General features: G+C 32.7%; 6 protein-coding genes across 12 annotated transcripts in view; 3 read left to right on the top strand and 3 right to left on the bottom strand.

Annotated features, from left to right (window-relative positions):
* Positions 1 to 1,543, top strand: part of LOC143238164 (meiotic recombination protein DMC1/LIM15 homolog) — a 29,715-nt gene extending 28,172 nt beyond the window's left edge. Inside the window, exons 11-13 of the mRNA XM_076478151.1 lie at positions 694 to 754; positions 960 to 1,076; positions 1,259 to 1,543. Of these exons, the coding sequence (XP_076334266.1) occupies positions 694 to 754; positions 960 to 1,076; positions 1,259 to 1,328 (248 nt within the window). The 3' untranslated portion in view covers positions 1,329 to 1,543. The remainder of the gene's footprint in view (positions 1 to 693; positions 755 to 959; positions 1,077 to 1,258) is intronic.
* A 5,491-nt stretch (positions 1,544 to 7,034) lies between these two features.
* Positions 7,035 to 7,841, bottom strand: LOC143236548 (uncharacterized). Its single transcript, XM_076474852.1, has one exon. The coding sequence runs from the start codon at positions 7,839 to 7,841 to the stop codon at positions 7,035 to 7,037; it is 807 nt and encodes a 268-aa protein (XP_076330967.1).
* Positions 7,842 to 12,585: 4,744 nt separating this feature from the next.
* On the top strand, positions 12,586 to 13,769 carry LOC143236547 (ADP-ribosylation factor-like protein 4A). Its single transcript, XM_076474851.1, has 3 exons — positions 12,586 to 12,596; positions 13,066 to 13,315; positions 13,551 to 13,769. The coding sequence occupies exons 1-3, from the start codon at positions 12,586 to 12,588 to the stop codon at positions 13,767 to 13,769; spliced, it is 480 nt and encodes a 159-aa protein (XP_076330966.1).
* A 28,282-nt stretch (positions 13,770 to 42,051) lies between these two features.
* On the bottom strand, positions 42,052 to 50,226 carry LOC143240163 (uncharacterized). Of its 2 annotated transcripts, none has more exons than XM_076482147.1 (3): positions 50,082 to 50,226; positions 49,349 to 49,440; positions 42,052 to 42,920 (listed from the first exon to the last, which is right to left on the bottom strand). In XM_076482147.1, the coding sequence occupies exons 2-3, from the start codon at positions 49,422 to 49,424 to the stop codon at positions 42,355 to 42,357; spliced, it is 642 nt and encodes a 213-aa protein (XP_076338262.1). In that variant the 5' UTR covers positions 49,425 to 49,440; positions 50,082 to 50,226; the 3' UTR covers positions 42,052 to 42,354. The 2 variants fall into 2 exon arrangements, with proteins under 2 accessions (XP_076338262.1, XP_076338264.1); XM_076482149.1 differs by having other exon boundaries at positions 49,349 to 49,435; positions 50,082 to 50,219.
* On the top strand, positions 44,390 to 60,892 carry LOC143240161 (general transcription factor II-I repeat domain-containing protein 2-like). 6 transcript variants are annotated; one of them, XR_013021605.1, is made up of 3 exons: positions 44,446 to 44,578; positions 51,222 to 51,366; positions 57,948 to 58,112. XR_013021605.1 is itself a non-coding variant. In XM_076482145.1 (2 exons), exon 2 carries the CDS (start codon positions 46,335 to 46,337, stop codon positions 47,277 to 47,279), a length of 945 nt encoding a protein of 314 aa, XP_076338260.1. In that variant the 5' UTR covers positions 44,390 to 44,578; positions 45,422 to 46,334; the 3' UTR covers positions 47,280 to 47,430. The 6 variants fall into 6 exon arrangements, 1 of the variants encoding a protein (XP_076338260.1); XR_013021607.1 differs by having other exon boundaries at positions 44,459 to 44,578; positions 51,225 to 51,366; XR_013021604.1 differs by lacking the exons at positions 44,446 to 44,578; positions 57,948 to 58,112 and adding exons at positions 50,316 to 50,546; positions 60,619 to 60,892.
* LOC143240162 (uncharacterized) lies at positions 55,146 to 57,231 on the bottom strand. Its single transcript, XM_076482146.1, has 3 exons — positions 57,103 to 57,231; positions 56,547 to 56,618; positions 55,146 to 56,035 (listed from the first exon to the last, which is right to left on the bottom strand). Exons 2-3 carry the CDS (start codon positions 56,611 to 56,613, stop codon positions 55,347 to 55,349), a joined length of 756 nt encoding a protein of 251 aa, XP_076338261.1. The 5' UTR covers positions 56,614 to 56,618; positions 57,103 to 57,231; the 3' UTR covers positions 55,146 to 55,346.
* Positions 60,893 to 72,089: the final 11,197 nt, after the last annotated feature.

Genomic DNA, 72,089 nt, shown 5'->3' with positions numbered 1-72,089 from the left:
GAGCGAACAACGTTTCGACCATCTTCGGTCATCTTGAGGTTCACCTTGTCGAAACGTTGTTCGCTCCTCTACGTAAAAAAAATCAAAAAATCAACCCAAACGAGCCGTTTTTACATATATATTTTACAACTATGTGTAACATGTTTAAAGGGTAGAACGTTAAGGCTCATACAAAGCCTCTTATGATAAGTTTGAACATTATAAACGTTTACGATCGAACTTTGCTTAAATTAATCCGAACACATCAGCTTGAAACAGGAGAGAGTGACGTTAAAGTAACAGATATTTTAATACTTAAACATTGTTAAGTGTTTTTAACTTTTCATTGTAACAGTCTTATACTGCTAAATTCGGGACAGCTGCTACATGTAGCTTTGGTGTAGCTTTTCACAAAATTCAAACCGAAGCCGTTTTTTCCCCGAGGTTTCTAATTACAAATATACATATTAGTTGTGATAAGGTTGACTAAAGTAAATAGGTAAAAGCCGTGTCATCTTAAGATAAGTTAAAATAATAGTCTCATCTCGTTTAGTTTATGTTTCATGTTCATATAGTAACCACGCTTCAGTCTTTATTTTTCCAGTAGCTTGACTTCTGCTAAGATAGCTAGGTTTATTTTAAGATTGCTTCACGAATGATTATTGGATATCTTAGGATATCTCAAAGCTATGACCTGATGGTTCTCTTTTACAGAATACAACGTTGCAGTGTTCGTTACCAACCAGATGACAGCTGACCCTGGAGCGACAATGACGTAAGCCTTTTATGTGTATTTGATATTTTCCAATCAGAGGATTCATTAGGACTCATGAACATCCATCAACAGGGAGATTTAAAAATATCATTAAAGTTTCAGAAACTGTTGGATTATCTGGTTAGTTTATAAATATTAATTACAGAGTTTAAAACTGTTATATCAGTCCATGTGTAAAATTACGTAAATGCATGTTTTATAACAGTTTTCAGGCTGACCCTAAAAAACCAGTTGGAGGTCATATCTTAGCCCACGCTTCTACCACTAGGATTAGCCTGAGGAAAGGAAGAGGAGATACAAGAATAGCCAAAATTTATGATAGGTGAGATAAACTGATATCAGTTTATCCTATATATATATGATCACGATATCACATGATAATCGTAAGCTCTATTTCACCGGTTTTCATAAGTGATCAAATTTTTCAAAAAATAATTACTACTACCAATAAATTTGTTTTTATTTCCCGGAAGTTAACCACATAATGTCTACTCTCACATATAGCCCTGATATGCCTGAGAACGAAGCCACCTTTGCTATAACCCCTGGAGGAATTTCAGACGTCAAAGAGTGAAAGGTGATACAAAGATGTCTCTTCAAGAACTTCAGATATTAAAAATATCTTTTTATGATTCTTAAAACCGCAAGAAATAATAATTATTTTATGTTAAGCCTTTTCTAAATCTCTCTGTATGTAATGGAAATACAGTTATCTGTTGTCGAAAGCTCTCTGTGGTTAAAATAGCTGTTTTATTAATAACTTATGTAATTTGCATTACTACTGTCAGTTTGTTCAAAACAAATACTGACAGTCAGTCGAGACGTGTTAAAAATGTAGTAATAGTGTTCATATTTACTTTTGAACACGATGTCAGAAAAATACGCAGTGACAATTTAAACACGTAAAAATGTGAAATAACATGTTTATATTTATTATCTGGACGATATAGTTCAGTCCAGTAAGACGTAACTTTATGAATACAGTTTAGTTGTATATGACATCACGTCACGGAAAAACTTAATATGTTATGGTATTTGTCTTTTTAATCCTTGTTGAGTCAAGTTATCGTCTTACTGGAATATATCTGAAGAGGCTTAGCAGTAAAGTGAAAATACATAACGCAGGCTAAGAGGAAATTCACTATTTCTTAAAGCTGGAAAGAAAACTACTCTTTGCTACAGGCTAGTAGGAACTCCACTCTTTCTTAAGAGAAATCTACTCTTTGCTACAGGCTTGGAGGTACTCCGCTCTTTCTTAAGAGAAATCTGCTCTTTGCTACAGGCTTGGAGGAACGCCACTCTTTCTTAAGAGAAATCTACTCTTTGCTACAGGCTTGGAGGAACGCCACTCTTTCTTAAGAGAAATCTACTCTTTGCTACAGGCTAGTAGGAACTCCACTCTTTCTTAAGAGAAATCTACTCTTTGCTACAGGCTAGTAGGAACTCAACTCTTTCTTAAGAGAAATCTACTCTTTGCTACAGGCTAGTAGGAACTCCACTCTTTCTTAAGAGAAATCTACTCCTTCCTACAGGCTTGGAGGAAGTTCACCACTCTAATACTGATTGGTTTTGTTTTATTCATGTAGCTCAGGTCCCTTTGTTATAAACGTAGTACTTGGTTATCTAATGAAGTGACTAAAACAAGCAGAAACCTTTTACAGGCGTTTTCAAGTTTCCTTTCAATAACTATTAGACTAAATCGATTATCTTTTTCAATTTTGCAGTAAAAACCAGTCTGAAAATTATTTACTATCAAAAAGTTTAGGTCTGTGTTCCAATATGCTTTTTTTTTGTCTCAGTTTGGTATAAGTGTTGACCGTTTGTTAAAACCGCGGATTGTTACTATTAAAACGAGAGTTGTTGGCCTTCAACGTGGCATTGAACACTGAACCATATCACACAAAGGTTAATACAATGGTCCATGGGCGACATTGAACCTTTGTGTCAAGTGTAACAAAAATCAGATGAAACTGTTCTAGTTATGTCGCTCACAAATACGCACAGGAATTATATATTATATGTATATATATCCCAGCCTTCTATAACAAACAACAGACTTAATAACTAGTCCATCTGATTAAAAAACGTTAAGGTGTAACACACATGCCAAATTAATAACGTAAGGTGTAACACATATATCAAATTGATAACGTAAGACGTTCGAGTACAAACATATATATTGTAATAATTATGTAAATGTTGTCCATGAATGTCAAATTTATTGTAAGAAACAATATTGTAAGAAAATTAAGAGGTAACTGACCGGAAGCTGACCACATGTTCGGAAGGGGTTGTGTAACTGAGTGTCAGAATGTAGAGGGCGGCGTTAGATGTTTGAATATGTAATTTTATAATAATCTAAATTATAAAAGAATATATAAAATTATAAATATAACATATAAAATTATATATACAATATATAAACTGTGGGAGGAAATATTGGTAAGAGATTAAAGTTGCTATAAACCCTCCCAGAATTACAAGTTCAAGAATGTGTGTGTGTGTTTGTTTTGGAGCTAAGTCGCACTGAGTTATCTGTTTAGTTTACCGTGAGGAAACGGATCCATGATATTTGACCGTTATGATGTGACTTTCAATCCACTATTTGTTGGTAAAATAGTAGCCAAAGAGTTGGCGGTAAGTAGTGATGACTTGCTACCTTCCTCCTAGTATTTTACTGCTAAATTAAGGACAAGTAACGCAGACAGCCATCCTCTAACTTTGCGAGAAAATCCAAAAACAACCAACAAACGTAAATGCAGTCTTTGTGCTAAAAATCACTTGTGTCAGAGCTCTGTTTCATTTGGTGTTAGTTGTAGATTCTTTCTATATGCATCAGAATTCACTTTCTAAACATAATCATCTTTCGGCGCAACATAAAGTAGAGATATTGTTACCTTAACATGGAGTTTATTGGTAAAGACGTAAATATTCATGGCATGATTCAACAGTTCCAAGACATGTACCGAATAAACATAATTTAAGTTGTGACAGAAGTAAACTTAATGTTAACGATCTTTGACCTCTAAGGAGATCTCTTACGTCATAACTGACGTAATAATAGTTCGCCCACCTGCCAAAGAATATTATTAACATAGACCAGTAGATGAATTATTAAGAAATTCGGTGAAAATAACGTTACGCTGAAGGCCTTTCCTTATTTATCGAATCCTTTGTTGTTATCAGAACTGTCTTTAGCCAGAATTCATTAGATGGGCTAGGCGTATGGCAAATAAAAGTATATCTGAAATCATTTTTCTATGCAGTAGTAAAAAAATTCGATACAATATGGCGACGCACATAACTTTACAAAGCGTAAAATGTATGTAGATCAGAACTATAAATATCATTTTAGGCAGCACAGTGTTCTAAAATTAATCCTTTAATTTCAAACAGCTGTACCGAGTTAAAGAAAGGAAAGCCTTGACGAAAAGACAAATATCTGTATATGTAGGTCACAGACGTTTCTGAAGACCGACAGGGTTTTGTGTTCAAGAATGATTGTTAATTTCAAATGAACGAGGTTACAAAAAGTAAAAGAGGAAACTGATTACGCTCGACCAATATGCCACGTGTGCTTCTGCTTGTACATATACAATGTATTTTCTCGGCTCAGTTGCTTAAGTAACCACCATTTATGTGATATAGCTTAGCGGCATTGCCCACAAAAATAATTAACTATCTACTGAGATTCATGGTAAATGAATAGAATAAACATGTATTACTATTTCTGTTATGTTTTGTACACGATCGGCAGAACTAGAACATCGTGTATCACGACCTAGATGTAAGACGGCCCCCCGGCCCTATAGGGACATTGACATTCAGGGTTCCTTCATTAGTAAGCTTTAACCACGTGGTAGGTTCAGCTATTCATTGTGACATTTGCTCGTAAGTGAGCTAGGGAGGGTGTGTGAGGTTCTACAAGTTTATTACCAGGGTTCATCGTGTTTTTAAAGTCTGAAATTTGCATCAGAATACGGAGGAACATCTGTGGTTAATAAGAAAAAAACACAACAGAACAAAAGATGTTTCACCAAGAGTTTAACATGAACGAATCTGTGTTACACCGAGCGATTATTAACCTTCCAACTAAATTAAAGGGTTCTCATTTCGACAGCAACACCACGCCATCCTGCATTCTCTTTAATGTCATTATCCATAAAACACTGCACTTCGAGTGATGCTTGATTTTTATCTAGAATATAACCTATCCGTTTAGTTGTTGTTACCCAGACTTTGAACCAAAAGGATTCATGGTTGGTATCCCGATAGTTCATAAACACGCTCCGAATACTGATGTTTTGGCTGAGCAGTAGAAAACACGACCAGGTCTCTTCAGTCGAAAGGAAAAAATAATTCCTATATTTGGCGGTAAATGCTATTAGATTGATACTGATCTGTTAGTCTATTACCTCCAAACTAAAAAACGACTATGTACAGACAGGTCTAACGTAGCTTTCCAGAAAATTATAGAAAACAGTAGCATTTACACATGAACATAAACAGTTAGTTTTTGTCATATAAATGGTTAGTAAACACACTAATTAAAGTAATTATTATCACCAGTTCGTACATTGTTAGTGGACACAGTAATTAAATAGATTATTATCACCAGTTCTTACATTGTTAGTAGACACACTACTTGGATTGAATATTATTAGAAGTTCGTACATCAAAAACAAATTAAAAGGCTATAAATTATGTATACATTGATCAGGTCCTTTCTGTCTCAATTGTTTGGTTTGTTTTTTAATTTCGCGCAAAGCAATACGAGAGTTATCTGCTCTAGGCGTCCCTAAATTAGCAGTGTAAGACTAAAGGGAAGGCAGCTAGTTTACTCCTGAGTACTCTTTACCACCGAATAGTGGGATTGACTGTTAAGTTATAATGCCCCCACAGCTGAGAGGCCAAGGATGTTTCGTGTGATGGACATTTGAACTCGCGACCCTCACATTACGAATCCAGTGCTTTAACCACTTGACCATGCCGGGGCCGTTTTAATTATTGAACATATGTTGTTACTAAATATCTTATTGTATATTTATTTATTTTTTACGTAGCTGATTTCAAAATATATATATATATATAGACGTCATATTGGTCAAGTCAATAAATCATCGAAGCTCACGAAAAGAAATCGTTTGAATAAATTATTTCTACAACTTTAACGTAGTTTATCTTTAGTTTCAATACAAAAACAGGTCTGTTCTAGTCATTTTAATTAATTCAGAATACACGTAATGTCGAGTGCGTGTAAACAAGTATAGATAAAAATGTTCGAGGTAACAACTTGAAAACTTTCAAATTGTTCAACGTAAATGGTTGTGGAATCTGTGAGACTGTTCAAAGTAAACGGTTGTGGAATCTGTGAGACAGTTCAACATAAACGGTTGTGGAATATGTGAGACTGTTCAACATAAACGATTCTGGAATCGTGGAATCTGTGAGACTGTTGGTTGTGGAATGTGTGAGACTGTTCAACGTAAACGGTTGTGGAACCTGTGAGACTGTTCAACATAAACGGATGTGGAATCTGTGAGACTGTTGGTTGTGGAATCTGTGAGACTGTTGAACGTAAACGGTTGTGGAATCTGTGAGACTGTTCAACGTAAACGGTTGTGGAATTTGTGAGACTGTTCAACGTAAACGGTTGTGGAATCTGTGAGACTGTTCAACGTAAACGGTTGTGGAATATGTGAGACTGTTCAACTGTAAGATTGTTTGTTTCGCATGATATTCATCGACACTTTTTATCACTTTCACAAATTATCCACGGGAGAAAATCAAGAAAGATATTTAGAGTATAGATGTGTATATGTTATTTGTTTTAAATTTTAACATGAGAAATGTTGGCCAGTCATACCGAATAATTATATCAAGCTCCCATTCAAGATTTAAATATTATATTATAGTAAAGATTTTATATATATATATATATATATATACACACATGTCAACACACGAATAAGGCTCACACTTACGCCTTAAAACTGAAGATGGATATCCTATTTATAGATGTTTTTATATGTTATAACACTGGGCGTAAATATCATATTTATGTCTTAACACATGAAGTTGATATCATCTTTCTATGTTAACAGATGCACATACTGGATAACATTGATAACTGTGATTTTGTTTCCCACCTTTTAATTTAAATGTTTCTGTTAAACTAGACAAAAGGTGTTTATTTTTTACAGCACATAGACTATAATAATTATTAATAAAGCTGTCGGCAGCTAAAGTTACATAGGTATCCACATATTTGACCACAGCGTCATCCTGCTAATGAAAAGATTGGAATGTTGAAGTTTCCAATCATCGTTCTGAGCATGCTCCTTGCCTGATCTTCAATCAAGGGAATCAAACTGCGAGTGTCTTGGTTTATCTGCTGGGTAAGCAGCATCGACAGCGCTGAGGTCAAGTTCCCTAACCCCCGTAGGAGAATCCGGATCTTTCCCAGCCTCCAGACCCTCAGCCGATCTACCATGAGGGTGGTGTCACCGTTTGCTTTCTCAGTCTGGGATAGTTGAAGAAATATTTTGGTGCCGGTAACTTTGATCTCAGCGTCACCGTTGAAGAGTAAGGTTCGATACCCTTGAAGCACGCGATAATAGCCGCGTCCTCTCAACATATCAAAGTGAGCTATGAAACCCAAAGCAGTGACGCTGGTATTGTCAGTGGTGTTCCGACATATGACGTACGGTTCCCGCCGGCGGGAGATTGTAGTGATGCCCCTGAAACTGGTGTTGTACAGGAAGACGAGTGTGTGGGTGTCCTCCACCCACACTGTGGTGTTGGAAAGCGTAAACGGTTCCATTCGTCGTAAAAACCTCTGGAGAAAGCGGAATAGAAAGTCCACATACGAGTCCAGCTCCGTACCATTCTGACACGGAATTTGCCTTTTCTGAATGGAGTGATTCAGCGAGGGAAACGATATTGTGGTCCCGAGGGGCGTCGAAGACTTTGAAAACATTTTCCTATTTAAAAGTGTTTCTTCAGGATAGCCATTTGGTATCTGGTCAGAAATTCCACTTAGTTGAGTAATAGCTTTTTCGATTTGATCGTCCAAAACAGTTTCCATTTTCTCGACCACCGTCGATCCTAAAGCATCAAGAAAATGTTTCGATATCTGATCACTAGATCCTTTGGGATGTGATTTGGATATTTGATCACCAGACTCTTTTGGGTATTGTGTGGATATTTTATCACTAGCCCTTTTGTGGTTTAATTCACTACTGAATGTGTTAGTGACGTTGTTAAAAATGTTTGGACAGAAAATCCTCCTATTGCTACCTTAGATTTTAAACGCGGAGAGATCCGAGTTAACCAAATTGTCTTGGCATTATACACATTCCCCACGAAAGTCCCCTTGTCTTTCATAATGTGTTGTGGATCATATTTAGAGAGCAAGGCAATGTTGTACTCTCCATTTATACGAAGAACAGGGAATTCCAGCTCTAAGCTGACAGCTTTGATTTCAGGTTGGTTTGGGAGTACCTTCATCTGGGAGTGAGACATTCCGCTGAGAACCACGTTTTGTAATGTGGCATTCACAACGGAGTCGTCTTCTTGAAGAAATATCCACAACTGGTCGATTTTAATGGGATCTAAACTTCGAGACCCAGTATTTGTGGTTAAGATAACGTTTTGCAGTTCATTCAGTTTCTTCTTCATGTAAGCTTGCAAATCTGATTTTTTAATTATTACGTCATCTTTCCTCGCACCTCGAATAAAGGATTTAGATTGTAACATCATATTTCCTGTACGATTGTCTGAAAGAAGACAAAATGACGTTTGTAAAACTGAGACATGTTAAAAAGAATTAATGATATAAATAGATGTAGACAAATTATTTGCTATCGAAATACAAATATTTCACATGTCGATATTAAAATAAGAAATAATTTTATCGTGTTGTTACACTTGATAAAAAGAGCATCTCTGAAAACAGAAATGGCTAGTAATTAGTTATGTGAACGTTAATATTGATTAATACTAGTGTGAGTTGCCGGTGTAAATAATATAAACAGTAGAGAGATTTTTAATTTTTTATATCACTTCAGACTCGAGTGGAAGATGCTGTTATTGATTAATAAATTGAATTTTGTATCATTTGAAGAATACGAAGCTATAGTAAAGATTATTCTATGGAAATGACTTCCATTAATTTATATTTTATCTTTAGGAAGAGTTTACAAAATATCTTCAGAGAAAAATAGTTCTTTGACTGCAATAAATACATGTATAAATATTCATATATATATACAGAGTACACTTGAGTTCGTATAACTCATATAGAAGTACAAGACATGAACTTATCTAAAATAATGTATACTGATGGGTCAATGGTAAGGTTAAGGATTTATAACGCTAAAGTCCAGGGTTAGATTCTTCGCAGTGTACACGATGGAAAGCCCATTGTAACTTTGAGTTAAAACTAATAAGGCACATAACAGCAAAATGTTTTAAAATCACTTCAACAACAACAAAAGGCTGAATATTTTAACGAAACAGATAATTAGAGAACGGCTCCTAAACATCTCTATTTTAACACAAAAAACGAAGACTGACCAAACAAACAACAATTACAGCAAGAACATCACTGAATCATCCTGGAAACGAACAGTTACAGTATGAACACTATGGAATCAGAAACAAACAACAGTTAGTTACAGCACGAATACCATGGTATCAATCACCTTGGAAACAAGCAACAGTTGCAGAATGAACACCATGGAATTACCTTGGGAACATTAAAAGTTAAAATATCTATTGTGACAACAAACTAATTAGGACAGTGGTACCTATATCTTTCTTTATAATAAAAAGTAAACGTTAACATTAAGTTAAGGAAGAAATGAAGGAGACATGATTTTAGTACCAGTGCAAGCCACGAAAAGAATCTTCAATGAAACTAAAAGTAAGCTACACTGGATAGTTGAACTAAATACACAAGAAGAAATGTGTAAAGTTTTTATATTAGCCAAAGATTTCTTAACAATGTTAGTTTATGTGTAATGATCGAGTGATTTCTAACATTATTTGTTCCCGTGTAATGACCCATTTATTTTTAGCAGTTGTTTTTCATGTGTAATACCCAATGATTTTTTTAAAGAATATTTGTTCATATGTAAAAACTCATTAACGTTTGAACAATTCTGTTCATGTGTAATGACCCAGTGCTTAAAGATAAACCAAAAACGTTAAATAATTTTTTGGCTAATTGGAGATGAGACATAATAAAAGTTAAAATAATCTATGACTCTCCTAGTTAACAGTGATTATATGAATAATCAGCCCTGATTAGATCAGTTACAGTCTATTACTAGACAGCATATTTCTAATAGTGATTCCGACTTTTCCATGCCTCATTCATCTTCCGTCGTGAAAAACTTTATTTTTCTCCATTATCAGGGTGCAGATATGACGTCATGCATACGTCACGCTCGGAACTAATGCAGTACCACCACCGGTAATCGGCAGGTGTTATGTAACTTAGGATATCAACTTAAATACTTTCCTCGCATCTGAAACAACTTAGGACTAACCAACGCAGGTAAAGTTCTTGGTTTAAAAACAACTAAGGACTAACCAACGCAGGTAAAGTTCTCGGTTTAAAAACAACTAAGGACTAACCAACGCAGATAAAGTTGTCGTTTTAATAATAATTTAAGACTAATCAACGCAGATAAAGTTGTTGTTTTTAAAATAACCAAGGATTAGCCAACTCTAACAGTTAGGAATAACTAATGGTGACTTGTATAACCCCAAGCAAGACACGTCATATCGCCATTTATTTTCGTAATTAGAATTATGTTCATGTTATTGTGGATTAAGGTTTTCAAGTTACTGCCTTTCGCATAAAGAACATTTTTTGATATTCAAACGGCACATGTGTGAATGTTTTAAATCAAATTTGTTTAGTTTTTTAAACGAGTTATTAGCTGCAAATAAAGTGATTTATTAAACTTATTCCAACTTTGAATAGTTATTGGTCTACACTTTGCACACAAAATAGAAACCCAGTGTTTCCTAGATTAACACATTGGTGTTTATACAGAATAAAGGTAACTATTTATCTCCTTTAATCAAACCTTCTGTTAAACTAACTTTAACACTTTCTCTCTTTTCCATCTCTCACTCTTCATTACTCTCCGTCTCCCTCTATGTGTTTTCTCGGCTTGTGTGTTATTCTAACATTTCTTAACATTCTGTGTCTACCTTGGAACGTAAGACTATTTTAATCACTTACCCGGAAAACCTTGGCATACCGATGATTGTAGAAGAAGCACTTGGGAACAAAAAAGAGACGCCAGAATGAACAATAGCATGATGGGAAACCAATGTTGGTCTGTTCTATCCCAATATACTTGTATGATCTAAATATGATCTGTTTTAAAACATTTCTAGGACTTCATAACAGATCTAAAAAACAGCCGTTAAAATGGCCAATCAGATATTAGTAAAACTTGCTTGTACAATACTTAGAGAAACGTAGACCTTCCCACATACCTTGTTTGTTTCTCAAAATATCTCATTATTGTCCTAGATCTGAGTTATTAGACAGTTCGTAGAACTCGGGACATTGACATCCATACAACAGGTAGTGGAAACAACTTTCTATGTATATTGGTGAGAAGTCCTCTTATCAAATCTGGGTAAGATTATTAGTTCACGTCAGATGACTTTGATTTTCTTTGGTTTTCTTTTTACTTTGACCTGAGGGAAGCAGATTTTGAAAACCTTTCTCACGTTACGTTGGACTACATCGCTTCAATTAACAGTGTTATCGGGAGTCAAAAGGACCAGTTTCTATTTATTTTTGTATTCTCAAGACGGCTGGTATGGGTATTAAAACTTTAATTAGAATAAAGTACATGAAAACGTTTCGACCTTCATAGGTCATATTCAGGTTGATTTAAGGATGTTTAAACATACACTGATTAAATAAGTAATTCTTAGAGTACAATCAAATTTGAAATAAAACAACAACAACATTGACATCAGCACGTTGTACTAGCTTGATAACAAGTTTTGTTGAAATTAATGCTTTAAAAAGCACAGTTTGCATAAGGCAAGGCATCTATGGTATCTACTGTTTGGGATGGAGCTTCAGAATGTTTGTGTGTCTTATACCACACAAAGTGGTACTCCAGAATAATTGTAGGTCATCTGTTACTGCATATGTTTAATTATTACGTCATCTTTCCTCGCACCTCGAATAAAGGATTTAGATTGTAACATCATATTTCCTGTACGATTGTCTGAAAGAAGACAAAATGACGTTTGTAAAACTGAGACATGTTAAAAAGAATTAATGATATAAATAGATGTAGACAAATTATTTGCTATCGAAATACAAATATTTCACATGTCGATATTAAAATAAATAATTTTATCGTGTTGTTACACTTGATAAAAGAGCATCTCTGAAAACAGAAATGGCTAGTAATTAGTTATGTGAACGTTAATATTGATTAATACTAGTGTGAGTTGCCGGTGTAAATAATATAAACAGTAGAGAGATTTTTAATTTTTTATATCACTTCAGACTCGAGTGGAAGATGCTGTTATTGATTAATAAATTGAATTTTGTATCATTTGAAGAATACGAAGCTATAGTAAAGATTATTCTATGGAAATGACTTCCATTAATTTATATTTTATCTTTAGGAAAAGTTTACAAAATATCCTCAGAGAAAAATAGTTCTTTGACTGCAATAAATACATGTATAAATATTTATATATATATACAGAGTACACTTGAGTTCGTATAACTCATATAGAAGTACAAGACATGAACTTATCTAAAATAATGTATACTGATGGGTCAATGGTAAGGTTAAGGATTTATAACGCTAAAGTCCAGGGTTAGATTCTTCGCAGTGTACACGATGGAAAGCCCATTGTAACTTTGAGTTAAAACTAATAAGGCACATAACAGCAAAATGTTTTAAAATCACTTCAACAACAACAAAAGGCTGAATATTTTAACGAAACAGATAATTAGAGAACGGCTCCTAAACATCTCTATTTTAACACAGAAAACGAAGACTGACCAAACAAACAACAATTACAGCAAGAACATCACTGAATCATCCTGGAAACGAAATGAGAGTCGTCTATCGCGTGGAATGGAACTCCACACATATGTGCGTTATCTACCACTTGGGATGGAACTCCAACACGTTTGTGAGTCATCTTCCATTTGGGCTGCAACTCCAATACGTTTGTGTGCCATCTAATACTTGGAATGAAACTCCGTCACATTTGCGTGTCACCAACCAGTTGGGATGAAACTCTAGCACTCTTTACCGGCTCAAGTTTGACCAGTTCTTGAACACAATACCAACGATAGGTTTTAATTGTGAAAAAATCAAGTGGACAACTGGTAAGTCTAGAGGAACAAGGTTTATGTTTTGGGACGTTGGTGGTCAGGATAAATTAAGACCACTGTGGCGATCGTACACCCGATTTACCAATGGCATTGTCTTTGTTCTGGACAGTGTTGATGTAGAGAGAATGGAGAAAGCTAAAATGGAGGTCTTAAAGATTGTCAGAGAAACCTGTGGATCTTGGTGTTGGCCAACAAACAAGACCTTCCTAGGGCCAAGAGTACCCAGGACATCGAAAAACACCTTGGCTTGAAGGAACTGGGGTCATATCATTTGTCAGAGAAAGCTGTGGATCTTGGTGTTGGCCAACAAACAAGACCTTCCTAGGTCCAAGAGTACCCAGGACATCGAAAAACACCTTGACTTGAAGGAACTGGGGACATATCATTTGTCAGAGAAAACTGTGGATCTTGGTGTTGGCCAACAAACAAGACCTTCCTAGGGCCAAGAGTACCCATGACATCGAAAAACACCTTGGCTTGAAAGAACTGGGGTCACATCATTTGTGGCACATTCAACCGGCTTGTGCGATAATTGGAGATGGGCTGGGCCAAGGGCTTGAGGTGTTGTATGATATGATAATCACAGCGAGACAGTCAAAAAAGAAAAGATAGAATTGAACATTCACAAGGATGTTTGATAAAAAAGAAAAGATATAATTGAACATCCACAAGGATGTTTGATAAAAGAGAAAAGATATAATTGAACATCCACAAGGATGTTTGATAACATTCAGTTTAGACATGAGCTACTTCAGTGTTATACGTTTCATACACATCAGCATAGGTTGTCGCGAGGGAATTATAATATTGTTTAATTAAGTTGAATATTCGTAGCTATTTAAAGGTTGGGAAAAAATTCGTCAAATGATATGAGAAACTGTACCAACGTTTTTGGGATGTATTATAAATCCAGTTATTTGGGAGTAAACAGTTAATAAGTAAAGGACTTATCAGATACTAACTGATCAGACAGGTACTCATTAAGTACATCATCTGCGTATTTAAAAATGTATTCTAATTTGAATTTTACTGTCATCAGTTCTTGTGAAAATAACAGTGAAAACATATAAACTAAAGGAATTATTTCATATTTTGTTTATAACGGCAAACAATGTGTAAGATATATACCTGCTGTTACTCAACCTATACTAAACGATGTCGCCTTCGGCAAAATTAACGGTTACAAAGTGTAATTATTCATCGAGCATTTGAAGATAAATGTTACATTCAGCGCTACGAAATTGTATTCATTATTATATGTTTTATTTCAAGATATGTTTTAAGAAAACTAAAATTCTTTCTTTAGCTGTATTAAAAATAATTATTAAACACTACCTTAAGAAGTTATTTGTGTTTTTTTGTTTTTTTTTAATTTCGCACAAAGCTACTCGAGGGCTATCTGTGCTAGCCGTCCCTAATTTAGAAGTGTAAGACTAGAGGGAAGGCAGCTAGTCATCACCACCCACCGCCAACTCTTGAGCTTCTCTTTTACCAACGAATAGTGGGATTGGCCTTCACATTATATCGCCCCCACGGCTGAAAGAGCGAGCATGTTTGGCGCGACCGGGATGCGAACCGCGACCCTCAGATTACGAGTCGCACGCCTTAAGACGCTTGGCCATGCCGGGCCAGTTATTTGTGTTCGGGCATATTTGTTGGTTTGAAAAATTATCTTTTTCTTAGGATACTCTTTCTAACTCAGTGTGTTAAAATACTATAGTTAAGTGCAATAAATTTAAACAATAAGTAATTACACAAACTTCAAATCGCTTTTATTTTAACAAAAATATTAATCATATTTTTAGTCATTCTTCTTAAAATCATATCTAGTTTGTTTGTCAATGTTTTGCAAAGCTAATCGAGGGCAATTTGCAATAACTATCGATAATTTTGAAGTGATAGACTAGAGAAAAGGCAACTAGTCAACAACACCTACCGCCAACTCATGAGATCGACTCTCTTAAAGTAGTGCCTACACGGTTGAAACGGAAAGCACGTCCGATGATGGGTTTCGACCTCACAGACTCTCTCAAGTAAATTGCATGGTGGTTAGGCCACTAGACTCGCAATCTACAGATTCGAATTCCTGTCACACTAAACATGCTTGCCCTTCCAGCCGTGAAGGCGTTATAATGCCTGGTCAATCCCACTATTCGTTAGTAAAAGTGTAGCCCTCGAGTTTTGCGGTGGTTGTGTTGACTAGTTGCCTTCCCTCTTGCCTATCACTGTTAAATTAAGGACAGCTAACGCAAATAGTCCTTATGCAACTTTGCACAAAATTTAAAACAAGTAAATCCTTGAGTAAACAGAGGTATCTATTTTAAGAAGCTGTTTGTTTTTAAACACATTTGGAATATGACAAGAACCGTTTTTCTGCTGTATTGGCTAGGATTGATCTTACAACCACAAACTCATTTCTAATGATAATATTTCAAATGAATTATCAAAATCATTAATGGTTTCTGCAGCTTGGGTTTGTTCTCACGTAGATATTTTAAGTTGCTTCAATTATAAAGTTTGTTCTGATTATATTCTGCATCAGGCCCATACATCGTGGTTGTTCCGTTAAACAATCATGCAGGAAAAATTACACTGGTGTATTCAATATGGAGTTTTTTAGAAACGTTTGGTCTACACCTACTGTATACTTAATGTATTTTCTATTTCGGCACACTTGAAACTGTTTCCCACCACGATTGTCGAGTTGTTTTCTTTCACTTCTCTGTGTGAGGACTTTAACAATTCGATCAGTCTCTATAAAAAAATCATTTATTGTCACCAGGGGTCTAATTAAATTGTGTTAATATGTTCAATGCCATACTGAAGATCATCCACTTTTTTTTTTATAACGGTAGCAAATTAGGTTTTTGAAAAATGGTCAGTACTTACCTACAGTATAAAGAATACCTTGGTTTACACGTCTGTGTTGTCGATGGTGAGAAATTGTTTGGTGTAAATTATGGGTTAAAGAAAACAGTTAGACTCTCAGAACGACCTCTCAGCTGAGATTGTGTTTGTTATATTCGACACCAATGACGTCTTACGATATGAGTTCCCAGACAAGGCACTCGCAACATCCACATTTTGTCTGAGCCCCCACCCATCACCCAATGAATCTATATATACTAAGTATTAGGCACTTCGTGTGTTTACTACTGCCCCTAGTTTTGAAACTTTTACCTTACGAAACACATTGGCTAAACAGTCAAGTCAGAAATTTCCAATGTTTAGACAAGGTCATCCCTAACTTAGAATTACCCCTATAGTGATTACCACTATAATAATACCATAGCTGAACGTATTCAGTGGTACTTCACTGTTTAATGTTGGACTTATCACTTCAAAGCCTGATACTCTAATGACATACTTTCCAGTTCACAGCCTGACCCTCTAACAATCTGACTATTTTAAAATGGTCAGCTAATAAGCTTTCTAAGAGCAACTTTCAGGGTAAGATAACTACTCTTGATTAATTCTCACTAGAAATTGTCAATTTATAGAAACATACAAATGATATGTTTAGTCTTTGCACCCCTGGTGGGTTTTGTTTAAAGGTTTGTTTTTGAATTTAGCACAAAGCTACATGAGGACCCTTTCAGCCGTGTGGGCGTTATAATGTGACGGTTAATCCCACTATTCGTTGGTAAAAGAGAAGTTCAACAGTTGGCGCTGAGTGGTAATGGCTGGCTGTCTTTCCTGTAGTCTAACACTGCTAAATTAGGGACGGCTAGCGCAGATAGTCCTCGAGTAGCTTTGCGCAAAATTCAAAAACACAAACTCTTTTTCCATATAGTTTGATTATTTATTTTATAACATGACATCTTGTGTTACAGAAAGAAAAGTGCATTTAAACAGAACAGGAAGAAAATTAGACGTAAACGGTGACAGTTAGGTAAACGTAAAGAATAACAGAAAAGTAAAAAGTAGTCTAATAATAGCCGTAAAGAGTTGTATTACAGTAAACTAAACAGTAGTAAAACAGCAAAAGCTATTTTAATTAAACTAATCTAACCAATCAAAATATTCTGAAAACCCATGCAGAGGATAATGCATTATTGTTACCTTCTTCAAACTCAAATAATCAAAAATAAGAAAGGATGATGGTGTTGAAACAAAAGATCTTTAAATAGTGTTACTTTGAACTTACTCTAAAATAATACTGATGACACAGATAGTGAATTGTCTCTTTAATAACCTTATTTTTTTAGTTTAAAATATCAAATGTGAAACCAGAAAATATCAATAACATAAAGAAGATAAATTATCTTTCGTTTATTTTCCTTTTTCTTCAAACGTATTAAGTACTGAAAAAAACAAACAAAGAAAACCTGTCGTTGTTTCCTCACATCAGTGGTACTCTTCGGGAAATAACAATAATTTTATAAGTTCTCAACTCTGACATAAATTAGTTACCAGTCTTTATCATTCATTTCTCATTTGGAATCTGACAGTTTGTCTAAGGCACGTGGAACATGCTTTGTCTCGTTCACATCTTTTTCAATCATCAGGTGCCCCAAGCGGATGATTGACACAATGATATATCATCGGATACGCTGGTCAGCCGAACACACTGAGTCAATAACCAATACTTTATATTAAGTATGAAACAACTATCATTAGATGTCTATGAAAAATAACAAAATTGTGACAGGTTCGTTTGCAAATAAACATTCTGTTCTTTAAATTTCTTACATTTTCGTACGTTTACGGTTCATATTACTAGGTGACGCTAGTAGCATTATATTTATATTCAACATATTTTATGCTCAGTTCCAGGTATAGAAGACAGGGCGTGGCCTATTATGGAAGGTTGCAGATCTATAACCAAAGGTCAGTGGCATCAAAGAAGAAGAAAAAATGTATTCCACGCCCTTGGGTATTGGGTTTGATATATCAGTAACGATTAAATCTCACTGTTTCATTAGAGCAGCCCACGACTTAGTGTAGTGGCAAGTGTTATATTCACTAGCTGCCTTTATCCCAGAGTCTATACCTTAAAATTTACAAATGGTTAGCATAAGCATTTCTTTTGTTATTTTATAAAAATAAGTAGAATAATTTTCTCAGTATATATTCAAAATATACATTATTTTGGACAAACCTTACACTTCAGAAGTCTGATAATATGTTTATATCAAATAATGTCGTGTCTGTGAAGTGATTTCCTACTTGTCTTCCTTGTGGCACAGTGCTAAGTTCCCAGACATACAAGGCTGAAATCTTTGCTCATAAACAAACACCCGTATTTCTACTGTGGTGATTTTGTATTCTGAGAAATCGCTGAGATTCATCAACGAACCTTCTAGCTACTAAATAATAATAATAATAATAATAATAATAAATTTATTAAGCAATAAATTAGACACAAAAAATCAAATATCATTATAAAACCATCAACAAAGAGTTAACTCGTCCTGTGATGGTTAAACACATAAAAATGTAAAATCAAAACTTACAAAATCAATGTAAAGTTCCCAGAATATTATCATCAGTATTTAAGATCCATTGTTTTAAGTATTTCTTTTGATTAACACGATTAATAGAAGATCTTATACTATAAGGAATAAAATTATGAATACGAGGTGCCAAATAAAGATATTGATGAAGTGTAACTGTTTTACGTGGTGTGGGTACATTAATTGGAAAAAAAGATTGAAGTCGTGTAAAATATGAAGTGACTTTAAAAGGCCTATTAAAAGAAACATGCAATGTAGATAAAGCTAAAAAATATAAATAAAGTTTATCATATGAAAGAGGGGAGTTAAATCACAGGAAGAATTTCTGTTAATATGATAAATTAAGTTCTTTCCGTCATCAAGTGATAATTTAAGAAACCAAAATTTAATATATTTTAATGTTTTTAAATACTTGAAAATGGCTGAAATTTCAACAAATGTGTTTATTAACGTATTTTGTCCATGATACTAAAAAATAACATTGTAAAAAACAATAAACGAGTTATTTTTAATTTGATGGTAAGGTGAAATATGGAAGGTGTAAACTATTACAAGTAGCAGATGAACTGCACCTATGTTATTACAACACGTTATGAGTAATCAACCAGTTCTGTTTTAATAAGTTGCTAACGTAAGACGTAACACATATGAAAGAGATAACGTAAGACGTAACACGCATATCAAAATGATAACATAAGACGTAACACGCATCTCAAATTGGTTACGTAAGATGTAACACGCATGCCAAATTGATAACGTAAGATGTAACACATATATCAAATTGATAACGTAAGATGTAACACATATATCAAATTGATAACGTAAGATGTAACACATATATCAAATTGATAACGTAAGACGTTCGAGTACAAACATATATATTGTAATAATTATGTGAATGTTGTCCATGAATAACATTAGAAACTTTTAAAAATGTTAAATTTATTGTAAGAAACATCGTCGATACTGCCAGCTTATTGACGTTTTGATTAAAAATATAATTATCAGGACAAATTTCTGATACCGTTGGTTTCGTTAACATCTGATTAAAAATAGAACTATGTAGTCTCAGTTTTTAAACTCGGAACACTTATGAATTTTTTCAGTGCTAAGAAGCGATTTTTGTAAGACGCACTTCAGACTTCTTTGTTAATGTTGTTAGTTATCTCACGGTTAGAGTGTGCCACTCCCGTGGCGTTCGTTATCTTTCCTAAAGAATAACTGGTGATAAAGGGTGTGTTTATGTAGTTGAGGAGATATCGACGGGGTGTGAACGTTAAGCTGATGATAAGAGAAACATGTAACGTGTAGCTCAGAGGAAAAGGAAGTGAAAGACATATCACTTAGTAGGAACAGAACCTGTACTCGGAAGTTTGTTTGTTTAGAATAAAGCACAGAGCTAAGCAACTGGCTATTTGTTCTTCGCCCAACATCGGTATCGAAATCCGATTTTTAGCTGTGTGACTCCGCGGATTTGCCTTGCCACAAGGGGGCGAACTCGAAAGTAAAAACAGGCAGACTGGAATATGGACATTTTTTAATGTTTTTAATTTCTGTTACTTTACTGTATTTTTGTTCTGGTTAACAAAAAATTATTTCTGTTCCCTTTAACAAACATACAGAAAGTAAAATCATACTTTATTTACTGCTATGAAACTAATGGTTTGGTACCAAGAAACTTTTATAACCGCTTTAAGCAGCTAAGCAGATGTTCCGGAATAAGTTAAAAACAGCATTTTACCAGTCCTCCTAGATACTAGAAACCTACGTCAGGACTGTATTATTGTGTTGCGCTGTTAACATCTCGTGCCTTAGGCCTAATGAACGTGTTTGAAGTTTTCTTTCCGGTCAAATCAGGTTCTTCAAATAAACAAGTTTAGCGCTGTCATGGTTACTTGACATTGTGTAATAGACGCTCAACAACAAGCACACAATTACCTTAGTATGTAAGCAATTTTTGTTGGAAGTACAAACATCAAACTTTCTTAGATTGTTAAAAAAATAGGAGCAGGACGTAACTTATAAGTATAAACAAACATTTTACTTAAGCCTAAACAGTCAATAGTCTCCAGTTACAGCTGATATGTTTTGTTCTACCGATCTTCATGATTTAAATAGAAAAGGCCTGAACTGTTCAGATTATACGTAATTTGAAAAGTGTTTTGTTTGAGTTTCACGCAAAGCTACACGTGGGCTATCTGAACTAGCCGTTTCTAATTTAGCAGTGTAAGACTAAAGGAAAGACAGCTAGTCATCACCATCCACCACCAACTCTTGGGCTACTCAACGAATAGTGGGATTGATCGTAACATTATAACGTCCCCACGGTTAAGAGAACGAGCTTGTTTGGTGTGACGAGAATTCGACCTTCACGACCTGGCCAGTCTCCTGGCACCACCAGTGTTGGTTCTCAAAACCAGGAGTCAAACCAGATTTTAACATTGTGAAATGGTCACTGACTGAAGTCTAGAATTAGGTACTAAACCATATTTTTGTCACTCAAAATCAGTTCCAAAACCATCGTTACAAAAGTGTCCAATAAAAGTTCCAATATTTATTACACTTACTTGTATGGAAAATAAAAGAGGACAGCTAATGAATAGAAATAAAAACTAACGAAACATTTGATCTCAGTAATAACACAGTGAATTCTCTCATATTGTAAGTAAACGAAACATTTTTATTTTGTCCTAATACAAATATGGTAGGGATAATATTTCTATTTATTGTTGTTTTATTTTCTAGTGTGCACTTTAAATAATAGTATAAGCATTTCTTTCGTTATTAATTAAGAACTTAACCATGTCATTACAAAGTCTACTTGTAATTTGGGTCGAGCTAATGAACATGCCCAACACTTTCAATAGTGAGGGCGTAATAAGTGTGACAGTCATTTAATCTATGCAGTTAGGAATACGCACATAGGAAACGGATACACCTAGAGGGAATGGCTATGTCTAAATGTGAAGGGTCTCTGACCTGGCCATCTAGTCCAGCTATCCCATAGAGTGTCGTTAAAATTAAAAATTCCAAAATCTGTAGCCAGTGGTAACTTTATACGGGATGAAATCCATTTTGTACTGAAACAACATGTATGAAGAACTGTTAACTGTTCGATGTGTGTAAACATTTTGTGCTACCTTTTGTAACAGCATATATACAAATATATGTGGTAAAACTCAGTGATGAGAGTAAATGAGTCCGGTACTATACTTTAGTAATTTTAGTGTCAACACGTTGTGACGGCAAACCACCTATGAATGTCACAATAATATAACGATATTGTCGGATGTCTCATTAACACAACAGTATTTACCGGTATCGTTTGATGTCATGTTAAATTACTGTATAAAAAGGGTTTCAGACCCCACTTTCTCTCAAGTTGGAGGCATTCTCTTCATTACGTTGAATTATATTCTAACCATAAACGTTTACTATTCAAATTTAAACAGTGCTTGTTTTTATATATGTAAAATTGGCTCGTTTGGGTTGGATCATAAACTACAACACTTTGATTAACAGTGTTATCGGGATTCCAAAGGACCAGTTTCTATTTATTTTTGTATTCTCAAGACGGCTGGTATGGGTATCAAAACTTTAATTAGAATAAAGTACATGAAAACGTTTCGACCTTCATAGGTCATCTTCAGGTTGATTTAAGGATGTTTAAACATACACTGATTAAATAAGTAATTCTTAGAGTACAATCAAATTTGAAATAAAACAATAACAACATTGACATCAGCACGTTGTACTAGCTTGATAACAAGTTGTGTTGAAATTAATGCTTTAAAAAGCATAGTTTGCATAAGGCAAGGCATCTATGGTGTCTACTGCTTGGGATGGAGCTTCAGGAAGTTTGTGTGTCTTATACCACACAAAGTGGTACTCCAGAATAATTGTAGATCATCTGTTACTGCATATGGATCTCTAGCATACCTGAGAGTCGTCTATCGCGTGGAATGGAACTCCACACATATGTGCGTTATCTACCACTTGGGATGGAACTCCAACACGTCTGTGAGTCATCTTCCATTTGGGCTGCAACTCCAACTGAAACTATCAAAATAGTTTTGTATACGTAACTCAGAAAGTTATGTGACAGCTACAGCCGCGGTGGGATAGTATATATCAGAAGTACATTTCCTAGGTTGATGCTACCAAAGAGTGATGGCTTTAGGGAAGAGTATATAAGAACTCGTGTTCTCTGCAAAATATTAGTACACTCAAACCTTAAAAAATTGTCCATTTTGGAAGTTTAAATTTTTTTCAAGACAAAGAGTCCCTCGTACTTAATAGAAATCAAAGGACGAACTTGGGAAGCACATTAAGGGGCAGTTCCCTAATCAGCAGAGATCGAAAACCAATCTTGTCTTCTTTAGTGCAAATCTGAAAAATAGGATACCTAAGCTGTGTCTCACGAAGAAATCTAACTCTTAATTTTAGAGTTATAAGCCACCAAGTTCGCCTCTCGTTCACAAGGAGGAATGGAAGTACTCACTTTTCATTTGTTGTGTAAAAATTATTTTATTGCGTAGGGTGTTGATTTCACACACATTCTGACTGTGGTGTACCTAAATATGATAATTGGTTTTTCGTATAGAATGTTCTTAGGTTTAAACATCATGCGCTCATCCAGCTTTGAACGACTGCATACTTAGATAGAGAAATAGGCGACAGTTAATGAATTAATAATTATGTGTGTATTTTCATTTAAAATATGATGTCATACCATTCTAGAGATTTTATAATACGAGTAAATTAATAGCTGGTGGTAAAAAATTATCGACTAAAGGGGGTGGATGTGAAACTAGACTATAATATACTGAATCTATAAAATAGTGTTCTGTAAAGCAGTGTACTGAACCTATAACCAGAGTACTGAACCTATAAAATAGTGTTCTGTAAAGCAGTGTACTGAAACTATAACCAGAGTACTGAACCTATAAAATAGTGTTCTGTAAAGCAGTGTACTGAACCTATAACCAGAGTACTGAACCTATAAAATAGTGTTCTGTAAAGCAGTGTACTGAAACTATAACCAGAGTACTGAACCTATAAAATAGTGTTCTGTAAAGCAGTGTACTGAACCTATAACCAGAGTACTGAACTTATAAAGTAGCGTTTTGTAAAGCAGTGTACTGAACCTATAAAGTAGCGTTCTGAAAAGCAGTGTATTGAACCTATAACCAGAGTACTGAACCTATAAAGTAGCGTTTTATATCTGTAAAGCAGTGTACTGAACCTACAAAGCAATGTATTGAGCATATAAAACAGTGTACTGAACCTATAAGAAGAGTACTGAACCTATAAAGTAGCGTTCTGTAAAGCAGTGTACTGAAACTACAAAGGAATGTATTGAGCATATAAAACAGTGTACTGAACATATAACTAGCGTACTGAATCTACAAAGCAGTGTACTAAACATAAAAATACAGTGTATTGAACCTATAAACAAGTGTATTGAATCTATAAAGCAACGTACTGTATCTTTTAAACAGCGCACTGTATCTGTAAAGCAGTGTACTGAACCTATAAAGAAGTGTTTTCTACCTATATGACAGTGTAGCAAACCTATAAATAAATGTATAGTTGCAACAAAGCAGCGTGCCGTGTGTATAAAGCTGTGTACTGAACCTATGAAGTAATTTAACGTATTTATAAACCAAGGTATTAAACTTACACAGTTGTGTTCTGTATCTACACAGATTTGTTTAGTGTTTAAAATAACGTCGCAATAAATTATTGATATATGAACATCAACTACATTTTCTGTCAGATGTAGGCTATTAAATAAACACAACCAGTCAGTTGACAAGATCATGTTAATGTGGAACGCGCACAACCGCATCTGCAGAATTAGGCCGAGCCAATTAAAGTATGCAAGGAGTAAATGACCGATTCCCTTGATACATATCAAAGTCGAGTCCTCTCGATTTTTGTAATGTAGAAACGAGTCTTAGTGAATGTTATTTTTATTTTTATCGAGTTCCATGTTATTTTTTATTAGTTCAAACTTATCTCTCGAAGATACTACTAACTACAAGTTTGTTTATTTTTAGTGCGTATTTAATATTTCTCAGAAAAAGGCACAAAGAGGCTCGACGGATCTGATTAGTCAATTATTTTTAAGGGCTGTGAAGTGTTAACATCTCAAAAACGTTTCGGAAAAAGTTAAGTTTGCTGTGATAGCAATCAATAATCAACGCCCCCCGCTAGTACAGCGGTAAGTTCACGGACTTAAAACGCTAAAATTAAGGGTTCGATTCCTCTTGATGGGCTCCCCAAATATCCCCTGTGGCTTTGCTATAAGAAAACGTACCCACACACAGCCAATAATTATGTAATCATTGGTAATTTATTAGATTAGTTAAAATTATCTTCGTTTTTCTCGAAAAAAAAACTCTGTTCCAAAATATCGCTTCTCTTGGGAAATGTATCGTTAATTTGTTGTTTTTGAATAAAACGTCGTCACTAATTTAAAACACGAGCTGTACTTAAGCTCTTTGAAACATAGTGTCAATTCCTGAATAAAAATTTCACTTCTTACTTTGTGTTAACTGTAGTGTCAAAGAAAAATTACCTTTACCGTTTAGTCACACACACACACACATCCTCTCCGCGGGGGGTCCATGATTAGCTCGAAAGCTTATGACACTAAAATTCGAACTTCGATCCCTACGGTGGCCGTAGCACAGATAGCCCCTTGTGCAGTGTTACTAGTAAGAACAAATAAACACACTTTACTGTTTTCTTAATTAGTATTAATTTCTAAGTTATATTTTTAATTACACTTAAAATCATGAACGTTTCGCTTATTTTTCTGTTGCTATAGCTATATGTCTATTTTCCTGATTCGGTACGACAATGATACAACATTTTAATTAAAGGAAAACTAAACTCGTACATCGGTTCCATTACTTGTAATGTTATTTATATTGTTTCGTTTCGTCTTGCGTGTATTCTGAAGCCAAGTTAAATCATACACTAAATTAATTTGACGAATTCATCGAGGGAGTAATTCCATTTATTGTCCTCTTTCATTTGAACAATAATCTGATGAAATTTGAGCAACAAACAATATCGTAGTACAACCTTGATCTTGATCGCTATCCAGTCTTCTCAACGTTGTCGTAACCACATTCCAATACACTGGACCCGGCATAGACAGGTGGTTGAGGCGTTCCACTCGATTTTGCGGGTTCGAATCCCCATCACACCAAACATACTCGCCTTTTAAGCCGTGGGGGCGTTATAATGTTATGGTTAAGAATAGCCCAAGAGTTGGCGATGGATGGTAATGACTTGTTGCTTTCCCTTTAGTCTTACACTGCTAAATTAAGGACGGCGAGGGCAGATAGCCCTCGTGTGTCTTTGCGCGAAATTAAAAAAAAACAAGCAAAGAAACAACCTATCCACTGTGGAATTAAAGTTGCAGATTAATCAAACATTTGTGGCATGCAGTTATATTAACTGGTCTATCGTTAATACAAATAAAAATCATTTAATTCATATAAGTTTTCATGACTTGTTAAAAACTTTTAATTTTTTTCTGACACACACTCAGTAGTTAGGACTACGTACTGGTTGACCATCAAGTTAGAACTACGTACTGATTGACCACAAGTTAGGACTACGTACTGGTTGACCATCAAGTTAGGACTACATACTGGTTGACCATCAAGTTAGGACTACGTACTAGTTGACCATCAAGTTAAGACTACGTACTGGTTGACCATCAATTTAGGACTACGTACTAGTTTATCATCTTACTTCACCGATCAAACTGTTTTTTTTTAATCAGGTTAAACAAAAATTACTTATAGTTATAACTGTGTTTTTAAAAGGTCAAGTAAAAGTATTGTTTTGTGGTATGATACATCTGGTCTATTAAAAATGTATAATAAAAGTATTGTTTTGTGATATAATACATCTGGTCTATTAAAAAATAAAATGAAAGTATTGTTTTGTGATATAATACATCTGCTTCACTAAAACGGTACAATAAAAGTATTGTTTTGTGATATAATACATCTGGTCTATTAAAAAGTAAAATCAAAGTATTATTTTGTGATATAATACATCTGGTCTATTAAAAAGTAAAATGAAAGCATTGTTTTGTGATATAATACATCTCGTCTATTAAAAATAAAATGAAAGTATTGTTTTGTGATATAATACATCTGGTCTATTAAAATGTAAAATGAAAGTATTGTTTTGTGATATAATACATCTGGTCTATTAAAAAGTAAAATGAAAGTATTGTTTTGTGATATAATACATCTGGTCTATTAAAAAGTAAAATGAAAGTATTATTTTGTGATATAATACATCTGCTTCACTAAAACGGTACAATAAAAGTATTGTTTTGTGATATAATACATCTGGTCTATTAAAAAGTAAAATGAAAGTATTATTTTGTGATATAATACATCTGGTCTATTAAAAAGTAAAATGAAAGCATTGTTTTGTGATATAATACATCTGGTCTATTAAAAATAAAATGAAAGTATTGTTTTGTGATATAATACATCTGGTCTATTAAAAAGTAAAATGAAAGTATTGTTTTGTGATATAATACATCTGGTCTATTAAAAAATAAAATGAAAGTATTGTTTTGTGATATAATATATCTGCTATGTAAAAAAGTAAAATGAAAATATTGTTTTGTGATATAATACATCTGGTCTATTAAAAAGTAAAATGAAAGTATTGTTTTGTGATATAATACATCTGCTTCACTAAAACGGTACAATAAAAGTATTGTTTTGTGATATAATACATCTGGTCTATTAAAAAGTAAAATGAAAGTATTATTTTGTGATATAATACATCTGGTCTATTAAAAAGTAAAATGAAAGCATTGTTTTGTGATATAATACATCTGGTCTATTAAAAATAAAATGAAAGTATTGTTTTGTGATATAATACATCTGGTCTATTAAAAAGTAAAATGAAAGTATTGTTTTGTGATATAATACATCTGGTCTATTAAAAAATAAAATGAAAGTATTGTTTTGTGATATAATATATCTGCTATGTAAAAAAGTAAAATGAAAGTATTGTTTTGTGATATAATACATCTGCTTCACTAAAACGGTACAATAAAAGTATTGTTTTGTGATATAATACATCTGGTCTATTAAAAAGTAAAATCAAAGTATTATTTTGTGATATAATACATCTGGTCTATTAAAAAGTAAAATGAAAGCATTGTTTTGTGATATAATACATCTCGTCTATTAAAAATAAAATGAAAGTATTGTTTTGTGATATAATACATCTGGTCTATTAAAATGTAAAATGAAAGTATTGTTTTGTGATATAATACATCTGGTCTATTAAAAAGTAAAATGAAAGTATTGTTTTGTGATATAATACATCTGGTCTATTAAAAAGTAAAATGAAAGTATTATTTTGTGATATAATACATCTGGTCTATTAAAAAGTAAAATGAAAGTATTGTTTTGTGATATAATACATCTGGTCTATTAAAAAATAAAATGAAAGTATTGTTTTGTGATATAATATATCTGCTATGTAAAAAAGTAAAATGAAAATATTGTTTTGTGATATAATACATCTGGTCTATTAAAATGTAAAATGAAAGTATTGTTTTGTGATATAATACATCTGGTCTACTACAAAAAGTAAAATAAAAGTATTGTTTTGTGATATAATACATCTGGTCTATTAAAAAGTAAAATGAAAGTATTATTTTGTGATATAATACATCTGGTCTATTAAAAAGTAAAATGAAAGTATTGTTTTGTGATATAATACATCTGGTCTATTAAAAATAAAATGAAAGTATTGTTTTGTGATATAATATATCTGGTCTATTAAAAAGTAAAATGAAAGTATTGTTTTGTGATATAATACATCTGGTCTATTAAAAAATAAAATGAAAGTATTGTTTTGTGATATAATATATCTGCTATGTAAAAAAGTAAAATGAAAATATTGTTTTGTGATATAATACATCTGGTCTATTAAAATGTAAAATGAAAGTATTGTTTTGTGATATAATACATCTGGTCTATTAAAAAGTAAAATGAAAGTATTGTTTTGTGATATAATACATCTGGTCTATTAAAAAGTAAAATGAAAGTATTGTTTTGTGATATAATACATCTGGTCTATTAAAAAATAAAATGAAAGTATTGTTTTGTGATATAATACATCTGGTCTATTAAAAATAAAATGAAAGTATTGTTTTGTGATATAATACATCTGGTCTATTAAAATGTAAAATGAAAGTATTGTTTTGTGATATAATACATCTGGTCTATTAAAAAGTAAAATGAAAGTATTGTTTTGTGATATAATACATCTGGTCTATTAAAAAGTAAAATGAAAGTATTGTTTTGTGATATAATACATCTGGTCTATTAAAAAATAAAATGAAAGTATTGTTTTGTGATATAATACATCTGGTCTATTAAAAAGTAAAATGAAAGTATTGTTTTGTGATATAATACATCTGGTCTATTAAAAATAAAATGAAAGTATTGTTTTGTGATATAATACATCTGGTCTATTAAAAATAAAATGAAAGTATTGTTTTGTGATATAATACATCTGGTCTATTAAAAAATAAAATGAAAGTATTGTTTTGTGATATAATACATCTGCTTCACTAAAAAGTAAAATGAAAGTATTATTTTCTGATATAATACATCTGGCCTATTAAAAAGTAAAATGAAAGCATTGTTTTGTGATATAATACATCTGGTCTATTAAAAAATAAAATGAAAGTATTGTTTTGTGATATAATACATCTGGTCTATTAAAAAATAAAATGAAAGTATTGTTTTGTGATATAATACATCTGGTCTATTAAAAAGTAAAATGAAAGTATTGTTTTGTGATATAATACATCTGGTCTATTAAAAAGTAAAATGAAAGCATTGTTTTGTGATATAATACATCTGGTCTATTAAAAATAAAATGAAAGTATTGTTTTGTGATATAATACATCTGGTCTATTAAAAAGTAAAATGAAAGTATTGTTTTGTGATATAATACATCTGGTCTATTAAAAGTAAAATGAAAGTATTGTTTTGTGATATAATACATCTGGTCTATTAAAAATAAAATGAAAGTATTGTTTTGTGATATAATACATCTGGTCTATTAAAAATAAAATGAAAGTATTGTTTTGTGATATAATACATCTGGTCTATTAAAAAGTAAAATGAAAGTATTGTTTTGTGATATAATACATCTGGTCTATTAAAAAATAAAATGAAAGTATTGTTTTGTGATATAATACATCTGGTCTATTAAAAAAGTAAAATGAAAGTATTGTTTTGTGATATAATACATCTGGTCTATTAAAAATAAAATGAAAGTATTGTTTTGTGATATAATACATCTGGTCTATTAAAAGTAAAATGAAAGTATTGTTTTGTGATATAATACATCTGGTCTATTAAAAATAAAATGAAAGTATTGTTTTGTGATATAATACATCTGGTCTATTAAAAAAAATAAAATGAAAGTATTGTTTTGTGATATAATACATCTGGTCTATTAAAAAAGTAAAATGAAAGTATTGTTTTGTGATATAATACATCTGGTCTATTAAAAAATAAAATGAAAGTATTGTTTTGTGATATAATACATCTGGTCTATTAAAAAATAAAATGAAAGTATTGTTTTGTGATATAATACATCTGGTCTATTAAAAAGTAAAATGAAAGTATTGTTTTGTGATATAATACATCTGGTCTATTAAAAAGTAAAATGAAAGTATTGTTTTGTGATATAATACATCTGGTCTATTAAAAAGTAAAATGAAAGTATTGTTTTGTGATATAATACATCTGGTCTATTAAAAAATAAAATGAAAGTATTGTTTTGTGATATAATACATCTGGTCTATTAAAAAAGTAAAATGAAAGTATTGTTTTGTGATATAATACATCTGGTCTATTAAAAAGTAAAATGAAAGTATTGTTTTGTGATATAATACATCTGGTCTATTGATAAAAATCTGGTAAAATGAAAGTATTGTTTTGTGATATAATACATCTGGTCTATTAAAAAGTAAAATGAAAGTATTGTTTTGTGATATAATACATCTGGTCTATTAAAAAGTAAAATGAAAGTATTGTTTTGTGATATAATACATCTGGTCTATTAAAAAGTAAAATGAAAGTATTGTTTTGTGATATAATACATCTGGTCTATTAAAATTGTTTTGTGTAAAATGAAAGTATTGTTTTGTGATATAATACATCTGGTCTATTAAAAGTAAAATGAAAGTATTGTTTTGTGATATAATACATCTGGTCTATTAAAAGTAAAATGAAAGTATTGTTTTGTGATATAATACATCTGGTCTATTAAAAAGTAAAATGAAAGTATTGTTTTGTGATATAATACATCTGGTCTATTAAAAAGTAAAATGAAAGTATTGTTTTGTGATATAATACATCTGGTCTATTAAAAAGTAAAATGAAAGTATTGTTTTGTGATATAATACATCTGGTCTATTAAAAAATAAAATGAAAGTATTGTTTTGTGATATAATACATCTGGTCTATTAAAAGTAAAATGAAAGTATTGTTTTGTGATATAATACATCTGGTCTATTAAAAAAGTAAAATGAAAGTATTGTTTTGTGATATAATACATCTGGTCTATTAAAAAGTAAAATGAAAGTATTGTTTTGTGATATAATACATCTGGTCTATTAAAAAATAAAATGAAAGTATTGTTTTGTGATATAATACATCTGGTCTATTAAAAAGTAAAATGAAAGTATTGTTTTGTGATATAATACATCTGGTCTATTAAAAATAAAATGAAAGTATTGTTTTGTGATATAATACATCTGGTCTATTAAAAATAAAATGAAAGTATTGTTTTGTGATATAATACATCTGGTCTATTAAAATGTAAAATGAAAGTATTGTTTTGTGATATAATACATCTGGTCTATTAAAAAGTAAAATGAAAGTATTGTTTTGTGATATAATACATCTGGTCTATTTAAAATGAAAATTGTTTTGTGATATAAACATCTGGAAAGTATTGTTTTGTGATATAATACATCTGGTCTATTAAAAATAAAATGAAAGTATTGTTTTGTGATATAATACATCTGGTCTATTAAAAAATAAAATGAAAGTATTGTTTTGTGATATAATACATCTGGTCTATTAAAAAGTAAAATGAAAGTATTGTTTTGTGATATAATACATCTGGTCTATTAAAATGTAAAATGAAAGTATTGTTTTGTGATATAATACATCTGGTCTATTAAAAAGTAAAATGAAAGTATTGTTTTGTGATATAATACATCTGGTCTATTAAAAAATAAAATGAAAGTATTGTTTTGTGATATAATACATCTGGTCTATTAAAAATAAAATGAAAGTATTGTTTTGTGATATAATACATCTGGTCTATTACATCTGGTCTAAAAAGTAAAATGAAAGTATTGTTTTGTGATATAATACATCTGGTCTATTAAAAAATAAAATGAAAGTATTGTTTTGTGATATAATACATCTGGTCTATTAAAAAAAAGTAAAATGAAAGTATTGTTTTGTGATATAATACATCTGGTCTATTGAAAAAAATAAAATGAAAGTATTGTTTTGTGATATAATACATCTGGTCTATTAAAAAAGTAAAATGAAAGTATTGTTTTGTGATATAATACATCTGGTCTATTAAAAGTAAAATGAAAGTATTGTTTTGTGATATAATACATCTGGTCTATTAAAAATAAAATGAAAGTATTGTTTTGTGATATAATACATCTGGTCTATTAAAAGTAAAATGAAAGTATTGTTTTGTGATATAATACATCTGGTCTATTAAAAAAATAAAATGAAAGTATTGTTTTGTGATATAATACATCTGGTCTATTAAAAATAAAATGAAAGTATTGTTTTGTGATATAATACATCTGGTCTATTAAAAAGTAAAATGAAAGTATTGTTTTGTGATATAATACATCTGGTCTATTACAAAAAGTAAAATGAAAGTATTGTTTTGTGATATAATACATCTGGTCTATTAAAAAGTAAAATGAAAGTATTGTTTTGTGATATAATACATCTGGTCTATTGATATAAAATCTGGTAAAATGAAAGTATTGTTTTGTGATATAATACATCTGGTCTATTAAAAAGTAAAATGAAAGTATTGTTTTGTGATATAATACATCTGGTCTATTAAAAGTAAAATGAAAGTATTGTTTTGTGATATAATACATCTGGTCTATTAAAAAAAAAATAAAATGAAAGTATTGTTTTGTGATATAATACATCTGGTCTATTAAAAAAGTAAAATGAAAGTATTGTTTTGTGATATAATACATCTGGTCTATTAAAAGTAAAATGAAAGTATTGTTTTGTGATATAATACATCTGGTCTATTAAAAAAGTAAAATGAAAGTATTGTTTTGTGATATAATACATCTGGTCTATTAAAAGTAAAATGAAAGTATTGTTTTGTGATATAATACATCTGGTCTATTAAAAAGTAAAAAAAAGTAAAATGAAAGTATTGTTTTGTGATATAATACATCTGGTCTATTAAAAAGTAAAATGAAAGTATTGTTTTGTGATATAATACATCTGGTCTATTAAAAAGTAAAATGAAAGTATTGTTTTGTGATATAATACATCTGGTCTATTAAAAAAAAGTAAAATGAAAGTATTGTTTTGTGATATAATACATCTGGTCTATTAAAAGTAAAATGAAAGTATTGTTTTGTGATATAATACATCTGGTCTATTAAAAAGTAAAATGAAAGTATTGTTTTGTGATATAATACATCTGGTCTATTAAAAGTAAAATGAAAGTATTGTTTTGTGATATAATACATCTGGTCTATTAAAAAGTAAAATGAAAGTATTGTTTTGTGATATAATACATCTGGTCTATTAAAAATAAAATGAAAGTATTGTTTTGTGATATAATACATCTGGTCTATTAAAAAGTAAAATGAAAGTATTGTTTTGTGATATAATACATCTGGTCTATTAAAAAGTAAAATGAAAGTATTGTTTTGTGATATAATACATCTGGTCTATTAAAAAGTAAAATGAAAGTATTGTTTTGTGATATAATACATCTGGTCTATTAAAAGTAAAATGAAAGTATTGTTTTGTGATATAATACATCTGGTCTATTAAAAAGTAAAATGAAAGTATTGTTTTGTGATATAATACATCTGGTCTATTAAAAGTAAAATGAAAGTATTGTTTTGTGATATAATACATCTGGTCTATTAAAAAGTAAAATGAAAGTATTGTTTTGTGATATAATACATCTGGTCTATTAAAAAGTAAAATGAAAGTATTGTTTTGTGATATAATACATCTGGTCTATTAAAAGTAAAATGAAAGTATTGTTTTGTGATATAATACATCTGGTCTATTAAAAAGTAAAATGAAAGTATTGTTTTGTGATATAATACATCTGGTCTATTAAAAAAGTAAAATGAAAGTATTGTTTTGTGATATAATACATCTGGTCTATTAAAAAGTAAAATGAAAGTATTGTTTTGTGATATAATACATCTGGTCTATTAAAAATAAAATGAAAGTATTGTTTTGTGATATAATACATCTGGTCTATTAAAATGTAAAATGAAAGTATTGTTTTGTGATATAATACATCTGGTCTATTAAAAAGTAAAATGAAAGTATTGTTTTGTGATATAATACATCTGGTCTATTAAAAAATAAAATGAAAGTATTGTTTTGTGATATAATACATCTGGTCTATTAAAAAATAAAATGAAAGTATTGTTTTGTGTATAATACATCTGGTCTATTAAAAATAAAATGAAAGTATTGTTTTGTGATATAATACATCTGGTCTATTAAAATGTAAAATGAAAGTATTGTTTTGTGATATAATACATCTGGTCTATTAAAAAGTAAAATGAAAGTATTGTTTTGTGATATAATACATCTGGTCTATTAAAAAATAAAATGAAAGTATTGTTTTGTGATATAATACATCTGGTCTATTAAAAAATAAAATGAATGTATTGTTTTGTGATATAATACATCTGGTCTATTAAAAAGTAAAATGAAAGTATTGTTTTGTGATATAATACATCTGGTCTATTAAAAGATAAAATGAAAGTATTGTTTTGTGATATAATACATCTGGTCTATTAAAAAGTAAAATGAAAGTATTGTTTTGTGATATAATACATCTGGTCTATTAAAAAATAAAATGAAAGTATTGTTTTGTGATATAATACATCTGGTCTATTAAAAAGTAAAATGAAAGTATTGTTTTGTGATATAATACATCTGGTCTATTAAAAAGTAAAATTACTTTTTTGTGATATAATACATCTGCTTCACTAAAACGGTACAATAAAAGTATTGTTTTGTGATTTAATAATCTGCTCTTTTATAAAAGTAAAATAAAGGTAAAATTCTGTGATATATCTGTTGTGTTAAAAAGTAAAATAAAAATATTGTTGTATGATGTGATATAACTAATGTATTAAGAAAGTAAATTGAAAGTATTGTTTTGTGATGTGATATGTATGATGCTCAAATATTTTATTCATAAGTTAATACCTTTATGTGAAATCAGACTTGTGTTAGCTGCATCCTTAAAGAGACATCTTTGTTCCATAAATTTATCCTTATCAAACCAGGTTTTTAAACGAATTATGCAAATTCTCTGTACTCGAGATATAGTTAGACATTCAAGGAAATTGTGTAACGTAGCAAAAGTTACAGGCTAAACTGATAAGAATTCAAGGTTAGACAATGTTTACTATTTTATATATGATTTCTGAAAATTAAAGTCAACAGAGAATAAAGGAAAAAAACAGTATTATAACAGAAAAGTCTTTCTGTATATAAAAAGCAGGTATTCAGAATAGCATTTAAAACTCACGATATCCGACAGAGGTCACATGTAGCTCTATAGCCCCTCCCTCTCATATCGAACTAACCTAAACAGAATAATGATTCCTCTTATGAAATGTTTAGTTGAAGTTCAGGTTAAGTTGCTTAAAGAAAGAAGAAAAGAAAACATGACAAAATCTCATATTTGATTTTTTGTTCTCATTAGGAACAACTGAATATTATATTAAATGGATTTATTCGGTTTTGATTTCTGTTTTTTTTAATTTCGCGCAAAACTACTCGAGGGCTATCTGCGCTAGCCGTCCCTAATTTAGCAGTATTAGACTAGAGGGAAGGCAGCTAGTCATCACCACCCACCGCAAACTCAGGGGCTACTCTTTTACCAACGAATAGCGTGATTGGCTGTCACATTATAACGCCCACACGGCTGAAAGGGCGAGCATGTTTGGCGAACCGAGATGCGAACCCGGGACCCTCAGATTACGAGTCGCACGCCTTAACCCGCGTGGCCATGCCGGGCCAATGGATTTATTGATCTAAGTGGTCGAGAATGAATTATTATTTTAATAAAATGTTTTATTTATGAAACAGTTTTTAAATAAAATGTTTCCAATAAGCGAGCTGATTTTTAATTTTTATCCGACTTGACAATTATTATTATAGTTCGTTACTATTTGAATGCTACTATTCGGGTAGAAATTGCCCGGCGTGGTCCGGTGGTTAAGGCACATCGACGTATAATCTCAGGGTCGCGGGTTCGAATCTTTATCACATCAAACATGCTCGCTCTTCAGCCGTGGGGGCGTTATAATGTGACGGTCAATCCCACTATTCGTTGGTAAAAGTGTAGCCCAAAAATTGGCCGTGAGTGGTGATTACTAACTGCTTTCCTTCTATCCTTACACTCCTAAATTATCTTCTTGGTTGAAATTATGGATACTAATGTCATCTATCTTAAGAACTGGCAATTAAATGATTATTACATGTTTCAGAAGAATCAAAGGACAAAAAATTGTGCTCTCAGAAAAAAAATGAGAAAAATATCTTTTTGTAAGTTAAGACACAAAATGACGTTTCTTTAAAAGTATCATGGTATTTGGTTTGAAGAAAGAAATTAGCTGACGTAGGTATATATATATATATATATATATACTCTTCACAAAAAAGAAACGCAAAAGGCAAAATATGAGACAAATTGTTAACAAGTTTATTCCGAGTAGTTCTGTATGACATGTGTGAAACTTTGCACATTCACTGCTGAACATCCAAAGTCTGCAAAGGCGAAGTCCACGCTCACTAGTTGAAGTTTAACGTTACTCAACGTCAATAACGAGTATGCCCCCCATGAGCATCAATAACTGCTTGACATCTCCTGCCCATGGAAGCGATGAGATGACGAATCACATCCTGTGGAATGGCTGCCCACTCAGCCTGCAAAGCTGCTGCAAGCTGAGGTTGTCACCGTTGCAGACGTCGGTCCAACTCGTCCCAAAGATGTTCGATGGGGTTTAAATCTGGTGATCTGGAGGGCCAGGGAAGAACGTTGATGTTGTGGTGTCTCAAGAAGACAGTGGTGAATCGGGCTGTGTGTGGACAGGCATTGTCATGTTGAAAAACGTCGTTGACGTTCACCATGATTGGTTGCACATGGGGCTTAAGAATCTCGTCCACGTATCGTTCCCTCAAATGTGCAAAAGGTCTGTTCTGGCATTTTAGGCGATGGCAGCCCACATCATGACGCTGCCACCACCAAATCTCTCAACATCCTGCACACAGTTTGCTGCAAAACGTTCACCTCGGCGACGGTAAACACGGGTCCTTCCATCCTGCCTACGAAGCATAAAACGTGATTCATCGCTGAATCAAACATGCCTCCATCGTCGATGAGGCCATACCCGATGTTCCCGAGTCCACTGCAGCCGTGCTTGACGATGTTGCTGGGTGAGGATGACGCCTCTGACTGGACGTCGAGGTCGAATTCCTGCATCTCGTAGACGGTTGCGTACGGTCTGATCGGAAATCCTACGCAGCCCTGGTATGGTTGAGGCAGTAGACGTTGCAGTGGTGGTCCTATCCCGAAGGTGGCGTAACCGGATGTAGCGATCTTGTGCGGGCGTGGTCACACGAGGTCTGCCAGATCGTGAACGGTCACAATTTGATCCATGTTGTTGGTGACGATTCCATAACCTTGTGATGGTGCTTGGGTGGACATTCACAGTTCTGGCAACATCTTATCGAGATTCGCCTGCTTCCAAGCGACCAATAGCGTTGTTGCGTTGTGCTTCAGTCAGTCTTGACGTAACTGTATTGCGTGTCGGTGGCTTATCACTGAGCTATGGAAACCGAGAACCCGTCACTTTTATAGGGATTTTGCACATGTTGCACTTGCAGAACATGCAGATCTCTCAAACAAATTTATTGGCGAAAAATCTGATGTTTTCCTCCGTTTTCAAAGTGCACAACTTTTATTGTCATTTTGGTCTGACAATCAGTACCTTAACAAGTGTAACATCACATACTCTGAGCTTGTAACGTTATTACATATATTTCTCTTTAAAATAACAAAAATATCCCTTTTGCGTTTCTTGATTTGAAGAGTATATATATATTTATATCTTCATATCCCGAATGTATATGGATGATAATATCTCATTGAAACATCTCATTATGGATATATATCCTCATAAACGAATGCACATGACTGACAATATTTTAGTAACACGCTCATTATGAGTATATATATCCTCATTATCCCTTCAAAATGACTGAAAATACCTTAGTAAAAAAAAATCGCATTATTGGTATATACCGATTGGTTCGACTGTAAGGCGATCTCAATTATAAGGCGACCCTTATTTTCAGAAACCACTGGAAAGAAAAAAATATTGAGTGTAATAACACCCTTTTTTCGGTCCGCAAAATCAGTACTATAACTGAAAAGTCAACAAGTAAGCACGTAGCCAGAGTTAGCTGGACTAGAAGGGAAAGGGCCTATGGCCAGCTGTGATTATAAAGCGACAACGAATGTTAGAGCCCAGTCATTAATAAAAACATCGCTTTATAATTGGGTCAATACGGTATATCTCCGTAATCTGTATTTACACTTGACAGATAATATGCAAGATAAGAACTGTCATTATGTAAAGAAGGTCCAAGCATTTTGTTCCTTGCAATTATCCAAACCAGCTTTAGATAAGTTATAGATAATCACTTGTGTTTCAACTTATACTAACGGATTTTATCATACTGTCTGAATAACAATAAACGATAGACGTTTCTACAGGACAACATTTTAAATGTTATAAGCCAATCCGTGAAATAGGTTTAATATTAGTAGCAGGAAAACCTAGCTGGACCTCCATACATATACTGTAACAGAAACACTGATAACTTATTTCTTTCAGAAAAACATTTTGTTACATGATATTGTACAGAGTATTGCCCGACATTTTGACCTTGATATTCAAAGTTTCATGATATTGTACAGAGTATTGCTCGACATTTTGACCTTAATATTCCAAGTTTCATGATATTGTACAGAGTAATGCCCGACATTTTGACCTTAATATTCCAAGTTTCCTGATAGTGTATAGAGTAATGCCCGACATTTTGACCTTAATATTCCAAGATTCCTGATAGTGTACAGAGTAATGCCCGACATTTTGACCTTAATATTCCAAGTTTCATGATCTGTGTGCACTAAAGGTTTGAGTTTTCAGTCTCTCCAATGTTTCGTTTAAGCGTATTTTTAGTTCTTGATTATTAGTGAACATTCATAAAAGTAATAACAAGGATATTCAGAGGACGGAACGGGAATCCTGTTTCTGTCCATAATAAAGACATTGTTTTCTACAGGAGTAATCACGTGCCTTTGTTAGAAAGTAACAAAGTAATGTTAGAATATAACTGATATAAGGTGAAAGTTACAGGCTGTCCATTTGAAACTTGATCCATATAACCCATTTTAACCCGAGTGATATAGAACATTTCTGTCCATTTGAAACTTGATTCATATAACCCATTTTAACCCGAGTGATATAGAACATTTCTGTACATGTGAAACAGTTTTCTTGCTAATCTGAAGTATGAGATAAAGCATTTAAAAGAATTCGTTTGGCAAAGAAAGGATCGGTAATTTCTAAAGGTGAAATGGTAGAATTGGTTACAAAATGTGATACGATAATTTATAATCTCCGAAGGACCTCTTTTGTTAAACATAGCTTAAAGATCACAGTGACATTAAAGGCCAGACTCTTTCACTATAATGGTAGTGAATCGATTTATTAAGACAACTACCTTCTATGAATGAGAATTTGTTTAGAATGTGGGACACATTGCTCAGTTAAGCCTCACGTAGTTTTGCGCAAAATCCGAGACACATGCGAATAACATTTTATATTCCTTTGTTATGCAGAGTTAGTGTAATAATTAAGAACCGTATTTTATTGAGTTTCTATTTAATATACCGTATTTTCCGGTTAATAAGCCGAATCGCCGAATAAGCCGAGGCCAATTTTCAGCTCTGAAAATGAGGGTTTTTGCTTATTACCGCCCAATAAGCCGAAGCCATTTTTAAGAAGTTACAAGTTTCTTCAAAATGATTTCTTAGTCTCGTTTCAGCGTCAGCATGCATGTTGTGTGTGATCATTGGCGTTCTGTAGTAAAGCAGAACGTGTCGTATTGAGACAGAGATGGAATCAATATGTCATTCGTTATTGGCTCCACTCACTGTAATTAGGTAACCAATGAAATTCCAGAAACAACGTTTCACTGTAGTCTTAACGTGCTTTGCTGATGGGACAAAATTACCGCCTATGGTAATTTTCAAAAGAAAAACATTTCCTAAGAAGAAGAAATTTCGGAAAGGAGTGATCAGCCAATAAGCCAACCCCAAAAAATCAGGTCCAAAATTTAGGGCCAGAAATTCGGCTTATTAGGCGGAAAATACGGTAACTTAAAACTGTACAATGTGCTGCTTGCTACACAGTGGACCACATGCACTAGGATTAAACACAGAATTCGAGCATCATAGTAAGAGCAGTTAAGTGATTTTTGAATAACTTACAAGTTTGCTCTCTCATAGTCATCTTTAATTTTCAGTGTCACGTGGGGCAACTGTTCAGGACTCTTATTCCTTGTGTTGTATCAGAGCGAAGTTTATCGCTCACTTGAGATACAGTAGGCTACTATAGCTGTTCTTAAGTCTAATTCTGTGTGTGGTTTGTTTATCGATATTTCAAGTAAATAAAATAAAAGTAAATACTGAGAAAAATATCGTCTGGTTACAAATTTTATTTAGGCTAAAACAAACTCCTCTTCTGTTCACTCGCACTTTCCGAAGTTTCCAGTGAAACAAACTCCTCTTCTGTTCACTCGCACTTTCCGAAGTTTCCAGTGAAACAAACTCCTCTTCTGTTCACTGCACTTTCAGTGAAGTTTCCAGTGAAACAAACTCCTCTTCTGTTCACTGCACTTTCCGAAGTTTCCAGTGAAACAAACTCCTCTTCTTTCCGAAGTTTCCAGTGAAACAAACTCCTCTTCTGTTCACTCGCACTTTCCGAAGTTTCCAGTGAAACAAACTCCTCTTCTGTTCACTCGCACTTTCCGAAGTTTCCAGTGAAACAAACTCCTCTTCTGTTCACTCGCACTTTCCGAAGTTTCCAGTGAAACAAACTCCTCTTCTGTTCGAAGTTTCCAGTTTCCAGTGAAACAAACTCCTCTTCTGTTCACTTGCACTTTCCGAAGTTTCCAGTGAAACAAAACTCCTCTTCTCTGTTCACTGCACTTCCGAAGTTTCCAGCAAAACAAACACTCTGTTCACTTGCACTTTCCGAAGTTTCCAGTAAAACAAACTCCTCTTCTGTTCACTTGCACTTTCCGAAGTTTCCAGTAAAACAAACTCCTCTTCTGTTCACTTGCACTTTCCGAAGTTTCCAGTAAAACTTACTTCTCTTAAATCTTTTCATAGTCGATAATTTGACCTTGGATACGACAATTATTATTTAATATACTTGGCCAGTAAAAAACGTTTATTTCTTTAAATTTTGCGCAAAATTATTTGACAGGTATCTGTGTTAGCCATCCCTAATTTTGGGCTGGGTATGGTCTGGTGGTCGCGGGTTCAAATTCCTGTCACACTAAACATGCTCGCCCTTTCAGCCGTAGGGGCGTTATTATGTGTAGTCAATCCCACTATTCATTGGTAAAAGAAGCCCAGGAGCTGGTGGTGGGTGATGATGACTAACTGCCTTCCCTCTAGTCTTACACTGCAAAATTAGAAATGGCTAGCGCAAATAGCCCTCGTGTATCTTTGAGCGAAATTAAAAAAACAAACAAAGCAAACTCAGAGTTTGAAGTAGTAAACTAGAGGGAAAGCAACTAGTCAACATCGCCCACCGCCAACTTGTGAGATACTCTTTATCAACTGACTGGTTGACCGTTACATTATGAAGCCCTCACGGTTGAAAGAATGTTTGTTGACGGGATTCCATCTCGTCACTCACAAATTAGGAGTCGAGTGCCCTAACCACCGGACATGTCTGGATCCTGGGAATAAAAGAAGAACAGAGACAGTGAAGTTAATTTTTTTTATTTCACGCAACGTACTAAAATACAGTAAATGCTCAACATTCTAAAGTAGATAGTTTATTTCTGAAATGGTTGCAAGTACTTGTTGTTTTAAACCGCGTTCATCTAGTTAAAATACCGAACCTAATAAATATTGGGTTTCTTCCGTTATGAGCAAATATTTGTTTGAACAGCGAGATTTTGCAAGTTAAAATGTTCGATACGTGAAAGTTAAAAATAACAAACACCAGCACCATAAAGGTGCTTCAGCTTCTGTTACAACAAATGTTTCACTCGAGGTCGGTTTCGTCATCCAAAGGATTTCTGGAGAGCCTCAACAAACGTGTTTCGAAGCGAGTGTTCAACAATGTCAGTGATGGTTTCTTTAAAGATGGTGCTTACCAAAGATAGGATCTTGGAGGCTATCCAGGTGAGGTATCCTACGCCCGTTATACGGATGTCTTCTACATCCAAGTTAACAACCTGTAAGTTCACAACTTCAGGTCGGCTACCTGCAGATCGTTTTTGACGGATTTGGACGTGAATCCGCAATTTTTTTGTCTTGATAAGAACGACTCCTGAGAAAGTTTTCAACAACGTTTTCTTCCAGGAGTACTTACCTTTTAAATCGTTGGTTACAAAATACAGGTGGAATCCAACGTAATCCGATCCGCTGCAATAAAAGGACGGTGAAGTGGACAGTTTTAAAGTTGACAGACCAATCACTTGTCCGTCATAAAGTTCAAAAAACGAATTCTTCGTGGTTGTTACGTACATAACATGAGGTAGATTTGTTGTGACGTTTCCTAGAAGGTTAGAGAGGTGTTCATACACAGCTAGTGGTGGTGGAATACAGGGCGTTAAAGGATCTGTGGCTGAAAACAAACAAAATAAAAACATTTAGTTATGGAATACAGGGCGTTAAAGGCTCTGTGGCTGAAAACAAAGAGTTGGATCAAACATTTAGTAATGGAATACAGGGTGTTAAAGGCTCTGTGGCTGAAAACAAACACAAAGATAAAACATGTAGTAATGGAATACAGGGTATTAAAGGATCTGTGACTGAAAACAATAAGAATTATAAAACGTGCATCCTTCTACTATACAGTAATGCCTCATTATGACGCCGTCGACTGCAACCATGCGAAGCCTTGTCTTCCATAAATTGTGTATCAGCCACCGCTTGGTTAATTGTCACGCGACTTCAAAGACTAAAGTAATTACAGTCTGTCTAAAAATAAAGGGAAAGCTGAGAATTTCCGAATACAAAATCCAGATGTGAACTAAATGCTAGGATGTTGGGAATTAAAAGAAGAAAGATTTGTTTGTCTTTAACCACAATGGGAGTTTGTACTTTGCTCATCATGGGTATCGAAACCCGGTTTCTAGTGTTGTAAGATCACAGACATACTGCTGTGCCGCTGGAAGGAAGAGAGACAGAGAAGAAAGTAATTTGAAAATGTAATTCGATTATTAAAATAACAAAGTGCCATCTATATAGTGTTTGTAAAATACAGGTTTAGAGTCACGTGTGCGCTACTTTGTCTACTTGCAATGATGGTAACATGGAAAACAGGTCGTATCCATACTGTTTTCCATGTATCTGATCATAATTGACGTCATTAAAGGAAAAAGAACTTAACTTTGTGAAGAGGACACGAGAACTGTTACAGACACTCGTGCAACAAACAGAGAAAGAAACTTCGTTCCGTTAAAAGCCAAGCTTTAGCCTTCCACTGCAGCATAAATAAACAAATCAGACAGTTCCGGAACGTTAAGTTGTCAGCGCACAAGACCTCCGTCACCTTCAAGAAAGCAGCTAAATTCTTCGGAATAACCTTGAACATCTGCTTCTTCTTGGCTATCGCTTCATGTTTGAGTCGACACCTGACATGTCTCAATATATCTAGAACAACGTGTTTTACCATAGTAAAGTTCAGAGGCTATTTCCCTTCCAACTTTGCGTGGTTTTAACAATTTGAAAAGAAGCAAAAGTTTCTGAACACCCCGAGTTATCTTTGCCACGAATTTGTTGTTGTTCCTTAACACTAGATAGCGCTACAAACGAAGACTTTTCACCGAAGTGATGAGAATCCAAAAGGTCTATATTAGCGTTACGAAAGAACCGCGAAACCTAATGTATCAGTTTTGAAGTATTACGAGTGTGTTTTGTTAAATCAATATTTGATAAACATGAGCGTCTTCCTGATTAGTTGGTTATAACACTTTTCCACAGATATCATTCTCGTGTACACATTGCTCCCCCTGGTGCCGTTATAATGAGGCAGTACTGTACTAGAAAATTTTATTGTCTGAAAGACGGGATGGTTACAACTACGAGCCGGTTGTGTGACATCACGACTACAAACGAGTTTTAAATAATTTTATTAATTGGACCTCTAGTGACAAACATGAAAACTTATTCTTCTAATGATTTCTTGTATGATGTAATACAGGGGTGGCCAACCTATGGCGCATTGCACGATTACAAGTGGCGCACTTTTTGTCCAGTTCTGTATTTCATTAATTTATGGTGAGTTTTGTATCACTTTTGTTACATATTAGTGAGTATTTTACTGGTTTTGGTGTTATACACCCTAAGGCTTCGTATCATACTTAGTTCGTAACACTCGGTACATTACGCTATCTCTGGGGTATAGTGATAAGAAAGTACGTTTGCGGGTATACGAGTGTGAGTCCATTTATTAGATGTGTGTGTGTGTGTGTGTGTGTGTGTGTGTGTGTGTGTGTGTCATTTGTGTATGAAGACGTTTGGTGCAATGATTTATTATGTAATTCAGTATATATCTTTATATCAAGACATAATAGAAAGAAGAGAAAGAAACTTAGATACAGAAACTGCAACGTAAAACGCATACGTGAATACACAAGAAGATATAGATACATTGAAACAAACATAAATTTAAGGGTCAGATTAACTACGTTACAAACCGGATGTTAAATATTGTAACAAAAAGTGCAGCTCAGTAGAAGTATTTCATTTTTCGCATTGACGCGAGTAAAAGTTTTCCCTCCTTACACATACGCACGCATACATAAATAAGAACGTATTCATAATAATCAAGTATTTATTCTTGTTTAAATTGAATTGAGTTAATTCTTTTAAAATTAAATAGTAATTTTTGTATTAATATTGAAATTTTTATAAAATATTTTGTAGAAGTTCAAATATCTGAAAATCTCAATGTTTTATACATCATTTGATGCAGTTTGTTTTGCAGAATTTCAAGCTGATTACGAATATATAAATGAAACCTAAAAAAATTTCAATACTCTCATGGATTAAACAGGATCAATGATCCTGTGGGATGTACTAGTAATAATAATAATAATAATTTTTTTCGATTTTTTATAGTCCCATTACAGTGAAAAAGAACATGAGCAAAAGAAAAGCAGAAAGCGATAGAAAACGTTAGTTTTATGAACTGTGGGAAAATGAGTTCTTATTTATTGCGAGTCCTTCATGAAAACCAATGTGTATTGTTTGTGAAAGCACCCTCTCAGATAACAGAAGACATGATCTTAGCAGACACTATAAGAAACACCAAGTTGAAGTAGAAGAAAAACAAAAGTTAATGCCTGGCTCTGAGTTACGGAAAGAATATGTGGTCAAGAAAAAAGAGGATATGAAAAAGAGGCGAAATCTCTTTGTAAAGAGAAGGTGTGAAAGTTTGGCAATGCTCGAAGCATCCTACGAAATCGCCTTTGTGTTGGCTAAAAAGCATAAGCCCTTCTCTGACGGTGAATATATTGTTAAACCCTGCCTCCAAAAATTTGCAAAATGTCTTGGTGATAAAAGTACTGAAAGAAAGGTAAACGAAATCGCTCTTTCACAGCAGACAATTACAAGACGCATTGAGGAACTTTCTCATGATGTATTTGAGCAACTGAAGGAACGTGTCCATGCGTGCTCTTTTCATTAGCTTTGGACGAATCTGCTGACATATGTGATGTAGCCCAGTTAAGTATTTTTATAAGAGGAATTGATGATAATTTTAACATATTTGAAGTACTTATTGGCCTTGAATCACTCCATGGAAAAACTAGAGGGTCAGACATATTTGAGAAAGTGAAGTCATGTTTAGAAAATCAGCATTTAAACTTTAGTAAACTCTTAAGTGTCTATACTGATGGAGCACCGTCAATGATTGGTAGAGTTGCTGGAACTGTAGCCTTGCTCGAAAAGTTTTTAGGTCGTCCTCTTCTAAAATATCATTGCATAATACACCAAGAGTCTGTGTGTAAAAATTTTGAATTTGCAGCATGTTATGATACCAGTTGTAAAATGTGTGAATAAAATTAGAGCTAAAGGATTAAATAGGAGAGAATTCAGAGAATATTGTGAAGTGTTAGATATGGAATGTGGTGATCTCATCCTTCATTGCGAAGTGCGTTGGCTTTCTAGAGGACAAGTTCTCAAAAGATTTTGGAAACTGAAAAATATTGTACATGATTCTCTGGAAGAAGAGCTGCCCAAGGAAAGGGTCCTTTTGTGTAATGAAAAGTGGATGTTTGATTTAGCTTTTTTAGTTGATATTACCAGCCGTCTCAATGACCTAAATTCAAAACTGCAGGGCAAGGACAAATTGTTTCCTAGTTCAGTAAATGATATCAGTGCATTCAAAATGAAGTTAAAACTGTTCATCTCTCAGCTAGAAAACAAGGATTTGAGCCAATTTCCACATTTAAAGGAACAAAGTGAATGTGTTCGAGATAATACCAAATTTACAGAATACAATGAAAAAATCATACTACTACAAGAGGTCTGTGATAGTCGTTTTAGTGATTTTGCTAAAGAAGAAGATTGCACGCTTGCATTTATAAATCCATTTTCACTTACTGAACAAAACATTCTGAAGATGCCTAGTAATATACAGATGGAACTTATTGACCTAAAAGCAAATTCAGTACTGAAGAGTAAATTTAATGAACTTCCGTCACTCCCAAGTGAATCTGGAATGCTTAATTTTTGGCGATCATTACCATGTGAACATTTTCCAGAACTGAGAAAATTTGCCCAAAGTTATGCCTGTCGCTTTAGAACAACATACAGATGCAAGCAAGCATTTTCATCCATGAAAATGATCAAGAACATAATGAGGTCGCGACTATCCGATTCAAGTCTGAAAAACTGTCTGTTGCTGTCAGTTACTAATTTAACTCCTGATATTACAGATTTGGTGAAAGCGAAGCAAAGTCAAAAGTCCCATTAAACCCAGTTATGTTTATTTTTCCTCCATGTAAAATTATTTTTCATTAAAACTGCTAATTGTGTTGATAAATTTTTATTAGATATTCTTTCATAAATAACTAATGAAATATATCAATGCAAATGCAAAGTGTCAATAAAGTAAATAAAGTTTACCTTGTATTCATGTTGAATTCTTTTTACAGTGTGTCCACACTCCACATTAACATATATAACAAATGATTATATGTATAACTGCCAAATATCTCCAAATTACCATACTTAAAGGCTGTTAAAGTTTGCGTGGCACATCTGAATTAGAAGTGAAAAAATTAGTGCATAGGAAACAAAAGGTTGGCCACCCCCTGATGTACTAAATACGGTTGTTAGTTTATGGATAAAGACTATTTTGTCATTCTTTGATCAAACTAAAATATCTTAGTACACAAACGATACACTGTTTGTTTGTATTCTTATTTCATAATCTTTATATTATAACGAACATGTTAGACACGTCCGTCAATTAGTGTATTAATTAAAATAACGCGATGTGCAACCCTAAGTTAACAGTACATAGGTTGTGAGTTTGTTATATTAAAACAATTAGTAAGCCTCACGACAATTTTTGATTTCATACCACTACATCCAGTTCAATCTAACAGCCATGATACTTGACAATAGTCTTGCAGAGTAGATAGCATTGCAAAATGCTCAATTGTAAAAATATCATGACCAAAGCGTATCATTCGTACCCACTGGTTTTCCATAAGATAATTAACGAACGAAAACAGCGATTTCTAAGCACCCATTTCAACCTAATCGCACATACCTTCTGTAGGCACAATGTCCAGTGACCTGACTAATATATCTTCTTATGGAATGTAACTGATATTGAAAGTTCTTGAGTTATACAATATTTGAAAGCAGTTCACTTCAGGTTTCTAGACGATATCCTTCTTGTTTATATGACGTAATATTTCCTCAAGCACGCGAGCGACATTTGCCATTGACCTCTGTATTCGTGGTCTCTCGGCAATCATCAAACGTCAAATAGTTTTCTTACAGTTGGTTATTACTTGTAGTAGGTCTATTTCAGGATGATTCTGTTCCCCAGGTTGATCCATGTTTCTTTGTTTTGTAATACTACCGAGTAAAAATGATGCTCCAGTTTTAGAAATTCTAAATCATAATCTGAACTCGTTTTTGTTGTTTGAGTGTGGGTATTTTACGCTGAAATGAGCTGCTACTAAACCTCTTACAAACGACTAAGTTTTCAGTTGCATCATTCTATTTACTAAACACCAAACAATATCAAAACGTTTGTGGTATTTTCACCATGGTCTTGTATCGGCTATAATTGACACGTGACTTGATAATTTAATGTTCAGATCGTTTTAATATACCTCACTCAGTCCTCTGCAGATTTACTGTATAGCCCTAGTAATACAATACTGTATTAAATAAAACTATTTATTATCTATCTTTGGACCCACCAGAGATTCCATCCATCTGGTCATAAATGACGTCATTAAATGATGAAATTTGGAAGGGGGTGCAAGAAGTTCTAAGAATTGTTTACGGTAAAACCAAGATAACCGTTAGTTGTCACAATGACATAGTGACGTCATGTCGATAACTGAAGGTTCGAAGAAGTTTAGTACTGGTTTAAGCGACTAGCAACAGCTGTTTCAGAAATTGTGATGCATGTGTACAATTCCCTACATTGTTTTCAGACTAAACCATAACTCTCTTTGTAAATAAACAGTTATTTTATAACAGTCCACTGAATCAGTAGTTAATCAACATGAATGCCGTCCTGACCAGTTGGATATTACACGTATATCACTCTCGATTGCACATGCCCCCCCCCCCCATAGCGTTATAATCCGGCAGTACTGTACACAGATATTGTCTATATCTATTTATCCTTAGTTAAAACATTATATATATTAAATATAGTCTGCTTATCCTATGGAACAGTATACTATATATCAGACGTTTTCTGTTCATCCTTACAGTATGCAATGCATCTACTATTTTCTAATCATCCTCACTAACAATATATTACCGTTTATTATAAAATCTGATGCTTACCCAGGGTTACTTGTCCGTGTTCGAAAACACACAGTATCACAAACCAACTCGGTAATATGACTACGTATCGAGACATTTTTTTCTTTTCTGAACTAGGAAAAAAACAAATAAATATATTAAGACGACATCTTAGTGCTTTAAGTTAGGGTTAACTTTTATATTCCCGTTTTAACACAAGCACAATGTTTACAAGTAGAACTTTAATAAGAGAATGGCTGATGTTTAGCTTGTTATCCAATTGAAGTGTAGAAAGACCAGATAATATTGTTTTGTTTTTCTCGGTTTATTTGACGCTAGTGAACTCGGAGTTTAAGAGAGTTATTGATTTGTCATTTGTAATAAGTTCACTAGATTCTTTTAAATTCATAAGCTAAACGTCAAAGTCTAAATATTCAAAATAAAAAAATCGTGAACTAAATATTAGTGTTTAAAATCTCGTGATACAAAATTTCTAAACAAACATTCGGTTATTATGATCAAGAAGTATTACTTATTATTTTCTAACGCATTATTTACGAAACTAAAGTTTGAAGCTGTGTCTACATTTCGCTCAAGTTGTATAATTTCTTTAATGTAATAGAAGTTCTAATGGTCCTACAACTATAGTAGCGTCTTGCTTAAGAAACAAGGTTAATTCATTTTAAAACAATTACTGCTTATGTGTATAAAACAAAGTAATTCATAACATAACTAGAACTTTAAAAGAAACAAATCAACAAGAAATTACACTTACCGACTGAAGGTCTGTTTTTCCGTCTTATCAAGCTTACAATGAACTTCCGTTCAACAAAACAGCTGTCTTATCTTTACACTTTCAAACAAAAACGTCTTATGATAGAAGAAAAGCTGCCGGAAAAATGTCCACCCCTAGTTAACGTCTACGAGGAAATGCTTTATTAGTTCCTAGAAACACTGATCTTACTTGGAACTGGTAGATATTTTGCGACCCCTTGAATGCAGAAGCGAATAAGCAACAGATATATATATATATATATAATATGCCTGTTTTTATTTCTTACTTTACTTTTTAATAATATTTATTAATTTTTGGCTAGAGTTTTTTTTTCTCTGCTTTATTTAATGCTATTTGTTAATGGAAAGCTACACAATACACAATTTGTGCTTTGTCTAACACGAAAAGTGGAGCTATGTATGATAGCATTGCAGGTCTATAAATAATCCGCTGACTTATCCACAGGTTTTACTTTTCATACAATATTTCTTGATTTTTGCTTTTTATTTTGTTTTTACTCTCCTGGTAAGGTTGAACTGTCAGTGAAATATTTTTAATAAACCAGTTTAAGCCTAACAATGGCGAGTTGTAAGTGTGAACAAACCAAATCAAGGCTCATTTATTGTGCCTCGATCTGTACTGTATGTAAAAATACAAAACTTAATAAGACACAAAATTTAGCCTTTCTCGGAGTCAATAAGTTTTAGATTCATATACAAAATGTTAACACTTTTCATTGAAATATAAAAATTAGTCAGTACTGTTACTTAGTGGTTATGCGCTACCTTGGGGCGTTTTGACTTGCAGGCTTGGGTCTAGAGCACAACAGTTTGAGGGGAGTATCTTAAAGGTTAATATTTCAAACACAATTATATATATTTCTACCCTAAGAACCATCCTTTAAGCCTGGTGAGCCATATGAAAAGGAAGAGGCACATTTAGAAGCGTAGATAACCTTAATATGTCCCTATTACTGTCCTATTAAATTAAGCTTCCTGATGATGTTTCATTTTTTGTCTCCATTTTAATGAATTTATAGCCTTTTTTATATTTTGAAAGTGCTGATTTAAAGTTAGATGTTTCTAGTTTTAACGCAAACAGTTGTTGAAACCACATTTTTTTTTAATTTGTTGTTATTAGAAGGTGTGTCCACGTGATGCATGTTGAAAAGTTTATGGATGTTTTCTATCTTATCCACGCCACCTGTGGAGACTGCTGCCTTATCCATCAGGCCGTACGGATGTTGGTTTTACGATTCATGCGGACGGCAATATAAATATTGAAAGTACGTAAAAATAAACTTATTTATGTCCATTTGGGCTTGATTATTGAAATTTATTTTTCTCTTTTAACTGTTTTTTGAAATAAAAACTCAATACGTAACATGTAACTAAAAAATATCTCGCTTGATATAAGAGTGTATAAATGTTCTGTGAAGAAAGAAAAACTCTCGTATGATACGAGATGTAATTTTAGCATTAATGTTTTACCAGTTATTAATATAATAAATGGTGTTTCTAGTTTTATTCTAAGTAAGCCAGTAATGACGGTAAGCACATAGACTGTACGATTACTACACATAATGAGAGATGAGGCTGGATAAATCCCATCAGTATTCCTAATGGCCACTCCCACTGACCGATCAGAGTGTAACCTTTAATGGAACTATGAATGGTTCCCCTTCAGCCGTGGGAGTGTTATAATATACGGTACATTCCATCATTCTTTAGTAAAAGAACAGCCCAGGAGTTAGTGGTGAGTGGTAACTAGCTGTCTTCCCTCTAGTCTTACAATACGAAATTTGGAATGGCTAGTGCAGATAGCCCTCGTGCAGCTTTGCGCGAAATTCAAAATCAGAATAAATATAAAATTCGTGAAATAGCCACAAGGTTCCTTTTTTTGTTCTTAAATTTATCTTAATTTGTCTGATATGGATTAAAAAAAACAGAGACGCATTTAAATGTCTACTGGCTTTTGGCTAATTTTCCAAAATTAAAAAAAATTCTATACTGATAAGAAACTAGCTTGTCAAAAAGCCAGTTAGAAAAGCTTCTAATAGAGGCCAACAGAGGGCAAAACAGGAAAAAAATGTTTATAAGCACAACGCTACACACTAGCCTACCTAAGCAAAGCCACTTTGGATTAATTGTATGTGTGAACTTATCGCTATCCTACTGGGGAACGGGATAACCTCCGGGTTAACAAGATTCTATAATATTGTTCCAGAGAAAGAATAATCAATATAACTAGGTGTAGCATACTAGTTATTGTGACCGAATTGCGAATAAGGGTTCGGAGTTTGCATCCCGTTGTCGCAAAAACACGATGTTTTTTTTTTTTTTTGAGGTCGTGTATTCTCTGTAAAAGTGACGGTTACGTCCAACTTTGGTGGTGGGTACTGTTGACGAGGCATAGCTTGGTGGTTAATAAGGAGCTCGTTTCGCAATATGAGAGTTGCGGATTTGAATTCCTCTCACCAAATATGCTTGTCCTTTCAGCCATGGCATCGATATAATGTTACGATCAATCCCACTATACAATGGTTAAAAAATAGCCTGAGATTTGGTGGCTGGTGGTGTTGACTTGTTGCTTTCTCTCTCTCTTTCTTTCTCGTCTAGCAGATGAGTACAGACTTAGGGGCGGATATTCCTTTGTCACAATAATTCTACAATATTAAAACTTGTAGTTCTGTATAAAAGTCGTTCAGAACAACGCTTGAAAACGATTCTTTTAGCTGAAAAAAACACACAACTGTTTGACGTAAACAACGAAACAATAACAACAGGTGAAATAATAATATTAAAACATCTGACACCCAGCTACATTGATAAATCCATCAACCAGAAACAAGGCTATTACAAGAACTTTATTGTAGGTAGCAACTTGCCAATAATTCTCCAGTAACCCAGTGGGTTTCGATAGCTCTGGTAGTAAATTGTGCAGCTCTGTATGCAACAATAAACACACAGCTTTCCTATATTTACTGTAAGGTATGCCAAATAATACTTAAACCTATCTGTTTATACTTGAAGTCAAACGTCACATCATAAGAAAGAATATCTTTCTTTAAATAATTTACATTTTATTCGACTTTTCTACTTTCACGTTTCTTGTAGAGTAAGTGCTTTACAAGAGATATTTTTGTTAAATATACAAGTTTTGTGTTTCTTTTTACTAAGCTAGCTAGCAGTATTGGTATTAGATATCGTGTTTTTACTGTTTTCAAATTCACTTGATTTTACATAGAATTTTTGTGTAAAACCTCTCATTCAAGAACTATATTTATGAGCGTATAGGTGGTGGTGTTTATTTCCGAATAAAGACCCACAATGGGCTATCTGCGCAGAGTCCATCACAAGAAATCAAATCCTGGATTGTAATATAGTTAGCCGGGAAACCTCTTCGGGTTAAAAGACTTATATAATAAACGTGTTTTGCAACTTAAATACTAATCTAACACCTAGAACCTCCAAACTTTTAAAATATGCCAGTTCTACTGCTACTTTACACTGGCTGTATGAAAAGGTGTTACAATCCCTTACTGTTACTCTTTTTACACGATAGAAAAAAAAGACACATGCACCTATAATTTATTATAAAAAATGCGTTTATGTCATCACTTAGAAGCTAATTACTATACTTGATAAGAACAACGTTGCTATACTTACTCGTTCAAAGCTAGTTAACAATAACAATTGCAGCACGACTGCAGCGTTTTTCTCCGTATTAATTCGATTGAACACTGCCTGTAAGATACGTATGTATTGAAAGTCAAAATGTGATATGATGAATTTCAGAATGTTGAAACTCTAAAATTCATATCACAGCTGTAAGTCCCTCCTTTCCTATCCTCCTATCTTTATCTCTGATACGACATCCAGTTTCTATTTCTTTTAACTGCATGTATATTTGGTCTCATTCTTCGCTTTCACTTCATTCTCTTTAGTTTATCAATTCTAAACCAAGAACAGTTAGAACAAATAGCTCTGAATAGCTTAGCGTGACATTCAACAAAAGCGAACTCTTTAACAGTCCATTATACGATTGTCTGCGTTATTTATACTTACGTTTTAATAAGTTTTTGTTTGTTTGCTTTTTAATATCGCTCCAAGCTACACGAGAGCTATGTACACCAGCCGTCCCTAATTTAGCAGTGGAAGGCAGCTAGTCATCACCACCCACCGCCAACTCTTGAGCTACTTTTTACTCAATTCTTTTAACGTCACATTATAACGCCCCTCTACTGAAAGATTTGTTTTGTTTGGAATTTTGCGCAAAGCTACATAAGGGCTATCTGCGCTAGCCGTCCCTAATTTTGCATGTTGAGACTAGAGGGAAGGCAGCTAGTCATCACCACCCACCGTCAACTCTTGCGCTACTCTTTTACCAACGAATTGTGGGATTGACCGAAACTTATAATGCCCTCACGGCTGAAAGGGCGAGCATGTTTGGTGTGACGGCGATTCGAACCCGCGACCCTCGAATTATGAGTCCAGTGCCTTAACTACCTGGCCATGCCAGACCATGGAATTTCATCTAGATAGTAGGTAATAACACCCCACCAAAGTTTTATTGAGTAGGTAAGCTTGATTAAACTCATAGGTTTCTGTCTCTCTACTAATAAGTGAAAGATTTACCACAATTAATATAACACTTATATTATTGTTTCAGTCAACAAAGAAAAAAAAAAACATTGTTTTGGTTCATTACATATTTATTCACCAATAGTGAGACCCAGTTTTAGCGTCATAAGCCTTCGAACTTTCTCCTCAGCCAATATAAATTAAATAAATCTTGCTTTTGTTACAGTTAATCGAAACATATTTTAACCTTAATGTGAAATATTGTTTCAAATACTGCACTTAAGTTGACATCTTTCTTTTCAAAATCTCTTGGAGTTGTTTATAAAAGATGAATATTACTACAGTTCATCTAAGGCTAAACTAGAGTATTGACAAAATCATATACCCGGTACTATAACTTGTATATTTAAGGTTTTTAAACAGAGGTGAGAAGGAAGCGTTAAACAATAAATGTTTTAATTAAATCACAACCAATAAACACTTTCAATTGTTCAGAACATTTTAACTTTATTTTCATTACAAAGGATAACAAATAATTATTAGAATAAATGTGTGGATATTTCTGGCCATAAACAGTTGTCTTTCAATGTCGCAAACGTAAGCAAAAATATTTTTTAAAATCTAGTCTTGTCCTTACTCTCATTAGCGAATTTTACCCTCCAAAATATCAGATAGGGAATATTTACCCAATTTTACCATCCAAAATATCAGATAGGGAATATTTACCCAATTCTTTGTTCAGAGATCGTTTCAACCCATTTTCGAGATCGGTAAGCAACTTAGGACCAAACTTATCAAACAGTGGCCGCCCCAATGAGCTGATCAGATTGTTCACGAGATCTCCTAAGCTTCCTCCACCTAGCAAGTTTTCAAAATTCACACTAATTGAGTGAAATGTCAGATGTAGATCCAAACTTGAAACCTGTAGTTTTTCACCAGACAGAGTTAAGATGGCGTTACCCCCCACATTTACATTGTTTGCTTCTATTTTAGCTTTTCCTTTCCCTGACAGTGGAAAAATGTTGATGATTTTGCCTTCTAATTCATATTGTCCTGTGGCGATAAGTTTTGGAATGTTCAACTTTATTTGTAAAGTTAATTTCTTAATATCCACCTTTAACTGCTGAATCTGGAAATCCGACAAGCCCCTGATCAAGATATCCCACAGCTTGACGGATATCTTAGTTTTGCCGCTTTGTTTATTAATATTCTGTGGCCGGATAGACAATGGGTCGAGAACAGGAATTTTAGGGTTAGAACTCCCTGTCTTCATAATATTACGAAAATTCTCGAGGACAATTCGCAAGTAATTATTTAACGAATCATCTCTTCTGACTCGTAACGCCCTCTCCTGGAGATAACTGTGGTTTTCTAAAGGAATACGAAATATGTTAATTTGAAAGAAACAACCAAACGATGAATACAACGTGCTTATTATTTACGATTTTTAAAATAAAACTATTACGTCATGAATTTTTATGATTGGTAATAAAAACTGAAAAAAAAAATATAAGGGGACATAAATATTAAATGTAAGTTTTCTTTATTATACGATTAATAAACATTACAACTAGAAATCAGAACAGGAAGCAAGTTCCAGTTATCTATTTTCGATAAACCATTTAATAAAGCGCTGTTATAGTTACTTCGTGAAACCAAGCATTAAAATAACTTGTTTTAATACAAATATACATAAGCAATACTAATAGTTCGTTAACTTTCCTCCAGGTGCGTTAAGAACGTTTCTGTGAGTTATTAAGTTTTTTGTCTTATTTTAAAATAAAGTGTATAAATGCATCATTCATAACTCAGTAACATCGTTCATAAATGGACGCTGCAGGTCTCTATTTAAAGTACTACAAAATATATGTTTATTACTTACCAAGTGAAACCACATCAAAAAGGCTTAGCGCCAAGAAAAAACAGCCAAATACGTGGAACCACATCATAATATCTGTCAATAAACAAAAAATAAAACATTAATTTCTGTAAACTGCTCGATCTAGGTGAAAAATAAAAGTCAGTCAGTCTTCGATTTTAGATACATCAAGTTAATACCATACAAAGTATTTATTTTAGAAGGATGGTTTCAGATTAAGTTAAGATTATAAAAACAAAATAGTTGTTTTTTTTAATATTCAGAAAGAAAATACGTTCCGAATACGTTGGCAAGAATTTTCTTAACCTAGATGCTGTTTGAGAAAAACAAAACAAGCCAATAAACAAACCAGCTGCAATAATATAACATATATTGGATATGTTTAAATTAACATTGTTGGGGATACAAAAATTCTCATTAATTATATCAGATTAAACAATATATAATAACATTTCACATAAAATGTGCCGTACTGATATCTTCTCCCCATACTTTAATAAGTAAATCATAAGTTCAATATAATAGCTATAGTAATAATTTAAATCACAATTCGATCTACCTTCCTAGTTCACACAAGAACGTATTCAGGTATACGAAGTAAAGTTGACCAGCGTTGTTTATATACTTTTCTGATTTGGTCAGCGAGATACTACGTCATCGAAACGTTTGCTTGTTGTTAAAGCAACCGGTGGAAATTTTAAGTGTCGAAACATTGTGTGCCATTTAAACACATGTTCGTAACCACGACGCCCCGTATTCAAATACGGTTGTTGGCATGGAAAGTTTCGTGGTATTGTAAAATGTATTTCCTATTTATACAGATAACGTTAGAATTACTTAACATAACACAGCACGTGAATCCCCGCTGTATTGAACGCTGAACAAACAACCCTAAAAGTTGAAATGAATAAAAACCAAAATGAAAAATTTTCTTATAATATTTGTTGATAGTTTGACATTAAACACAATGAATCCAAATAGACTCGGTATGAATACATGTTTAATAAAGTTTGTTTGTTTGTCGCTCAAAGTAACACGAGAGCTATCTGCGCTAGCCGTCCCTAATTTAACAGTGTAAGACTAGGGAGAAGGCAGCTAGTTATCACCACCCACCGCCAGCTCTTGGGCTACTGTTTTACCAACGAATAACGAGATTGACCGTCACATTATGACGCCCCCACGGCTGAAAGGACGAACATGTTTGGTGCGACGGGGATTCGAACCCCTGATTTTCAAATTACGAGTAGAGTGCCTTAACCATGCCAGGTCCACTTATGATACCATAAGGTCAATAGACATGGATCAGGAACATAGGGTTAAATACAGTCCCTGATTATGTTAAAAACTGCAACTTAACTTCAAATATTATAAATTAATATCACAGAGATTATTATTTTCTACAAGGACGGACGGTCTATAATCCGAAGACGTAAGGCGGAAGACTTTCGAAACGATCGTCCTCTACACTTGTATCTCCACAACAGGTAGTTGCCTTCCATTCTACAAAGTTTCATCATGAATACTTTGCCTAAACAATCTATCAAAGAATAAAAATGTAAATTTATTGTATGTTATTGTTGAGTGGTTCTTAGCTTGGTGGAATAGCTATTTCAGATATTTGATTCTGACGGAAACCAAGAGTGCAATACAACTTTTATAGAATCCATGATATATTATTGCTAGATAGATTAAGTTAAACTTTTTCCGCCACTGGGGACGGGTATTTTTTGTGGTTTACATAATATGGGAGTTGCTGAATATGTTCACAATATATAGTTGATTGACTTATTGTCACACACACACATACAACAATGAAACAGAGTGACTGTAGTGAAATAAGAACAAACAGAATATTGTTACATTAGTATTGTTGTAGTCACTATAAAACAATATACTAGTGTTCTGTTTCAAGAGTAAATAAAACACAGTTAAGGGAAGCAAATGATTTCATGACATGTTGTGTTCTATTCTAGCCTACACAATGCAGAATTTTTCTCTGTAATAAATGCATGCTTACGTATTACTCACGTCACAACAGTAGAAACTGCAATGCTAGGCGTCTATTACGGTCCGCTCTTCAGTGTGCGGACTTACAACACTAGAAACCAAGTTCCGATACCAGTGGTGGGCAGCACACAGACGGCCCACAGTACGGCTATGCACTTAATTGTAAATAAACAAACGTCAAATTTACCTCTTCAGACAGCCTTACACCCCCTTTCTGGGTAATAATATTTCATTATGTTAGATCTTACACCAGCCAATAACAGTGAATGTTGATTAATCTTATATGTTAAAAATTTCATCACCACCAGCTAATAACAGAGAACGCTTGTTTATCTTATAAGTTAAACATTTCATCACCACAAGCTAACAACAGAGGATGCTTGTTTATCTTATAAGTTAAACATTTCATCACCACAAGCTAACAACAGAGGATGCTTGTTTATCTTATAAGTTAAACACTTCATCCTCACAAGCTAATAACAGAGAATGCTTGTTTATCTTATAAGTTAAATATTTCATCACCACAAGCTAATAACAGAGAATGCTTGTTTATCTTATAAGTTAAATATTTCATCACCGCAAGCTAATAACAGAGAATGCTTGTTTATGACAAATTGTCTCTGATTCGAAAGAAAGATTTTATTTCTATTATTTGTTTTTCACTTTCGTGCTGAACTATTCTTCGTTAGCTGACTCTAATTTAACAGTTTAATACTAGAAGGAAAACAAATAGTCATCACCACAGCTTGAAAGGCGAGCATATTTGGTGTGATGGGGATTTGAACACACAACCCTCGGATCGCTCGTCGAGCATCCTAACCATCTTGCCATGCCAGGCCTAATTACAAAAGATATAAACTAATTTCAGTTGTCAAAAATATTTAATTTTTATATTCCAGATTCGTGAATATATTTCTATTTTGAAACTCTAAATTACTGTATTCGTACGAACTCTTCCGACATCAGTTTTAAGCCTCATCGCACAAAAGAAAAACCTCTCTTGTAATTGCAACAAAAACGTTTGTTAAACATGTTTCTAGAACATCGTAACTAACTGATATCATCGGTGGAGATTTCTAACTTCTCTTTTGATACCGGTAAAACTTTGGATAAAACCATTGGAAAAACCATTTCGTTTGCGTATCGTTCAGTTTTCACGTGGGTTGACCATTACGGTGAACACCACATTTAAAATAACGTTGACCCACACCTTTCGTGTGACATTGTCGTATTACTGCGAGTTTCGATACTCATTGTGGGCAGAGCACAGATATCCCTCAGCTTTGTTACAAACAAACGACAAATTTAAATAATTTCACTCATGTCTAAAACTCATGTCCGAAACGGTGTTAATAGGTTTTCGTTTCGTCAGTTCTGACACATTAAAGAAAAGATTGATGGTGATTGGTCACTTGGAGAAAAGCTGTGCGTATTATCCAGTTTGTATATAACTAAGGCTACTCTTTAAGTGAAATTAGGGTGATTTGTAACTACTAAAGAAGGGGGAATGCAGCTTGTTTACAGCACCCACCGCCTACTGTTAGGCTATGGGCTACTTTTTTCTTGCCGAAAATCGTAATCTGAATGTTACTTTAATAGAATATTCTCGACCCCAAATTGAGGTGCAAGTTTTACAACAAAGGGACGTGAACCATGAATCGTGTGGTAAACAAATAATAGTTCATTCATGTTGTTCAATTTCATCGTCAGTGTTTATTGAAGTTTTTCAGCTCCTACATCCAGTGGCTCAGCAGTAAATCTGTGGACTTTCAACGCTTAGCATAGAGTTTCGATACCCCTTTGTCGGCAGTCCACAGATCCATTGTATAGCTGCGTGGTTAATAGTAACAATTTCAAAAACTTCAAATCATCTATTAAAAATCAAATATTCTCAATAAATAAACAATATTTTTAAATAAGTTTATCTTGAATATTCCTCGATTCTTGTACTTACTTCAATTGTGTGTTAATATTGTTATTTATAATGACAAAATATTTATTTATGTTTTCATAACCACGTTTTATTACATTCAGGTACATTAATAATCAGCAGATAAATTTCATACAGGAAAAGCGTGAATGGGACAAAAACTAGAAAACAAACAACCTTATCACTGGTTGGAAATTGCAGGATTTTCTGCGTGCGTCTGGGCAGAACAAAAGAAAGGAAGTTATTTACACTTGAAAAGGACAGAGAAACGAATTTCTGATTCACCGTCAACAACACATTAAAGGATGACATAACAGAATGTAATGCTGGATATGTTTCCTACAATTCCAAATAATATTCGGTGATGAGGAAAAACCCCAACTCTATCAATTTGTACGACAACCTGTGCTGTCTCTCAGGGAAAAAGACCAGCAGATGTTTACCAAAGACGTTAAAATCAAAACGTTTTCAAATTAAGAAAAAACAAAGTTAATATATTTGACAATATATTCCATGATAGTCATGGAAGATTGGAATTCATGACTCCTTCAGTCATTAAAGTTGTTTACGTGTTTTCACGATGTGTTTTTAAAACCTTCGATATCGTCACATATCAGTTACCATGTTGAAGGTTTTTCTTCCAAGTGGATTGTTTGATGTTTCCAGGTGGCTCAGCGGTAACTGTAAGGGCTTGTAACGTCAGAATTCGGACTTCGATATTTCTCAGTGGACACAGCAGACAGCCAAAATATGTTTTGAAAACAAGGTTCTTCATCGGTTCTCCTCGTCTTCTTTTTGTAATGAAGAGCTTTAATTATCTGTTTTGATGAAAGATAAAAGACATTTATCAACAACACTATTCTCAATCAATACGCATGTCACTGACATGATCGAAGAATCTATATTTAGGGCTGTGATACGCTAAAAACGCCCTGTTCTTTAATATGAAAATGTGTTAAAAACCATTTACTTTATTTTCATTAATCAGTTCAAAAGATAGAATATAATAATTGTGTCGAAGCTTTCTGCTGAGTGCTTGCCATCCCTCTGATTGAGTCACAGTTCTCATAGTCTCCTTTCACTCTATGAAAAAGCAACATACTTAGCTTTCGACGTTTGAGTGGTACCTCTTTATACCAAGAAGCCCTGGTATTTTAATGTTTTCTGCACATTACTGGTTTGAAGGGATGCATCTGTACAACTGTCTGTTGTCTGTTCATATAATCACTTCGCAGGGTGTGGATGAATAGCTACCAATATTGGTATAGAGATTCGTTGGGTCAAATATTTAATTTAGTTCATGTGAAGATACGGTTGCATATCTTGTGTTTTTATGGGCGTTTTTTACAATTACGTATAAATGAAGCAACTTTTCATGTCCTAAGATGACATTTCATTAATCACGAATTTACATAACTTCCGTCCAGGGAACGTGTATTCAGCTAGTATGTAAATATATAATTTAAAATAATCAAAGCACAGTTACATCTGTAACAACGTCCAACTTTCATTATTTCACGATGTCAATCGAACCATTGAGCTTAGAGTTACAAATGAAAATAACAAAAGCATCACGAAACCAGTTATGTTTAAGTCCGTAAACTTACCTTTGAACCACCGAGAAAGGAGGGAATTCACATGAGACGTGGAAAGTTTAAAATAAGTGAAATAAAGACCGGACACTCAGAGAAACATTAGTATAATTTAAAATCATTGTTACCATAAGATTAGACAAGGAAATTAGAACTTCATTCTATCACCTCGTGTCCAGAATAAAAACAAACTAGATATCACTTAAGAATGAAAATGTATTGGTTGAACACCATCACACAGAACCACTATATATATCTATGTATACTGATATGATATTGTTATGGTCTCAAATGTTACAGTCAGCTATATCTAAATACCTTAACTTAATGGTTGAACACCATCACACAGAACCACTATATATATCTATGTATACTGATATGACATTGTTATGGTCTCAGTTATCACAGTCAGCTATATCTAAATACCTTAACTTAATGGCTGAACACCATCACACAGACCCACTATATATATCTATGTATACTGATATGACATTGTTATGGTCTCAGATGTCACAGTCAGCTATATCTAAATACCTTAACTTAATGGTTGAACACCATCACACAGACCCACTATATATATCTATGTATACTGATATGACATTGTTATGGTCTCAAATGTTACAGTCAGCTATATCTAAATACCTTAACTTAATGGTTGAACACCATCACACAGAACCACTATATATATCTATGTATACTGATATGACATTGTTATGGTCTCAAATGTTACAGTCAGCTATATCTAAATACCTTAACTTAATGGTTGAACACCATCACACAGACCCACTATATATATCTATGTATACTGATATGACATTGTTATGGTCTCAAATGTTACAGTCAGCTATATCTAAATACCTTAACTTAATGGTTGAACACCATCACACAGAACCACTATATATATCTATGTATACTGATATGACATTGTTATGGTCTCAAATGTTACAGTCAGCTATATCTAAATACCTTAACTTAATGGTTGAACGCCATCACACAGAACCACTATATATATCTATGTATACTGATATGACATTGTTATGGTCTCAGATGTCACAGTCAGCTATATCTAAATACCTTAACTTAATGGTTGAACACCATCACACAGAACCACTATATATATCTATGTATACTGCTATGACATTTTTATGGTCTCAAATGTCACAGTCAGCTATATCTAAATGCCTTAACTTTCTCTCAAAGCTGTTCTTCCTAGAAAAACAGAGATTGTTCTATCTATTTATCTCTCTTTCTTTCAACACTCTAAGATAGATGGAATATTAAAATCGTACTAACAACAAGATTACACCTATTGGACATTTCATCAACTACAATGACTTATAATGGGCTCGGCATGGCCAGGTGGTTAAGGCGATTTGAATTCCCTGTAGAATTAAAATATGTTCACCTTTTCAGCCTTTATGACATTCATAATGTGACAGTCAATCCCACTATTCGTTGGTAAAATAATAGCCCAAGAGTTGTCGGTGGGTGGTGATGACTAGCTGCGTTCCCACTGGTCTTACACTGCTACGTTAGGGACGACTAGCGCAGATAGCCCTCGTGTAGCTTTGCCTGAAATTCAAAAACAAACAAACTCTGTCTAGAGAACCGTGACTTTCTTCATCATAATATTCAATTCCACACAATCATTGCATCAAGGTAAGGTGAAAAAAATAAAACAAACTGGCAACTTTCCATGTACTGTAATTATATGTTGATCCTAGGCTACTAAGGACGTGTTTGCATGAAGAAATTTCATAAACAATTGATTAGTTGTCAACCAAAACGACATTTTTGTTCATATATTTAATTTTTTTTATTTACTGTTTTTTTCTTGCGCTGTAACCTTCAGGTTTTAAGCAAGAACTGTTATTACACGTTCTACTGTAACCAGAAAAATTATTACACAAGTCAAATCTTTCAATATGAGCACAATGATAATTTGTTTTATGAAAGTTTAAGACCAGAGGGAAGACAACGAGTTATCCCCACCCAACGCCGACTCCTGGGCTACTCTTTTAGTAATAAATAGTTGGATTAACCGTCACATTATAACGCCATTCACGACTAAAAGGGCGAACATTTTTTATCTGACAGGGATTCGAACCCTTCACGGACGGATGTGGAGTCGAGCGTCTTAACTACATGGCCATGTCAGAAAGACAATCAGAGGAAATACATAAAAAAACTAGTTTGTATAGGGGAGAGAAAGGAACAAAAATATGTTGATAAAATATTGAAAAAAAATCATATTAGCGGCGTAAACGATCTTTCACCTGTACAACGACCTTGAATTATGGTAAACAATATTATTAGAAGTGCCGAAGAAAACATCCGTACAAAATTAGATAGATAAAAAGAAAACAAAGTATTCTTTGTTTGTTTTGTTTCAAGAAACAACAAATGACAAAAGACGTTCAACACTTGTGTTAAACCTTTCAAATTTCGTGTTTATACAAACACGTGTAAAGCATAAGTAAACACTGGTTATTAAATTGCTACAAATACGTGGAACGTGAGCACGTGACGTCTACTGAGGAAATTATTCTAGTAAAGTAGATTGAGGGAGATAACAATAGAAGTCAGGTTATTTTGAAAAAGCAATTTCAACTTTGTTTTCTGAAAACATTCCAACTTTTGTTGTTATTCTGCAAACAAAAATAAGTAATAGTCAAGGTGAAATTACTATTTCATTTTATTTGTATCTATTACAAAACAGACCCAGTGTTATGAAAGTAATTCCAGTTTGAAACTTCATAACAGCGAGAAGTTTTGGTTTTGTTCTTACGTTATCAGGTTTACAATCTCCATATTAGTCACAAAAAAAATCTAGTTAAACTTAGAACTAAATGATCTTACTTCACCAGATTGCACCAAAAACTACAAAGTTTTATATGGTTTAAATAATGTATTCTAAATATATTAGTAAGAGAGTAGCCCAAGAGTGGGCGGTGGATGGTTATAACTCGTTGCCTTCCCTCTAGTCTTACCTTTTCAAACAACAATAGTCGTGTTCATGTTGATAGATTTGACTTGTGTAATAATTTTTCGGGTTACATTAAAACGTGTTATAACAGTTCTTAATTAAAAATTCGAGGTTATAGCTCAAAAAATAATACACTGCAAGTCAAATAAACACAGCATAACCATAGAAAACTCCCAGATATCAAGTAGGTAAGCAAATATAATCAAACGGAAAATCAAAGAAGTCTTACTTATAAAATAACTAAACCCAAGATTAAATTAATAGAAAAGAACACCTCAAAACCTATACAAATTAATAACCTAACGTACAACTGCAACGCCCCCTGCAATCGAGTACCTGTTTATATTCTCGTTTCTAAGACGTGTGTCCGGCAACAGTCAGTTGCACACTTTCTTTGTCAACATGAGGTTAACCAAGGATAGACGAAACGTCGTTCTCTGCTTATCATTAAAAGTGTTGATACCCATACCAGCCGTTCTGACGTACAATGTGTCATAAAATTTATTATTTAATCCATTCGAAGGTTTGTACTGTCAGTCTCGGTTTGTGTTTTAGTGAACATTCCTGAAAAAACTGTAAAACGAAATGATGGGTGTTTAGTTAAATAAAAACAATAGTCTGGTGTTATAAGGTCATTTATTTCCACTGTTAATAAGTATTTTGTACATACATATGCACTTCAGAAACTAAAATATCACAATATCACCAACCAAGTGAAAACTAAAATATTACAATATCACCAACCAAGAGAAAACTAAAATATTACAATATCTTCAACCAAGATAAAACTAAAATATTACAACATCACCGACCAAGTGAAAAACTAAAATATCACAATATCACCAACCAAGAGAAAACTAAAATATTACAATATCACCAACCAAGAGAAAACTAAAATATTACAATATCACCAACCAAGAGAAAACTAAAATATTACAATATCTTCAACCAAGATAAAACTAAAATATTACAACATCACTGACCAAGTGAAAAACTAAAATATCACAATATCACCAACCAAGAGAAAACTAAAATATTACAATATCACCAACCAAGAGAAAACTAAAATATTACAATATCACCAACCAAGAGAAAACTAAAATATTGCAATATCACCAACCAAGAGAAAACTAAAATATTACAATATCACCAACCATGAGAAAACTAAAATATTACAATATTACCAACCAAGAGAAAACTAAAATATTACAATATCACCAACCAAGAGAAAACTAAAATATTACAATATCACCAACCACGAGAAAACTAAAATATTACAGTATCACCAACCAAGTGAAAACTAAAATATTACAATATCACCAACCAAGAGAAAACTAAAATATTACAATATCACCAACCAAGAGAAAACTAAAATATTACAATATCACCAACCAAGAGAAAACTAAAATATTACAATATCACCAACCAAGATAAAACTAAAATATTACAACATCACCAACCAAGTGAAAAACTAAAATATTACAATATCACCAACCAAGAGAAAACTAAAATATTACAATATCACCAACCAAGAGAAAACTAAAATATTACAATATCACCAACCAAGAGAAAACTAAAATATTACAATATTACCAACCAAGAGAAAACTAAAATATTACAATATCACCAACCAAGAGAAAACTAAAATATTACAATATCACCAACCAAGAGAAAACTAAAATATTACAATATCTTCAACCAAGATAAAACTAAAATATTACAACATCACCGACCAAGTGAAAAACTAAAATATCACAATATCACCAACCAAGAGAAAACTAAAATATTACAATATCACCAACCAAGAGAAAACTAAAATATTACAATATCACCAACCAAGAGAAAACTAAAATATTACAATATCACCAACCATGAGAAAACTAAAATATTACAATATTACCAACCAAGAGAAAACTAAAATATTACAATATCACCAACCAAGAGAAAACTAAAATATTACAATATCTTCAACCAAGATAAAACTAAAATATTACAACATCACCGACCAAGTGAAAAACTAAAATATCACAATATCACCAACCAAGAGAAAACTAAAATATTACAATATCACCAACCAAGAGAAAACTAAAATATTACAATATCACCAACCAAGAGAAAACTAAAATATTACAATATCACCAACCATGAGAAAACTAAAATATTACAATATTACCAACCAAGAGAAAACTAAAATATTACAATATCTTCAACCAAGATAAAACTAAAATATTACAACATCACCGACCAAGTGAAAAACTAAAATATCACAATATCACCAACCAAGAGAAAACTAAAATATTACAATATCACCAACCAAGAGAAAACTAAAATATTACAATATCACCAACCAAGAGAAAACTAAAATATTACAATATCTTCAACCAAGATAAAACTAAAATATTACAATATCACCGACCAAGTGAAAAACTAAAATATCACAATATCACCAACCAAGAGAAAACTAAAATATTACAATATCACCAACCAAGAGAAAACTAAAATATTACAATATCACCAACCAAGAGAAAACTAAAATATTACAATATCACCAACCAAGAGAAAACTAAAATATTACAATAACCAACCAAGAGAAAACTAAAATATTACAATATCACCAACCAAGAGAAAACTAAAATATTACAATATCTTCAACCAAGAGAAAACTAAAATATTACAATATCACCAACCAAGTGAAAACTAAAATATTACAATATCACCAACCAAGAGAAAACTAAAATATTACAATATCACCAACCAAGAGAAAACTAAAATATTACAATATCACCAACCAAGAGAAAACTAAAATATTACAATATCACCAACCAAGAGAAAACTAAAATATTACAATATCACCAACCAAGAGAAAACTAAAATATTACAATATTACCAACCAAGAGAAAACTAAAATATTACAATATCACCAACCAAGAGAAAACTAAAATATTACAATATCACCAACCAAGTGAAAACTAAAATATTACAATATCACCAACCAAGAGAAAACTAAAATATTACAATATCACCAACCAAGAGAAAACTAAAATATTACAATATCACCAACCAAGAGAAAACTAAAATATTACAATATCACCAACCAAGAGAAAACTAAAATATTACAATATCTTCAACCAAGATAAAACTAAAATATTACAATATCACCGACCAAGTGAAAAACTAAAATATCACAATATCACCAACCAAGAGAAAACTAAAATATTACAATATCACCAACCAAGAGAAAACTAAAATATTACAATATCACCAACCAAGAGAAAACTAAAATATTACAATATCACCAACCAAGAGAAAACTAAAATATTACAATATCACCAACCAAGAGAAAACTAAAATATTACAATATCACCAACCAAGAGAAAACTAAAATATTACAATATCTTCAACCAAGATAAAACTAAAATATTACAACATCACCAACCAAGTGAAAAACTAAAATATTACAATATCACCAACCAAGAGAAAACTAAAATATTACAATATCACCAACCAAGAGAAAACTAAAATATTACAATATCACCAACCAAGAGAAAACTAAAATATTACAATATCACCAACCAAGAGAAAACTAAAATATTACAATATCACCAACCAAGAGAAAACTAAAATATTACAATATCTTCAACCAAGAGAAAACTAAAATATTACAATATCACCAACCAAGAGAAAACTAAAATATTACAATATCACCAACCAAGAGAAAACTAAAATATTACAATATCACCAACCAAGTGAAAACTAAAATATTACAATATCACCAACCAAGAGAAAACTAAAATATTACAATATCACCAACCAAGAGAAAACTAAAATATTACAATATCACCAACCAAGAGAAAACTAAAATATTACAATATCACCAACCAAGAGAAAACTAAAATATTACAATATCACCAACCAAGAGAAAACTAAAATATTACAATATCACCAACCAAGAGAAAACTAAAATATTACAATATCACCAACCAAGAGAAAACTAAAATATTACAATATCACCAACCAAGGAAAACTAAAATATTACAATATCACCAACCAAGAGAAAACTAAAATATTACAATATCACCAACCAAGAGAAAACTAAAATATTACAATATCACCAACCAAGAGAAAACTAAAATATTACAATATCACCAACCAAGAGAAAACTAAAATATTACAATATCACCAACCAAGAGAAAACTAAAATATTACAATATCACCAACCAAGATAAAACTAAAATATTACAATATCACCAACCAAGTGAAAACTAAAATATTACAATATCACCAACCAAGAGAAAACTAAAATATTACAATATCACCAACCAAGAGAAAACTAAAATATTACAATATCACCAACCAAGAGAAAACTAAAATATTACAATATCTTCAACCAAGATAAAACTAAAATATTACAATATCACCAACCAAGTGAAAACTAAAATATTACAATATCACCAACCAAGAGAAAACTAAAATATTACAATATCACCAACCAAGAGAAAACTAAAATATTACAATATCACCAACCAAGAGAAAACTAAAATATTACAATATCACCAACCAAGAGAAAACTAAAATATTACAATATCACCAACCAAGAGAAAACTAAAATATTACAATATCACCAACCAAGAGAAAACTAAAATATTACAATATCACCAACCAAGAGAAAACTAAAATATTACAATATCACCAACCAAGAGAAAACTAAAATATTACAATATCACCAACCAAGAGAAAACTAAAATATTACAATATCACCAACCAAGAGAAAACTAAAATATTACAATATCACCAACCAAGAGAAAACTAAAATATTACAATATCACCAACCAAGAGAAAACTAAAATATTACAATATCACCAACCAAGAGAAAACTAAAATATTACAATATCACCAACCAAGAGAAAACTAAAATATTACAATATCACCAACCAAGAGAAAACTAAAATATTACAATATCACCAACCAAGAGAAAACTAAAATATTACAATATCACCAACCAAGAGAAAACTAAAATATTACAATATCACCAACCAAGAGAAAACTAAAATATTACAATATCACCAACAAGTGAAAACTAAAAACCAAACCAAGAGAAAACTAAAATATTACAATATCACCAACCAAGAGAAAACTAAAATATTACAATATCACCAACCAAGAGAAAACTAAAATATTACAATATCACCAACCAAGAGAAAACTAAAATATTACAATATCACCAACCAAGAGAAAACTAAAATATTACAATATCACCAACCAAGAGAAAACTAAAATATTACAATATCACCAACCAAGAGAAAACTAAAATATTACAATATCACCAACCAAGAGAAAACTAAAATATTACAATATCACCAACCAAGAGAAAACTAAAATATTACAATATCACCAACCAAGAGAAAACTAAAATATTACAATATCACCAACCAAGAGAAAACTAAAATATTACAATATCACCAACCAAGAGAAAACTAAAATATTACAATATCACCAACCAAGAGAAAACTAAAATATTACAATATCACCAACCAAGAGAAACTAAAATATTACAATATCACCAACCAAGAAAACTAAAATATTACAATATCACCAACCAAGAGAAAACTAAAATATTACAATATCACCAACCAAGAGAAAACTAAAATATTACAATATCACCAACCAAGAGAAAACTAAAATATTACAATATCACCAACCAAGAGAAAACTAAAATATTACAATATCACCAACCAAGAGAAAACTAAAATATTACAATATCACCAACCAAGAGAAAACTAAAATATTACAATATCACCAACCAAGAGAAAACTAAAATATTACAATATCACCAACCAAGAGAAAACTAAAATATTACAATATCTTCAACCAAGATAAAACTAAAATATTACAATATCACCAACCAAGTGAAAACTAAAATATTACAATATCACCAACCAAGAGAAAACTAAAATATTACAATATCACCAACCAAGAGAAAACTAAAATATTACAATATCACCAACCAAGAGAAAACTAAAATATTACAATATCACCAACCAAGAGAAAACTAAAATATTACAATATCACCAACCAAGAGAAAACTAAAATATTACAATATCTTCAACCAAGATAAAACTAAAATATTACAATATCACCAACCAAGTGAAAACTAAAATATTACAATATCACCAACCAAGAGAAAACTAAAATATTACAATATCACCAACCAAGAGAAAACTAAAATATTACAATATCACCAACCAAGAGAAAACTAAAATATTACAATATCACCAACCAAGAGAAAACTAAAATATTACAATATCACCAACCAAGAGAAAACTAAAATATTACAATATCACCAACCAAGAGAAAACTAAAATATTACAATATCACCAACCAAGAGAAAACTAAAATATTACAATATCACCAACCAAGAGAAAACTAAAATATTACAATATCACCAACCAAGAGAAAACTAAAATATTACAATATCACCAACCAAGAGAAAACTAAAATATTACAATATCACCAACCAAGAGAAAACTAAAATATTACAATATCACCAACCAAGTGAAAACTAAAATATTACAATATCACCAACCAAGAGAAAACTAAAATATTACAATATCACCAACCAAGAGAAAACTAAAATATTACAATATCACCAACCAAGAGAAAACTAAAATATTACAATATCACCAACCAAGAGAAAACTAAAATATTACAATATCACCAACCAAGAGAAAACTAAAATATTACAATATCACCAACCAAGAGAAAACTAAAATATTACAATATCACCAACCAAGAGAAAACTAAAATATTACAATATCACCAACCAAGAGAAAACTAAAATATTACAATATCACCAACCAAGAGAAAACTAAAATATTACAATATCACCAACCAAGAGAAAACTAAAATATTACAATATCACCAACCAAGAGAAAACTAAAATATTACAATATCACCAACCAAGAGAAAACTAAAATATTACAATATCACCAACCAAGAGAAAACTAAAATATTACAATATCACCAACCAAGAG

The sequence above is a fragment of the Tachypleus tridentatus genome, chromosome 13 (genome assembly GCF_004210375.1).
Source record: "Tachypleus tridentatus isolate NWPU-2018 chromosome 13, ASM421037v1, whole genome shotgun sequence".
NCBI classification, from domain to species: domain Eukaryota; kingdom Metazoa; phylum Arthropoda; class Merostomata; order Xiphosura; family Limulidae; genus Tachypleus; species Tachypleus tridentatus.
This window is presented reverse-complemented; position numbering and strand designations above follow the sequence as displayed.

Bases quoted from the DNA above. Each gene is read 5' to 3' on its own strand.
- LOC143240161 (XM_076482145.1), top strand. From the start codon at position 46,335: ATGATACCAGTTGTAAAATGTGTGAATAAAATTAGAGCTAAAGGATTA.
- LOC143236547 (XM_076474851.1), top strand. The intron at 13,316-13,550 runs GTCAGAGAAACC...ATCATTTGTCAG, and splicing joins AAATGGAGGTCTTAAAGATT to AGAAAACTGTGGATCTTGGT.
- LOC143236548 (XM_076474852.1), bottom strand. From the start codon at position 7,841: ATGGAAACTGTTTTGGACGATCAAATCGAAAAAGCTATTACTCAACTA.
- LOC143240162 (XM_076482146.1), bottom strand. From the start codon at position 56,613: ATGATGTGGTTCCACGTATTTGGCTGTTTTTTCTTGGCGCTAAGCCTT. The intron at 56,036-56,546 runs GTAAGTAATAAA...GTATTCCTTTAG, and splicing joins TTTTGATGTGGTTTCACTTG to AAAACCACAGTTATCTCCAG.
- LOC143240163 (XM_076482147.1), bottom strand. From the start codon at position 49,424: ATGTCTCGATACGTAGTCATATTACCGAGTTGGTTTGTGATACTGTGT. The intron at 42,921-49,348 runs GTAAGCATCAGA...GTTTGTTTTCAG, and splicing joins ACACGGACAAGTAACCCTGG to CCACAGATCCTTTAACGCCC.